A 60,639-nucleotide genomic window follows, 5' to 3' on the forward strand; every position below is an offset into this window, starting at 1 on the left:
TGCAGACTTCTCACTCTGACTTTCCCTTTGCAGTTTTCCCTCGCAGCAAGGGGAGTTGCTGTGTGTATCCCAACGGATGAGGCTTCTCCCACTGCTCCCTCCTCGCTCCTGTCTGAAGGTGGGGAGGAAAAGGGCCACGCCAATCCCTGTGTGTGAGCCAATTCCCCCAAGGATGGCTGCTTTAATGAGATGTCACAGCTAATGAGTCTGCTGGCAGAGTGCTCATGGAGAAACGTGCTGGGAAATGGTAACGCAGCAAATCTGAGCGTTGGGATCACGCTGCTTTCCAGGCTCTGTCCCATCCCAGAGATGGGAATCCACGGGAGCAGCTGGGTGAAGGACCTTGTGCTCCACCCCAGCATCAGCCAGGTGTAGCTTGCTGACAGCCCACTGCCTGCTTGCTGTCAGGATGGGATTGGGCCAAGTGTAAAGAATAAATTCATCCCAAAAAAGGGGGATGGCAAATAAACCAGCCACAGCAAATACTGGGAGCTCCCAATACTCCAGGCACTAGTCCAGGGTTCATTAAGTGGGACTGGTGGTTTATGGGAAGAAATTCATGCTGCTGGTGGACTTGTGCCTCACTGGGAGACCCCCTCTGCCCACAACCCAACAAAAACCATCAGCCTTGCCAGGGCCTCAGGCTGCCAGCAGAACTGAGGCTCTCCTTTACAGCAGCTGGGCCTGAGGGGCACCTCAAAATCCCCCTGATGAGTGAACATCCAAGTTCCCTCTGTCGCAGTACATGGAGACTTGGGGAGCTCAGAAATGTTTTCACTGCTGAGCACAGAGAGTTCTCTTGGAAGCAATTTGTGCCCTGGAATCTGCTGGGAGTTAACATGCAAAAGTAACAATGGGAGGTTGGGGAGGGGGCTCCTGTTCCTCTTTGTTCCTTGAGCTGGTGCACAATGCAGGGGAAACAAGGAGACCTTTTCCCTCCCTGTGCCTGTCCCAGGAGCAGGGATGCAGGATGATCAGGGGGAGTAGGATTATTCAGGGCACCCATCCCATAGGAGAGCACCCCCAGCACTTGGACAGAGCACAGGAGGGAGAGGATAATTTCTGAGGTATATTCCTGGTGAATTTGGGTTTACAAAGCGATGGAGGGGGGCAGAGGGCCTCAGCTGCTCTCTGGTTTCCTGTTTCCGCTGCCTCTTTCTCCAGCTGGTTACCGCAGACTGGGCCAGGTTTTGCCATTTAAGGCTGATTTCCCCAGGCTGGGCTGTGCTCAGGGCTGCTGGGGACGGTCCCTCGGCCACTTGGTGTTAATTAAAATGTGTGCCCAGGGAGATGTGGGGGATCTGGGTGAGGAGGGGGAACCCTCACCATCTCAGCCTCCCTTTGTCCCATGTCTTCTTTCACTAATCTCCACAACACAGGAAAGAGCCAGGGGAAGGGTTCATGTGTGGGGTGATGTGCCTGGGGTTGGACAGGAAGGACAAAACCTTCCCTGTCCCAGAGGCTGCAGGTTCTAAGCAGAAGGCTCCAGTCCTGAAGGGCTGGATGAGCCCCCTGCTCATTGGAGGGACCCGAGCTGAGCAATGCCAGGGTGGAGCTGGGACACCCTTTGCCCTGCCAGGCTGAGTCCAGGCTGTGCTGGGGCTGGAGCTGCCCCATGCTCTGGGCTTCCTCATTCCTGTCACCGCAGCTGCTTGCTTTTTCTTCCTCTTGCATGTCCCCATCTGCCCCAAGCTCTTGCAAAACACGAACAAGGGTTCCCAGAGAGTGAGAGGTGCTGTGCAGCCACCTCACAGCCTGGGGTAATCATCTGGGAACCAAAAGGGCTTCTGCAAAGCCCCATAGGAAAATCACTCCCTGTTTTTTCTGCATGCTGTCTTGCCTCACCCTTGGGCCGAGAAATTTTAAAGACAGTGGGCATTCCTTGCTTCTGTATGAGCCCCACCACGGCCCTGGTGGCTCCTGTATCCATGTGGCTTCCTCTGCTGCTCTGTGATCCAGCAATGGAGGTGCTCTGGAAGCCACCTCTGCAACTCCACACTGCTCTAGCTCTGGCATGGGGAAGGGAAGAGGGCAGGAATGTGGAAGGCTTAACCCCATTTATTGTTAAAGGCTGGAGGAAAGAGGGGTGTGTTCATACCCCACCCATGGCATGCTGCTCATGCCAGCATAGGGTGCCTTGGGGACGCCTGGACCAGGGAGTCCCCAGGGCTGGGCCATTGCTCCAGGAAGTGCCACCTGTGGGTACTTGAGGTTCTAATGGCACTCAAGTGCATTTTTTGAATATTCTCAGAGCTGATAACACCTCTGTCACCCCAGAGGGGCTCAATGTCTATGCAGGCACACATCACCCATATGGGACAGCAGAGGTACCCCAGGGTGGCACAGGGGCCAGAGAGAGCAGAGCTCTGCAGTTCTCCTCAGGAGCAGGAGGGAACCTGACAACTCAGCCACCTGCGTCCCACGGCACTTTCTCCTTCCAGATCTTCACCCCATGGCCCACCTGTGGTGGGATGAAGATGGATGTGTCCTCGCTCATCCCAGGTCAGAGCTGGTGAGGAGGGAGCAGGGTACCTTAATGAGTCAGGGGAGTGACAGCCAGTGCCTGGCACCCAGGCCTTTGGTTTGCCTTTCTCCCGAGATCTTATCACCTGCCAGCAGGAATGTGTGAAATGAGCCAAACAAAGCACGTGTGGAAATGCTGTCTGAGTGAGGGATGGAAACTTTGGGGGCAATGGGCTTGGAGGGCAATGAAATGCAGTGGGCTCAGTGCCTCTGCACTTGGGCTTTGTGGTGGTGGTGGTTTCCTCCCATGCCCAGTCCATGTGTGAATGTCCTGAGGATGATACAAGAGGGATGATATTGTGTCAAACTCACTGCCTCACTCCTGGTTTTGCTGTAGATCTCAGTGTGAGCTGGACCAGAGAGGCTGGTTGGGAGCAGCATCACCCTGCAGCCAGCCTGTGCTCTGTCCTTTCCCCTCTGCCAGTCCAATGTGAGTGGCATCACCCCACTGTTATCCCAGCCCTATGGACCAGTAACAAGCCTGGCACTGGGTGAAAACCGCCTGGCTCTCCTCCCATGCACCTGCTCCCCAAGGTGGGGGAGAGGGATGTCACTGGATTTCAATTCTGGTGGCTCTGTGAAAGGGCTGAGTGCTGTGTAAGCGCTGAATCACCCCTGAAGGTTTATTTAAACTAGGAGGAGTGGATGGAGCATTGACTAGAGCAGGTCCCACTCCTCCATCACCCTCTCCCTGCCTGGGGAGAGCCTCTTGCATCACAGCTCGGCACCGGCTGTGCAAACAGAGCCGGGGGCCAGCCCGGGCAGGGATGGAGCTGGGCCGGGGCCCAGAGCAATTCCTGGGTGCCTCTGCATCCCTCCTTCTAGGAACGGGCAAACCCTGCCTCGCCCATTCGCTCCCTGAGCATCCCTGTGCCTGCAGGGACAGGAGCTGGTGCAGGTCTGGGGTCACAGGAGGGGTGGGGATCCCCACCTTTGGGTGCTCCCACAGCAGCACCAGCACAGTGATCAGACCCCCATGACCTGAGATGCTGCTGGGGATAAAGGGGGCTTATGGCCCAAACCAGGATTACCTGCAGAGTCACAGTGCTCTACATCACCTGGTACGGGTGGGAGAATCACCCTGACCAAGGGCAGTGGCCATCCCTGCTCTCCCTGCTTCTGTTTCTCACACAGAAAACAAAGGCTGCACGATTTCCACTCTCTCCAAGGTAGGAGAGGTCACCTCTGCCAAAGGCTTGAAGCCCCTAAATGGAAAGTGCCATTAGCCCAGCAGAGATCAAAGTGAATTTCCTGGCAGGCTTGGGTAGCCCAGGATCTGTTTGATTTCCTAGGTACGGTACGAGCAGAAAATTCCATCCAGCTGCTCCCCTGCCTTTATTGTCAGAGACCAAGAAAAATCAATTCTCAAAGTAATTAAGAAGCAGTTGAAAATGCACCGTATGGCTCGGCACAGTGCCATGTAACACCTGTGGGAGCCTTCTGCCAGGACAGGTAAATGAACCCCAGGGAGCATCCTTGAGAGAAAGACCCCCTTGGAGATGCATCACAGCTGAGGGGTCATTCAGTAGGATTTGGGTGGCGATGGGGGTGGTGTGAGTGGGGCCAGAGGGCTGAGACATGCAGAAAAAACCCAGGGAGAATCAGCTTTTTCTCTTCCCCTTCTGTTTTTAGCTGGAGGAAATATCCCCTGAAACTGATGTCAAGCCTGCCTGGAGGGGAGGGCTGCTCCACCACTCTCCATCCCTGCAGGGAAGCTCAGGCATAGGATTAAGCTTCCAGCTGTCCCATTGCTGTGGAAGAAGTGGACTCCAGAGATGCCCAGGGTGCAGGGCTGAGGCTGGGAGCACGGCCGGCATCGCCTCAGGGTCTGGCTGTGCCGGTGTAATCGTGCTGTGCTGTGAAATGACCTTGGGCTGAAAACAATTCCACGCTTGGGCCTCACACACTGTTGCTATCAAGGTCAACCAAAACAGCCCTGGCAGCACGTTTAATCAGCGGGGGAAGGGAGGGCTTTGCTCTGCTCCTGCCGGGCCAGCGCAGCCCAGGGAGGGTGGGAGGGTAGCAGGGCTGTGGGGCACCAGGATGGGGCTGGGCAGAGAGACCCAGCTTGGCTGATGGATGCTGACCTGGCTGCCCACAAGGCTGGGAATAAAGCCCTGGCCTCCTCCTGTGCGAGCTGGGCGACCCTGGGGCCAGCAGTGTGATCTAGAAATGCTGGCACAAGGATCAGCTCAGGGATACGCAATGAAAGGGCTGGGGAAAGCACGAGGGCACGGAGAGACAAGGCTGCAGGCAGCAAGGACAGGGCAGGGCTGGAGAAATAGGTGGAGAAAAATCACTGCTCAGGGCTTCGACCCCTCCAGCAAAGTCCACTTATCAGGGACAGCAGGCTGTAAAGCAGGCACGTGTGCCCTGCCACCACCTTGGCCACCTGGGCAGGGCTGGGCTCTTTCCAACAGCCTCAGCAAAACCTGGCACAAGTTGTTTGCCTGTGCACTGAAAATGGAAAACGGTGAATTTATACAGTTTTCAGGCATGATACAATGTAATGATTTTCTTTCCTTGTGAATGGGAGGGATGCTCGATACACCCTCAGCCCGTCCATGTGGATGCAGCAGATCAGGGGAGAACACCCTTGCACACAAAGGTCTGCGAAGGGAAAGGCTGTCCACTCTGCAAAAGGACTGATAGATCAGAGAGAGCTCAAGGATCAATACAAAGGAGCAGAAACCTCGGGGAGGGCTGTATGAGAGTGGAGAATGATGCTGAAAGGGGGAGAATCGAGTCTGCAGCTTGTCAGGGATGAGCTGGCATCAGGGATGCAACGCAACGAGCCAGGAAAATGTCAGGGGCTGTTTTGCTTCAGGTTTTAATGCTGAATATGTTCCCATAAAGGGAGAGGTGGGGGCTGCAATGAGGCCCCAAAACATCTCCAAAGGGAGTGATGGGCCTGGGGTTCCTGCTTAGATTTTACCTATGGCAAATTCCAGTTACAGATGATGCTGCAAGGAGCAAATTGAAAGAGGAAGGTGCTGAGATGGTCCCTGTGCCTGTGAAACAGGGGATGTGGTCAGCACCTTTCCTTCTTCCCCTTGGGGAGCGGGAAGGGAAGGGAAGGGAAAGGCAGTGCTTCAAAAAACCTCCATGATTTTTGTCTGAGGGTGATTCAATGACACTGTGGCAGTTTTAGAAGTTTCTACCTCTCTTCTCATTGTCACAACAGCAGGAGGGAGAGAAGGGAGGCCCGAGCACATGACAGGGTGAGAGATGGAAGAGCTGGCACTGAAGGGGATGTGCAGAAATCCAAGCCAAAACTCCCAACTCCAAAAACTGCCAGGAATATTTCCCCCCTTTGACTTTCCTCTCCCCAAAAATGTGGCAGATGCCATCCACATAAGGGCAAAGGGCTTCTGCTCTAGGGGAAGGGCTGGGAGAAGCGAGGGGAAAGCAGAGTTCACATGTTGTCTCACAAGTGCAGCAATTCAAGCCTGGCCATATCAGCCGGCGAAGGCTAGGAGGATCCTCCCCCAGATAGTTTTGTCCAGAGTCGGTGAGAGCCAAGCACCAAGGACAAGCAGGGAGAGATGAAGCAAAACATGGAAACGTGGGAGCCTGTGTTATCTGCCCAAGGGTAACACAACTGGGAAGCTCTTTGCTTGGTTCCCCTTTCTCTCCTCTCAGCTCTTGCAACACCCCAGAAGAGATGGGAAGAGAGCCCCAGGCATGGCCAGGGAGTCAGCCTGGTCCATCACACAGTGGTGAACATGGTGACCGGCTGGTGGCTTTGCTGTCAAGGTGTCTTCAGCCTGGGAGGAAGTGGTGGCACCCAGCCACGTGCTGGAGGCCACATCCTGCTGTCCCACCAAGGCCAGATCTCGCCGCCCCTAAAGCCAGGACACGCGAGGCCGGTGCTGCTGCCCTCCGGATGCTGGCAGATTGATTGCCTTCTGATTCAGTCCAATAATCAAGAGTAATTGCCTGGTAATTCCCTCCCTGCCTAATGGGCTGTCTCACATCGTGGCTCCCCAGCCCAGCTCCACCCAACCTGCTCACCCGGATGCAGCGGAGCGCAGCATCTCACCCCTCTCATGCACACCCCATCCAGCTGCCCAAGACCCCCATGAGCCCTGGTGGCTTCCCCACCTGGTCCTGCCCTCCTGCTGATGTTCCCCATCCCGAACCCATCGCCCCAGTGCTATTGTTAGACTTTTCCCTGCTTTATCAGCACATTCGTGGACCACGCTTCCCAGCTGCGAGGGCCATCAGCTCTACCCATGCCTTGTGGCTCCCCTTATTTGACGTATAATCTTCTAATTAATAATCAGCCTTTTCAAAGTGGAACGCAAACATTAATTAATTCCCCGTGAGGCAGGTAATTAACAGCGATGACTCCCCTTTACTGCGAGGGAAGCTGCGATAGAGAGATCTTGCATGATCCACATCGAGGTGACAGAGGAATGACCAGGCAAAGGCAGCTGTGCTCCAGCATGGCCCTGCAGGAACCCTAGGCTGGGTCCCCTTCCACTGAGGACATCCCATGGGCACTGTCCTGGGGTATCTCTTCTTCATCACTGTGGCCATCTCCAGTGTGGAGGGGATGGCATAATCCTCAAGGGGCCTGGCAGGACATGTCCATCACTGTGGTCATCTCCTTATGGTGGGGATGGCCTGGTTCCAAAGTGGCCTGGCAGGACCGCGGTCACCTCTGCCCTGCAGGATGAGGTACAGTCCTGGGGTGGCCCAGAAGAGCCCACAGGTCTCCTGTCTCTCTGTACCACCCCCTCCAAAACACCCACCTGGGTGCAGCCACGGTGCTGAATTTTGGGGCACATTCACCAGGACAAGGTGCTCCTGGGGAAGGGGACGCCATCCAAAGGAAAAGGGCTGCTCCTGTATTCCCATCCATGCCCAGTGTCCCATCACCTCCCATCCCCCCAGGTAATTGCAAATCTCCATCTCAACAGGCTTTTGCAGGTTCCTCCTGCTGCTGTCCTTTGTTCATCCCAGAGCAGGGAGTAATCAAGTGGGGGGAATAATGCCTGGGTCCCCTTCAGCCAGACCCACACAGGCAGTTTTGGGAGGGAGCTCCATCCTCATCCTCACCATCATCTTGGCAGCTCCCTGATGACAAAGAGCTTGCTGGTGTAGCCTGCAAGACCTTGACTGCAGGCCTGACTTCCCCCTCTATGATCTGGACAAGGGGTATCCCATGGAGAATAAGCATTTTGAGCTTTTTTTTTTCCTCCGAGATTTTTTTTTCCCCCTGTCACCACTGTTTTCAAACGGCTGAGATTACACATCCAAGGTCCCCACGCTGAAGTCTGTGCTCTTCCAGCCGGCAACAGATTGCGAGTGGCTGCTTCTACTTTACTTACAGGGCTGCTTAATTAACTTGATTAATCAGCCCGTGTTCGCACAACACTCTGGAGACGCAAAGCCCTCTGGTTGCTGCTGCCTGCTGCTCTGCGGCCGCTGCCCTCGCCTTTATTCCCAACCAATATTGGATGGTCACAGGCAAGGAGGGAATCGCAGAAAGGCAGCCACGTCTCCTACTCCAGCAAGGTTTGGATCAGAGCACAGAAACAAATATTGCTCAAATCTGACCAAACCACTGCTCCCGTGATGTCTCCTGCCAGCGCGGGGCAGGATGGGGAGTGGGGACCAGAGCTGGCTGCTTGACTGGACAGCTGAGCCAGAGCCCGCCGAGCGCTCCCTTCTCCCAGGTGCCGCTGCCACTGTAGGCACACGGTCTTTAATGGTGCCCGGTGGCGCCGGCGGCGTTCCCGGTTGCCCGGGCGGGTCCAAGGGCCGAGGGCCTGGCGGCGGCTGGCAGGAGCCGTGTCGCCGCCGCTTGCTGACATCAGCAGTGAACTTGGCCCCGCGTCCCGCTGCGGGCCGGGGTCACCGGTGCCCGCCCGGCCCGGGGGTGCAGGTGACGGGCGCTCCACGTGCCCCGCGCCGGGCAGCGCCGCACACAGGGCAGGCAGCCCCCCTGGGATCCCGCACCGCGCTGCCCCTGGCTATCCCCTTCCCTCCCGGGGGGCTGCCTCCCCTCGGCTCCCACAGACACGGGGGGCGAACGGACCGGGACCCCCACCCGCGGGGCTTTGTGTGAGGGCTGGCGTGGGGGGGCTGCACGGGGGCACCGGAGCACGGCGAACCGCGGAGTGCGGCGAGCACGAGGCGAAAGCCCCCTCCCCGCCGCAGCGCAGCGACACCGGGGCCGCACCCCCCACCCCGATCCCATTCGTTTCCCCCTCACCCCAATATTTTCCCCCCTGTCGGGGCGGCGGGGCGGGGCGAGGCCTGGGGGGCGGGGCCAGGCGGGGCCAATCGGAGCGGCGCACTCCGAAAGTTTCCTTTTATGGCGAGGCGGCGGCTGCGGCGGCCCGATATAAAGCGCGCGCGGGCGGCGGGCGGGAGCCGCCGCGAGCTCTGCCTGCCCTCACCGCGCGCGCGCCCCGCTCCCGCCACCGCCTCGCGCCCGCCCCGGCTCCGACCGCGCCAACTCCCCAAAGGTGAGAGCGGCACCGCGACAACGGGGGATAGGATAATAGTAATATTAATGATAATGATGATGAGCCGGTGTTGTTGTGAATTCCGGTGTGATCGGGGTTGTAGGGACACGGCGCGCCCGCTCCCGGCGATCCCTTTGTGCGCTGGCGGGGTGGCGGCCGCGTAGCGCGCTGCCGCGTTTTAAGGGATAGAGACGCAGGTCGCGGTTTAAGGCTGGTTTGGGGGGTGATGCTTGCGGAGGGGGGTCTCGCCCCTGCCAGCCGTGGGGCTAATCCGACCCGTAAGCGGATTGCTGGTGCGGACGGGGGGAGCGGGCGGCTCGGCTGTTCCGTCCCGGGAGCGGCGGCGTGGACTGAGGGCTCGGGGCTTTGTTTCGCGGAGTCGCCCGTGCTGGGGTCGGGGCCCGGGGGCGTTGTCCCCGGTGAGGAGGGGCGCGGCTCCCCCACCCCGCACATGCGGATAGTCCCGCTGGCTGGTGCTTGCGGGAGGGGGCGGCACCCCCTACGCGGGGCGAGGCTGTGGATCGGAACAATGCGGGGCTGGGGGAGCGCAGGGGGGACCCCCCGTGTGCCCGAAGTGCTGGTGCAGGCGGGCTGCCCGCTCGGGCTGTGACTACACTTCCCAGGCTGCCCGTGCGGGGCGGCACATGTGCGCTAGCTGCCGCCGCCCCCCCGCCACCGGATTACACCGGCGCGGCCGGAGCCGCCGCGGCTGAGTCTGGGCGGGCGGCAATTGCATAAGACGCTGGCTCTAATCCCGCCCGTGGTGCCTCCGGTCGATGGGGCAGAACCCCGGTCACGCTTGACTGGTGGGGCTGGGCGTGGTGGCCGGCGCTTGTCCCGCTGCGGGTCGTTATATGGGCTGGTTGAGGTCTTGGGGTTGTGCAGGGGGGTTGAATCCCTCTGGTTGTGCCTGGCACACGGTGGGCACCGGGCGTGACTCCCCCCAAGCTGGGTGGGCGCGTCGATGCCCGCTGGCTGTCACACGGTAGGGCGCTGGGGCGAGCACGGGGCGTGACCGGCGGGGCTGTGCGGAGGCGTCGAGCCCCGCTGGCCGGCACACGGCGGGGCGCTGGGGTGGGGCAGCCACGCCCGCCTGCTCCGGGGAGTGGCCGCCGCCGTCCCCCCGACAGCCGGTGGCGGGCGAGGCGCGGCGCGCTCCATCCATTGCCTTTTATGGTAATAATGCGAGAGGGCGCAGGGACTTCCTTTGTCCCAAATCCGCGCAGTGCCGAAATCTGGGAGGCGTCGCCCCCTCTAGCGGGCGCCGGGTGAAGCGGAGCGGCGCCGGCAGGAAGGAAATGGGTGGGGAAGGCCTTGGCGGCATCGCCTGCGCTTCCCGCCATCGCCTGCGCTTCCCGCCTGCCGCCGCGGGACGGGGCTCGGTGTGTGAGCGGGGATGCTCATGTCTCCTTTTCTCCTCTTCTCCCGCAGCCAGCCATGGATGATGATATTGCTGCGCTCGTTGTTGACAATGGTTCCGGTATGTGCAAGGCCGGTTTCGCCGGGGATGATGCCCCCCGTGCTGTCTTCCCATCCATCGTGGGTCGTCCCAGACATCAGGTAGGTGGCTGGTGTGCCTGTTACACGATAAAAGAGAGGAGTTTTTGGTGGAAGTGGTTTCCTTAGAAGCAAAAAGCCCTTTTATTTGGCTTTGTACCATGTGAGGCCTCTGTGCTGCAGCACAGCTGGTGGGGAGTGCAGCCTCCTGCAGAGTCTTTGTGCAGTGTGTGTTGAAGCAGCTGCCTGGATGCCTTTCCTGATAGACAGGGGACAGCAGAGGGACAATAATTGGAGACTTAGCTTTGGGAAAAGGGAGTTATCCAGCCTTCAGCTGTACTTACCACATTGTCTTTGTTCTGCAGGGCGTGATGGTTGGTATGGGCCAGAAAGACAGCTATGTTGGTGATGAAGCCCAGAGCAAAAGAGGTATCCTGACCCTGAAGTACCCCATTGAACACGGTATTGTCACCAACTGGGATGACATGGAGAAGATCTGGCATCACACTTTCTACAACGAGCTGAGAGTAGCCCCTGAGGAGCACCCTGTGCTGCTCACAGAGGCTCCCCTGAATCCCAAAGCCAACAGAGAGAAGATGACACAGGTGTGTAGAACTCAGGAGCTTGGAGCTACAGCAGATGTTGCTGCAGGCCAGCTCTCCTCTTCCATGTTGTCCTCTCTCCTCCTTCACCACTATTCTCCCTTTTTGCCATCTTTACAGGGTTTTCCTTTCCTGACCTGAGTCTTCTCTTTGCTGGACTTTGACAGGTTTTGTTTGCTCTTCTAAGCTGGCTTTCTCTGAGACTGAACTAGCAGCTTGTCTAACTGCTGTTTCTGACTAGGCACACTAATCCATTTACAGCCTTGAGTGACTGTACTGTAGTTTACTTGGCATTTATTTTGTTCCTTGCTGTGGTATGTGGATGGGTCTGTGGCAGTGGTGTCCCTGCTCAGGCTCTGACCTGGCAGGTGTGGGTGGAGACCAGGTGAGATCAGCATGGACTTTGAGGGGGAGTGTAAAGATGCCTCATACCTAGGGGCAAAAAGTAAATCAACTTGCATGGATTTGGTATAGATCTGTAGCAAGAAACTTGTACTTTGCTGTTGACTCGACTTCTTTTCTCTCCCTAGATCATGTTTGAGACCTTCAACACCCCAGCCATGTATGTAGCCATCCAGGCTGTGCTGTCCCTGTATGCCTCTGGTCGTACCACTGGTATTGTGATGGACTCTGGTGATGGTGTTACCCACACTGTGCCCATCTACGAAGGCTATGCCCTCCCCCATGCCATCCTCCGTCTGGATCTGGCTGGCCGTGACCTGACGGACTACCTCATGAAGATCCTGACAGAGAGAGGCTACAGCTTCACCACCACAGCTGAGAGAGAAATTGTGCGTGACATCAAGGAGAAGCTGTGCTATGTCGCCCTGGATTTCGAGCAGGAGATGGCCACAGCTGCCTCTAGCTCTTCCCTGGAGAAGAGCTATGAACTCCCTGATGGCCAGGTCATCACCATTGGCAATGAGAGGTTCAGGTGCCCTGAGGCCCTATTCCAGCCATCTTTCCTGGGTAAGTCCAACTTTTTTCTAGTATACTCTGTGTTGGCCCTTAATGTTTGTTCTGTGAAGGGTAACCTGGAGACCATGGCAGTGAGATACCATATTGTACTGCTGGTCTGTGGCAAGTTTGGTGCTGTTCCACCAGTCAGCCTGTTTGCACACATCCTAAAGCTGTTTGAGGGACTTGGGTCAGTAGAGCCTTTGGTTGAGTCTGTGCCAGCCATGGCTCTTTACTGTTGAAAGAGCTTCTGGTCTTGTGGTTGCCTGTAGTATCTTCTTAGGCTTCCTTGACTGTGTCTGAGCCCTTGCTGACTTGAGACTTTTGCTTCTTCACAGGTATGGAGTCCTGTGGTATCCATGAAACTACCTTCAACTCCATCATGAAGTGTGATGTGGATATCCGTAAGGATCTGTATGCCAACACAGTGCTGTCTGGTGGTACCACAATGTACCCTGGAATTGCTGACAGGATGCAGAAGGAGATCACAGCCTTGGCACCCAGCACAATGAAAATCAAGGTAGGATGGAGTTGGGAACATCTCAGCACCCGTGTTAGGCTGAAATACAGCATGGGTGGAGGGTGGTAAGCTGGAGTCGTGCTAGAAAAGATAGAAACCGTGTCTGTCTGGTGCAGCCTTAATGGCCTTGGTCTGGAGAGGATGGCACCAACCCAACTGTATAAATAATGGGATTAAAGACTGGCTGCGGAGGAGGGAGGTGGGTGTGAGGTTGTGTCTTGATCCTGTTTGGACTTCATGGTATCTTAGCCAAGGTTAGATAAGGGAATTAGGCAGCTCCATCTTGCAGGGCCGTGCGTGGGCTGTGAGCATAGTGTGATGCTGTGTCTGACTGGTTCCTCCTCTTCCCTGCAGATCATTGCCCCACCTGAGCGCAAATACTCTGTCTGGATCGGAGGCTCCATCCTGGCCTCCCTGTCCACCTTCCAGCAGATGTGGATCAGCAAGCAGGAGTACGATGAATCCGGACCCTCCATTGTCCACCGCAAATGCTTCTAAACCGGACTGTTACCAACACCCACACCCTTGTGATGAAACGAAACCCATAAATGCGCATAAAACAAGACGAGATTGGCATGGCTTTATTTGTTTTTTTTTTGGCGCTTGACTCAGGATTAAAAAACTGGAACGGTGAAGGTGTCAGCAGCAGTCTTAAAATGAAACATGTCGGAGCGAACGCCCCCAAAGTTCTACAATGCATCTGAGGACTTTGATTGTACATTTGTTTGTTTTTTTAATAGTCATTCCAAATATTATAATGCATTGTTACAGGAAGTTACTCGCCTCTGTGAAGGCAAAGCCCAGCTCGGAGGGAGTCCACCAGTTACAGCTGGTGTTAGGTTATAATTGCTTGTCTGTAAATTATGTAACCCGACAAGTGTCTTTTTGTATCTTTCCGCCTTAAAAACAAAACACACTTGATCCTTTTTCTCTTCGATTTGTCAAGCAAGCAGCCTGTGTTCCCCAGTGATAGATGTGAATGAAGGCTTTACAGTCCCCCGCAGGGTCTAGGAGAAGTGGTGCCAGTATGTGGGGGAGGGAGGGGCTACCTGTACACTGACTTAAGACCAGTTGAAATAAAAGTGCACACCATAGAGGCTTGACTGGTGTTGGTTGTTCATTTTCTTTCTTTTCATGCCATTTCTTGACAGTTGCTCCCTGCTCTGATCTCGCCCTGCCAGGCTGTGCAGCTCTGCTATCAGGATGGGGGCGATGCTGGTGCTGTGGGGCACAAAGCAGATGGCTCTGGGTGATATGGGGAGGGGTAGAACTGAGCCTGCCAAACCTGTGGATCTTCAAGTTTGCCTTGGGGCTGGAGTTCTCCAGATACTGGGCTTAAAGGCAATTCACCTGCACCTTCTGCAGTTTGCTCTGTATGTGTGTGTGTGTCATTTCTCAGCGTTCTGTCTCATGCTGCACTGCTGGAAGCAAGAGGGGTGTGGTGGTGCCATAACCAAGGTGAAGCAGATGTGCTCTCCCTCAGCCGAGGCTCCTTGACTAGTCTGCAGTGCTGCAAGGGGCAGTGTCCCCTCTTCTCCCTGTGCCAGGTGTTTGAGCTTGCCTGTCCTCACAGTTTGCTTTGCGAGGGAGGCCTGGGTTCAGGTAGGGAGACTCATGCCCTGGCAGTGTGCTGGCTGGGTGGAGCAGCTTTCAGGTGAAAGCAAGAGAAAGTACTGTGAAGTGGAAAAAATTGACTTTAGAGAGCAAGGCCGCTGGAGTGCTACATGGGTGGGGCTGGGAAAAAGGTGCAGGGAGGAGGGAGGAAGTTTTGGCAGGGTGAATGACACATCCAGTGCAGGTACCTGCCTCCAGCCCAGCCTTTGCAAGGAAGGTTTTGGGTTTCTTGACTGTACCCATCCTTTAGGCTTCCAAACCTGTGAAGCTTCAGCGGCCCTCTGATCAACTTTTCTGGTTTTGTGGAAAAGAACAGGGGGGACCCTCACAAAGCCATGCTGGAAGCTGACCCTGTTGGCCACAGCAGTGTCCACAAGCCCCCAGAGCTGGGGCCACATCTGTGGAAAGGAGAGGATTGAGGCTACTGGGTCAGGAACTAGGAAGAGCTAAGCCAGGTGACACTACACTGCCAGTCTGGGAGACTAGACCTGGGAGCATTTTCAAAAGTGAAGCTTCCCAAGGCTCTGCCAGCCTTGCTTGCCTTTGAAGAGCTAATGGCTGTGATTGTGTCATGCTCACAGCAGATGAAAGGCAGGGAACAGGCTCCAGTTCCTCTTTAATCCTCTGCCTGGCCTGCTCCTACTCTGGCACCGTACTATACTCAGGGTGGACCTGCTGGTTTCTGCCCTTCATCTCCCCAGGCTTCCTCCTGGGTGCAGTGGGAGCCTGGCAGGGCTGGAGGTGCAGACACTGGGCTGTACTGGAAGCACCAGTTTGCAACAGAGGAGGTGAAACAGGTTGGAGCAAGGTTCAAACTGGGCTTATAACCTGAGGTCTTGGGGAAATGGGGTGAGGAGGAGGCAATGGCAGCTCCTGGGGAGGGAGCTGGTGGGAGCAGGGTAGGAAAAAAGCCAGAAGCCAAGAAGAGATGACAGCAATAGGGAAATGGGGTGCCTTTCTTCAGCCTTTTCTGAAATGGTCACTGATTGCTGTGGGAAAATGTACTGAGACACAAAGAACAGAAGAAACTAGTGGTGGTGAGAAAGAAACCAGTGAGCAGCAAAATGCCAGGGGCCGAGAGCAGCTCAGGTGGGTAGAGGTGTGAACACAGGGAGAGGCTGATGCAGACCCACTGGATGCAGGGCAGCCAGGATGATTTTCATGCTCCAGAGCCAAGCGAGGTATGCTGTGTTAACACTTTGCAGGGCTTTCTCTCCTTTCTTCCCAGTTGTCTTGCTGCTTTGGGTAACCAGCCCTCAATAAAATAAGGCTGAGCCTTCCACAGCCTTTTCTGATGCCTCTCCAGCGTGAGGCCATGGTGTGCAGAGCCACTTTGCAGGCTGCTCCAGCAACGCTCCATTTATCCCTCCTCTGGGCCATTACATGCTGGAGAAAAGAATGTGGTGCCGGGCAGGGACAACTTCGAGCATTACTCACTGCTCCCAACTCCAGCAAGCACGGGGGAGCCCAGAGTGGTTTCCTCTCAGGAACGTCAAGTGCTGGAAGAAGGGGGATTTTTTAACTGCAGTTTCTCTGCCATGGAGTTTCAAAGGGCTCAATTTGCCCCTCAGTGTTTCACAGAGGTTGGGAAATGCCAAGAGGCCTTTCAGGGAAGGCAGTAGAGGAGCCATGTCCTGATTTTAGCCATGTTAGACTCAAAGGAGAAGTTGTGTAGGGAATAATCAGTGCCTTGGTTATCTCCTTCTCCTCTCCAGCACACAAATAGCCAGGGGCTGTGGGGAGACCAGAAGGTTTAATATGTCCACCCACAGGCCAGACTGAGTGTGTCTCCCTGTCTGCCTCAGCCATGGTGATGTTCCAGGATTCCTCAGGCTGCAGAGACGGCAGGACTTGGCTCTAGATCCTCCCAAAACACCCAGCCCTTTCCTACCTCCCCTGAAACTGCCCCAGGAGAGATGGCTAAGCTCAAGGCTAAGCTCAAGCAAACACATTTTACATCCTTTCTTCCCTCAGAATTCCCAACTTTCGCTCCTGCTGGAGACAGTCACTGGCACTTCACCTGCCATTAGCTGATGACCTGGAAAGTCACCTCACTGAGCTGCTTATGGAATCAAGCTACCGCCGGGAATTAGTGATGTCCTTGGCAAAGGAGACGGTTGCAGCTCTTGGGATTTAGCCCTGAAGGGCCTCATTGTCTCTCAGCTGTGTCAGGGACAGTTGACCAGAAATGGTCCCTGGATGGGGAGGGTCCTGTTCGCTCGTTAGTGAGCATGTGCTCCTCCAGGAGAGGTGCCAGCTGGCTGTGTGCAAAAATCCCAGGGAATCTCAGAGCATTCAAATTAAACTGGCCTCCTTGCAGAAGTCTCCTTGGAGGGTGCAAAGCATCAGCTTCAGAAAATGGCCATTCTGAGGCACCATTCAGGGATGGGTCTGTGATATTGGCTGTGCTTGGGGCAGAAGCAGTCCTAGTCTCTGAAGCTGTTCTTTGCAGGATTGCTGACCTGGAGCCTGCCCTGACTTGCATTATACCCATCTGTAATCCACTTTAGCAGGCCTTACAGTATTAAACCATATCAGGGATTGAGAATCACTTCCAGCAGTGGAGCTAGCATACCAAGTGCCCTGGCTGCCGCAGTCCAGCTGGGCTTCAGTCAAGCTGGAAAAAAGATGTTCAGGTTGTATCAGTCTTAAGAAGAATCAGAGGAGAAAACTGAAGCAAGACTTCCCAGAGGGAAAAATATAAATTCCCCAGGACAGTCTGGCCTTGAACATTAAGATATTTTGTTTTATACAAAGCAAAATATCTTGATACTGGTATGAATTTTTTTGCCTGGGCTGGGACAGCATGATATGTGCCTGCCTTGTTTGGGCTAAGAAAACTTGTATTGGTTTTAAGATGAACCAGAGTCTACCCACAAGGAGAAGAACATTCCTGAAGAGAGGCACAGCAGGGAGGGTTTCCCCTATCACTGTTTGTCCATCTCCTAGGACCATGAAGAGAAATGCCAGAGCTCGGTGTAGATGTCCAATTCCTTCCTTTTTTACTGCCCACTTCGGCCTCGTGTTCAACCTCCACGTCTGATCTGCAACAACACGCTGCTTGTTTACTTGGTGGATCACCAGCCCCAAATGCAGCTCCTCTTATAAAGCCTGGTTTCTCCTCAGGAGGCCCTTACACTGGCCTCTGTTCCCAATATTTATTTGGGGTTGTCAGATGCTGTCTGGTCCCTGTATGCCCCAGGGCTGGAGGGAACCCACGGCTAATCCAAATGCTGGCTGCTCCAGTCGCCTTGGCTCTCTGGGCAGAGCCTTCCCTCTGCCTTTAGGACTCACTGATGGTTTTATTTACCATTTGCATTGGAAATGTAGGTCTCCTCCACCCTGGTCTCTGCTTTTCCTGGTGACTGCAAATATGATAGGTTGGTATTTTTCCCAGATGTCAAACGAGTCGGTCTTGACTGAAAGGCCTCCGGATTTAATTTGTGATTACCTTTTATTTAAGTTAAACGCATGACAAACAAAGCAGGTACAGATCCTCTACAGAGGCTCTCCCTCATCTAAGAGCTAAAAATGGTTTTCCTTTGACTCCAGAGCTCCTCGCAGGCCTAGAAGCAAAATACATAATCAAGACTTGAGGCACTTGCTATTTCTAAGTGAAACCCCCAATTTACCCTTAATGTAATTCACGGCCTTAAATGGCAACAATCAAGCAGGAAGAAAATAGCAACTTATTCATCTTCCTTTATGGGTCATCTTTAAAACACATTTTCTATGAACAAAATTCCTGAAGCATACACGTAACTGGAAATTCCAGCGCTCCAGTCCTGTCTGTACTTGAGATTTGGGATCAGAGCTATGTGGAGCTACACTGTGCTGAGCCAGCTGCTCCCCTTGGATATGGCTGTGTGCGATGGCTGTGTCACAGCAGTCCTGGGTGATTCTGCATGGCCCTCTGCAAACCAGTGAGGAGTGGGATGGTGATATTGGGAAGAAATCCTTCCCTGTGAGGGTGGGGAGGTCCTGGCACAGCTTGTCCAGAGAAACTGTGGCCACCCCATCCCTGGAAGTGTCCAGTGCCGGGTTGGATGGGGTTTGGAGCAGCCTGGTCTAGTGGAAGGTGCCCCTACCCATGGAAGTGGGATGGAATGGGATGATCTTTCAAATTCCAACCCAAACCATTCTGGGATTCTATAGTGTGATGAGCAGGACCAGGGCAGTGATTCTGCCGCTGTAGTCGCCACTGGTAAGGCCACACCTTGAATGCTGTGTCCAGTTCCAGGCCCCTCAATCCAAGAAGGACATTGAGGCACTGGAGCATGTCCAGAGAAGGGAATAGGGCTGAGGAAGGGTCTGGAGCACCAGGAGCGGCTGAGGGGGATGACTCAGCCTGGAGAAGAGGAGGATCAGGGGGGACCTTCTTGCTTTCCATGAAGGTCCCACTGAGATGGAATGGGGGACAGGCTCTGCTCCCAGGGAACAACGGACAGAATGAGAGGAAATGGTCTTAAGCTGTGCCGGGGGAGGGTCAGGCTGGACATCAGGAATAATTTTTCCACAGAAAGGGTTACCAGGCACTGGAATGTGCTGCCTGGGAGGGTGGCAGAGTCACCATCCCTGGAGATGTTAAGGAAAGCCTGGACAAGGCACTCAGTGCTCTTCCCGGGTGACACGGTGGTGCTCGGTCAAAGATTAGACTCGATGCCCTCAGAGCTCTTTTCCAACGGGAACGATGCCGCTGTTCCCTGACTCCCCTGCCCCGCCACTCCCACCATGGCGGCGCCGCTCTCAAGATGGCTGCGCGCCGCGGCCGTGCCGCGCTCAAGATGGCGGCGCTGGGCGGGCGCTGCCGCGGAACCGGGTCATGGCCGCGCCGGAAGAGCCGTGAGGCGGCCGGGCCGGCGGGAGCGAGCCCGGGACGCGGCCGCTGCGAGCGGGGCCCGGCGAGGCGGTGGCGGCTGCGGCGGGACCGCGCGGCTGCCGCCATGTTCCGCTGCGGAGAGGTGAGTCGGGGCTTGTGAGGCTCGGCTCGGCCCAGGCTTCTCCTCCGCAGCGGCGCTTCGGGGCGCCGGTAACCGGGGCTGCTGCGGGGCTGGGGGAGCCGGGGGCCCTCAGGGGCTCGGGGGCAGGGAGGGCGCTCGGCCGGTGTGCCGGAATCGCCCTCGCCGGGTGTCTCTGGAGGCTCACGGGGGCGGTGAGGTGCAGCAGCCCCCTTGCCCTCAGCAGCTGCCCTGGCCTTAGGGCCACTGTGGGCTGTGGTTTTGTCGTTAAGGTGTGAATGTGTTGCACAAGAGCTGCGGGTGATGCTGGACTGCAGTGCTGGTGTGTGTCTGGATGTGTAAACAGATATATATAGCTGTATCTATATGTATATATGCATGGTTATATAACTCTTAAGGTTACTGAAACGGGTGGCGCTTGGAGGAAAGATGTAGAAAGAGACTGCTGTGATATATTTAGGGAATTATCATGGACCGTTACTTTTCCGGTTGCAAAGTAGAATGAATGGGAATGTTAGCCAACAGTGAAAGGCCAAGCGAAAGGCTTCATGTGAAGTTTTGCACTCTCTCCATATTCTGTTCTGAGGGAAAGCTTTTGTTTTCTTCATACAGATGGAACATTTAAAGATCCAGGCGTTTGGGCTTTGTCTCACTTTAAAAATCCATATGGGAGTTGGGCTGTCTGTTTTCTCAAAAGCTTTCCTGAAATTTCTGAGCTAGTAGAAGCTTTTCTCCTTTTCTTTTTCATTTTTTTCCCCCCAGGAGGTCGTAAGTGAGGAGAGTGAGGAGGAAAGCAATGGAGTCAACTTGATGGAGTTCTCAGATGAGATCCTTCTGCACATCCTCAGCTACGTCCCTTGCACAGACCTGGTCCTGAATGTCAGAAGAACCTGCAGGAAACTTGCAACACTTTGCCTTGACAAGAGTCTAACACACACAGTTCAGCTTCAGAAGGACTATAAGGTGGGGAAAGTAGCTTGCTTCCTCTGTTAGCTGTGAAGACAAATCTGACTTCTGAAAAACAATGCCAAGGAGTAGAACTTTCCAATGTGTCTCCATAAATAGACTGCTCCTGAACTCTGAAATCAAATACACAGTACACTGTTTTATAAAAGTATTTGCTTTCCAGAATGCTTTATTAGAGCAGCTTTGTCCTCCCTTAGTCATATAAAATACTGTCAGTGAAAACTTTTCTTCTCCATGTTTCTGGAAGCTAAAATGAAAGTAAACATGACCTTCCATTTGTAGCTGTGATTATGTAAAGTTACCATTTTCTCAAAATGTGTTTTCCACGTTGTTGTGCAAAAAAATCCTATGTGTGTTGCTGTCAGGCATGCAGTCAGCAAAACCAGAAATTGTGTGCTTGTTATAACAAAGATAAAGCCTGGGAGGGAAGGGTGATACATTTAATGGGAACTGTAGCAGCCAGTGCAGGCAAGGGGAAGCCCCTCTTGCTCATTTCCAAAAGAGGAAACTGAATGAAGAAGAATGGAAACATTGTTCTTTCAAATTGAGTTTCTGCACATAGCCATTTCTGCTGAAATAGCATTTCTGGTAGAAAATGGAGGTGGTTTTTCCCTTCCACTCTCAGGTTCTGAGCAGCTTTGGCCCCCCAGTCTGTAATGCAGGACTGCAGAAGCAAAGGAAGTATGATCTGAAGAGTCCAAAGCATGGCAGACTGAGCTGCCAGCAGTGTGATAATTCTTAGGCTGTGCTGCCATCCCCAAACCTTTGGATGAGCCACATAATCCAAGTGCCAACCACTCTTACCCCCATCCCCAGCTGGGAAACTGAGTCAGTGCCCACCATTGCCATCTATCTCACTGGATGTGGTTTTGTTTCGGTGCAGGTGAACAAAGACAAAGTGAAGCAGCTGATGAGAGACATTGGAAAGGAGATCTACCAGCTGAACATGGCTGGGTGCTACTGGCTGCCCAGCTCCACTATTGACCACGTCACACGGTGCAAGAACCTGGTCAAGCTGAACCTGTCTGGGTGCCATGTCACCTCTCTCCGGCTTTCCAAGATGCTCTCCACCCTGCAGCACCTGCGCTCCCTGGCCATCGATGTGAACCCGGGGTTTGATGCCAGCCAGCTGAGCAGTGAGTGCAAAGCCACCCTCAGCCGTGTCTCGGAGCTGAAGCAAACCCTTTACACACCCTCCTACGGTGTTGTTCCGTGCTGCACCAGCCTTGAGAAACTGCTGCTTTACTTTGAGATCCTCGATCGCTCACGGGAGGGGTTTATGCTCTCTGGGCAGCTCATGGTAGGCGAGAGCAACGTGCCCCATTACCAGAACCTCCGCATCTTCTACGCCAGGCTGGCTCCTGGCTACGTCAATCAGGAGGTGGTGAGGCTGTACTTGGCAGTGCTGAGTGATCGGACACCTGAGAACCTCCACGCCTTCCTCATCTCTGCCCCTGGCAGCTTTGCAGAGACAGGAGCCACCAAAAACCTCCTGGACTCCATGGCTCGAAATGTTCGTCTGGATGCTTTACAACTGCCCAAAGCCTGGATTAACGGCTCTGGGCTCCTGCAACACTTGAAGTTCAACAACCCTTTCTACTTCAGCTTTAGCCGATGCACCTTATCTGGTGGGCACCTGATCCAGAGGGTCATTAATGGTGGGAAGGATCTTAAAAGCCTGACCAGTTTGAATCTCAGTGGCTGCGTTCACTGTCTGGCCCCAGAGTCCTTGTTTCGGAAAGCAGAAGATGACATTGACAGCAGCATTTTGGAAAGCCTGGTAGTGTCTTGCTGCAACCTCAGGCACCTGAACCTGTCTGCAGCTCACCACCACAGCTCTGAAAGCATAGGGAACCACCTGTGCCAGCTCCTGTCCAGGCTAAAACACCTGCTCTCATTAGCACTACCAGTTTGCTCCATCACAGATGTCGCTGCAAGCGTGGAGAAACCTCCCACAACACCTAATTTGGTGCCCCAAACATTTGGAAGGAAAGTTCGGATTGGGATACAGACATATCCAAGGAACTCAGGGGACCAGGCAAATCAGAAGATCGAGTCTTCAGTGTTTTGGGCTCTGATGGGAAGCCTCCGATTTTTGGAAACCTTGGAAATAATTGGGTCCAGTTTCTCCTCTGCCATGCCCCGCAACGAGCCAGCGATTCGGAACTCGTTGCCTCCCTGTGTCCGGGCACAGAGTGTGGGGGATTCAGAGGTAGCTGCCATTAGCCAATTGACTTATCTGCAGAGCCTCACCTTAGCACAGCTGCCAAATATTCTCACTGGCTCTGGGCTCGTCAACATTGGGCTGCAGTGCCAGCACCTGCGGACTCTTTCCTTGGCCAACCTGGGCATGATGGGCAAGGTGGTCTATATGTCTGCTCTCATGGACATGCTGAAACATTGCAAGTGTTTGAGAGATCTCAGGTGAGGGGCTGCCCTTGAACATCTCCCATTTTTGTCTGTGGATCTCCAGAAATGTGATGTGTGATTTGTTGTGGCTACTGTTAAAAGTGTTCTGGTCCAGAGTAGCTGCAGTGGCTTGAAAACTGGGTATTTTCCTTCCTGACTTGTGGAGAATGGGAAGGCATTGCATGTTTTTCTTGAGGGCTCAGGATATGCCCTTTAACCAGCATTTTAGGGACAAAAAGTGCTGTGACTGCCTTCCTTTTAGATAAGAAAGAGGGCATGCTGCATATTTGGGATCAAGCAGCCTGTCAGGACTGGTTAAATACTATGTGCCTTTGCTGACTTATTGGCTTTGTGTACACGCACATCTCTTACATTTCCAGGAAGGAAGAGAATCCTACACTGTCTAGATAATGTGGAGTTTTCTTTAGGTTTCCCAATGAGATATTTGTCTGCCTTTGGTTCGTATGAAAATCTCACCTCTGTTTTTTTATTTATTTTCTTGATAATGTACTGGAAACATTCCACATTTAGAGTTTGTCCTGTTGGTGTTTCTCTCCTGGCAGGATTTAAAGGATCCTACTGAAGATCTGATCCTAAAGGGTGCACAAAGGAGCTTCATGGTAGCCAAAATGTGCTTGTGAAAGCAAAGGGCATGAACTGTGATTTTTTTTGCCACCAGTCTATATCAACATCAATGAACATATCACTTTAGAGAGATGGGTTTTTTTTCTTTTTTTCCCCCCTAAATCAGCCTCTTTTAGTGAAACTGCAGAATCTGCCAGTCCCATTGTTCCCCTTTGTTCAGAAACAGGTCCAAAATGCTGTGCAGTTGTAACAGTGAGGTCACTGTTCAGATAGTGTGGCTGAAATTAGTGTGGTGTTTATGTGCCTCTTCCTGATCCACTGCAATAGTGAGGGGAACCAGGGGTGCTAAAACACCTCAGGAAGGTTTTAATATTCCACCACTTCCCATTTATTATGGGAGAGAACCATGCTGGTCTCTCATCCAAGGGATGGCAGCTCTTGGGAATTCAGTTGCACAAGGTCTTGGGTTACGTGAATGTGTCTTTAACCTTGAGGAGAGAAAATAGCCATGGAGGAACTGAGGGCTGGGGAAGGAGGTTTAGGTGTGCAGCGTTGTTTTGCTCATCCCAGGCCCTGTAGTTTCCTGAGGCTTTGAAATGGAGGCCAAGAGCAATACAGATGGGAGGCAGTGCAGAACCTGGAATAAAGGCTGGAACAAGGGTGTCTCCTTGTACTGCATTTGGATGGAAGCTGTCACTCTTGTTTCCTGCATAAAGTCTAAGATTAGCTTAAGGTGGTTCTGGAAATTAACACTTCCTCTTGATAATGTAGTTTCCTTTTGATTTGAATAATTCCCTGCTGTTTCCACCCTTTTTTCCTTCCCAGTTTTCCAGGCTGAGGAGCAAGTTTAAGGGACTATTCCTAAGCAACATTGCCACCTAGCGAATGAGGGGCGGCATTGCAGGTGTGGCTGCTGTGTCCCAGGGATTCACCTGGAAACCTGGAGATTCTGTGCTTTTTGTCCTAAATTTACGGTGACCCAAAAACGCTGTTGAAAAATGGAAGAGGCTGCCCATTCCCTTAATATTAATTTTAACTTGTTACCCAAAGTGCTGATATGCTCTCAGCATCTCTTCAAGCATTGCCACCTGACAGCAGCCGCAGGCTGAGACTGAAACAGAATTTATCAATTAACAGGATTAAGTTGCTGAGATACCCCTGCATACTACAAAGCCTATGCAGAGATTATCCAGATCAGGTTGGGCCCGACAGCTTGTTATCACCTAATGGATTAACCTTCTTGGAGCTCTTGGCTTTCCTGACCCAATGACTGAGATTCCCAAGTGCTCTGAAGCCCGGTAGTAAATCTGCACTAAGCAGATGATCTCTCCTGGTGGCACAGGCCCCGAGCAGGTTCAGCTTCCTGCAGGCTGGTTTCTGTGAGGGAGTCACCCAGTTATGCTGCTGGTTAAAACACAGACCCCTTGATGGCCAGGTGTGGCTTCATTGTGTCATTTTGTTGTCCTGCTGGATCACCGTGATAGAGGATCCTGTCTCTCTTCCCTGGGCCAGGTGGTTAAGGTAAAGGTTGGGTTGATGATGGTTGTTCTTCCTGTGGGAGTGCAGTAGCTCTGATCCTTTGCCAGGGGTGGTTGTGGCCACTGTGTTGGCCCCAGTTCTGCATCACCCTGTGTGCGCTGTGGGTTTTTCATGCCTTCTTCTCCCCAGGCAGTAAACTGAATATATGACCAGTTTGGTCAGTGTTTGTGCACTGGAACAGAAGGCTCCTAAATCCACATCACCTGCTTGGTGGATGTCACGTAGCAGAAGCCAGGCTGTGCTTGTGAGACCAGAATGGATCTGCTGCTCAGACCCAAGGCTTGTCTCACCCACCATACTTTGTGGATAACTTGCAAAACTGGGGTTACTCCAGGGTTGTAACTAACAGTTGCACTAGCTGGGCGCCGGAATTCTGCAGTTTAGGGCCTTCCTGCCTCTTTGTGCCCTTGTCCTTCAGGGTTGGAGGCACTGCTTGATCCATTTGCCAGCCCCCCATGAATGTGCTGTCTTTCCCTCTTGTCTGAGAGCATCCCAGGCATGAATTGCCCATTGACTTGTTTTTGTTTATTCCTGCAGGCTGGAACAGCCGTACTTCTGTGCAGGCGCCCAGTTCTTCCAGGCACTGAGTCACTGCTCCTCTCTCCAGCGGCTTTGCATCGTCTCCCGGAGTGGGACTCTGCAGTCTGACGCAGTGATGTCATTCATGGCCAACTGCCTTGAGGTCATCATGTGCCACATGTTTATGGGAGAATCTCTTACCGTTTGCAAAAATCTCCAGCAGTCCATTGTCCGGAGGTGAGTGCGGAAAGGGGTGGATGTGGGATTTCTGGAGCTGTTGAAGATTTATCTCCATTCCCTTGCTTGCCAAGGTTTATATGGCTTGGAGCGCTTGTTCCAAGGAGCTAATAGGTAATGTGTAACTGTTTGGCATGTAAAGCAGCCTCTTACTTTAATAAGAGTGAATCAGTGAAATATTTGAAGGTATTGGATGAATTTTTGATTCCATTCCCACCCATGTTCTCTGCAGTTCCGTTGGCCGAGTTGGAGTTCTGCAAAGCTCCATCATAAATCAAATGACACTTTTTGTGTAAACAAAACATCTGCCGACATTTTAAGTACTGAGAGATTTGACCTTGAAGCTTTCCTCCTTTCCCACAAGTGACTAAGATAATTCTCTGTCCTCTAATCACTTGTAAATGTCACTTACTGATAATCCCCTGGCAGTGCAATTCAAAGCCTTTAAAGGGTTGTTGTGAAGGGTTTTTTTCTTCGGAGGGTGCGTGAGGGGGGAGAATTGGTACAAACTGCCTTTGCACGTTTGGCAGTTCTTAAATGCATTTTGCTTGGCCCCTTGCAGCGTTCTGAGGCTCACGTGGTGGGAAACGTTTGTGTGTGAGCCGTGAACTGCATTTGAAAAGAGAGCTTTTAATTACGCTTGGCATTTGGAAATCTTCTAATAATGGCAGTCATCTTACAAAATATTTCCCATGCAGCAGACTTTCCATTATTATCCTTTTTTCTATGAGGCTATTTCCCCGCCTTCGGTCTGTTTTCTTTGTCACCTACTGTTGCTGTGCCCTGTTAAGCTCTAATAAAAATTTCAAATCACACGGCGTTATTAGTGCATCCTAAAGGGTGCTCCTCCCCCCCAGCCTTCCTCCAGCTTCAAACTGACTTATTACACTTGGCTTGTTTCCGTGGATCAAATCCAGGGGAGGCTGTGACTATATTAGCTCCCTACCAAACTGCTCCTGAGATTGTTGCTGCCTCTGAAAGCCTCTGTGTCCTTCTGGGATAGGGATTGGTGGAAACATCTGAGTAAATTCCTTGTGATGCGACAAGGATTCATTGAGTTGGTTTTACACAGGGCTTCATATCTATACAAACATTGCTGGGTTGATTTCAGTTGTGCTTTGGGGATCCTTAGAAAGAACCAAAAATCTGCAGTTCGCTTTTTTTATTTTCCTCCCTGCTGAGGTGCTGTTGCAGCACTGCCCGAAATTTTAATGTCCTCTTACTGAGCAGTAATACACCATCCTGCAGTCTTTTCTCCCTCTATTTCTCTGTCATGTTCTGATTCTCACTACATTCTGAACCTCCTTATAATCTAAACCTTGGGAACTTTCCAAAGAGCAGCTGATGCCTCGTGGAAATGTTAAAAACTATTTTTATATTTAGCGACAGTTCTGGCTGTCAAACTTATTTTCTTCTTTTGTATTTTATTAATAGGGACACTTGTATGAAAACAGGGTTTTTTGAAGGTTGGGTTTTGGGTTTTTTTTTTTTGCTGAAGAGAGCATCTGCTCCCACTGCAAATTCTACACCTGAAGTCATAATCCTCTGTGACATTGTAATTGGTGGCTCTGGAAACGATTTTGATGTCACGTAAGATTATGACTTCAGGAGGAGGATAAGCAGTGGGAGCAGATGCTCTCCTAAGCAACAAAGATCCTGTTCTCATGCAACTGTCTCTAGTAATAAAATGGAAGAAACAAAATACAGGAAATGATGTGTAAGCAAAGCCTGGAGTCTTCCACGAGCCATCAGTGAGTCTTTAACCACGTGACTTCTCCAGTGATCCCATTCCCTTCCTTGCACAAATGTGCCTCGGGATGGGGTCAGAAAGTGACTTTCTGACTGCATTTTGCCTGCTACTCCAAAGCAGAGAGATGTGCAGTAAAATCTGTGTGTGAGCTTAAACCTGTGGGTAAGGCTCCAATTCACACAGCATGGTTTCCTCTAAAAGCATGCTGCTGGTGTCCCTTTAATTCAAGTTTTACATTGGGCAGCAAACTAGAAATTATCTGTCCTTGTGCCAGAATGAAATAAGGTGATTTTTCCTTAATTTTTTCCATTTGTTTGGTATGGGTGTAGATGCTGTGTGTGAAACATGGAGAGGGAGTGGGAAGGAGAAGGTGAGAGAAGGGACCTCAATGAGCCTTTGTTTGCTCCCTTTCTTGAGCTGGGGCAATTGATCCATGTTCCTCAGGTGCCATTGAGGGTCAGAGTTCCTGCTTTAGGGCTGTGGAGATGGTGGTGTTTAGGCTGAGAGGTGGTTTTGAACAAGGGGATGGGGCCAAAGGGAATCCCATTCTCCCAGTGCCTCTAAAGAGAGGAGAAATGTGAGTAAGAATGGGAAAGACCCAGGGCTGGGCACATAGCAGGAGTTTGCTGCAGAAGGTAGAGCTGAGAGGGCTTGAAAATGCAATGTGGTGCAGGGAAGTCCTTTTTCAGGTGTGGATGCAGAGGAGGGTTTAGGTAACAGAAGAGGCCAGAATCTATTTGGAGAGAACAGACTGGCTTCAGCAGTGGAATTGTACTGGAAGATGGTGAATATACAGGGTGTGGTGATGGGATCTTGGGAATTAAATCTGCTGCATCACACCAATGGCTTAAAGCCTGAACTGCTTCTCAAACTCTCCCTTTTTTTAACTGTAAAAGGAGGTTAGTGTTATGTATTTCTGTTCCACTGGCCTGAAAAGAGAGTTGTTCTCATGTCTCTTAGTCTTGTGACAGCTCTGAACCAGGCCCTGTGGTGTCCAGCTTTCTGGTGAGCAGTTTCTGGTTGAAATCTGCTGCTATTTGGGACAAACTGATTCGTGTATTTGAGTCATTAAAAGCCTCTGATTCAGTTCTGGCTCTTTTGCAATGAAACACAATAAGCAGAACAGGGCTCATCTGGAGCCTCATCAGCAAACAGGAGACTTGCAAGGGCAAGGTCTCCTCTGAGCTGTAGAGAAGACTGTAAAGATTGTTTCCCTCTGGGCAGATAAATCATTGCAGTGTTTTTCTTTATTCTTTTTCCTTCAGTGTGAATGGGAGGGGTGAGCTCCTTTATGGTTCAGGGAGATGCTCTGCACATAAGAAGGGCGTGGTGGTTAGAGTGGGAGATGTGGCTTGAGTGATCCATATCCACTTCCCTGATCTTCCTCCGATTTCACATGTGACGGTGGTCTAGTCTCAGTTTCTGTGTAAATTGACATTTTTTTTCTCCCCCATCACATGGTGCTCAGCTGCTGCCACACTTCAGATAGCAGCAGATCCAATGAACACAATGTTTTCCATTTTATGCTTGGACCCAAACGCTGCTGGAGTGCTCAGCTCCAAGCACGTGTTGTCCCTGTTAAAATAACTCTTCTGTTCAAACCACTGCAGCGTTCATTCCACAAACACTAAAATACCACAATTTGAGGCCCTGTGGTTGTAGATTCAGGCGTGACCCCAGACCTGCTGCTGTGCCAAGAGGCTTCTTTGCAGTAAAGATAAATTTGCTTCGCCCTTTTGGGCTGAGCTGCTGTGCTCGGATTGTTTCTGAATTCTTTCACAGACCCAGGGCTAAGGAGATGAGCCTTCCAGGAGCTTTCCCAAGCTTTTCCACAGTGTTGTTTTGTGGAAGAGTCAGTAGATGGAGCTGTGACCCATGGAAGGTTCCTACCGTTTACCGATGGGCTGCGTGATAAATAATCGTATTTATGTATCTGTATGTTTCTGCCCCAAAAATCCTGTGGGCAAGGAATTTGGGTGACTTCAGCCTTGCACAGCTACATGGTGTGGTTACTGGGCACTTCACAAATGTGCAGGAGAAGTTGCTTTCCTGGTGAGGCTTGCCATCAGAAAACAGGCTGGAAGAGGGGATGGGAAATGCTTCAGCAAATATCCCCTTGGCTTCAAGGACAGATTTTTATTTTCCACTGTGTGCCTTTAGAATTTTGTTGGTTTTAGCTGAAGTGTTTAGATAGCTCCTATCATTGTAGTGATTTCAAGGACTCTACAACACCAGACAATACAAGCCAGTGAAAAGTCCTTGGAAAAACACCTTGGAAAAAGATCAAGAAAGCTACAATAAAATAAAAACAAACAAACAAAAAACCCCTAAAGCAAAACAAAAAACCTCTGAGAAGACTGCATCATTTGGGATTCTTCATAAAGAAGGGGGAAAGTGTCAAGGCGTAGAGGCGAGCTGTGATTTATAGAAATGGAATCCAAGAGAGAAACTGTGGTGCAGCTGGAGTGTGTTTTGGGGTGCTGGGTGGGCAGCTGGGCTCAGCTGGTCACATCTCCCAGAGGTGCTGTTGTGAATTCCTGGAGCCTGAGAGCTGTTGGGAGATGGTGTAGAGGGCTGGGGCTGTCCGGGGTGCTGGAGCAGCATTCCCCCAGAGCTGTGGGGTCGTGATTCTATCCTAAGCTCCCTGCTTGTGTTCCCCAGCTGCACTAGTACCTCTCTCCAGCAGATGGTTTTGCAAAGCACCTGAGCAACTCAGCACGGGTGAGGCCACACCTCAAATCCTGGGTTCAGCTCTGGGCCCTTCACTTCAGGAGGGACACTGAGGGGCTGGAGTGTATCCAGGGAAGGGAACAGAGCTGGGGAAGGGTTTGGAGCACAAGGCCATGAGGAGCAGTTGAAGGAGCTTGGGGTGTTTAGCCTGGAGAAAAGGAGTCTCAGGGGGAACCTTCTGGCTCTGCACAACTCCCTGATAGGATGGTGCAGCCAGGTGGGGCTCAGGCTTTGCTCCCAGGGAAGAAGGGACAGGGCAAGAGGAAATGGCCTCAAGTTGTGCCAGAGAAGATTTAGGTTGGGTATTAGGAACAATTTATTCACCAAAAGAGCTGTCAAGCACTGGCAAAGGCTGCCCAGGGCAGTGGTGGAATCCCCGTGCCTGGAGGGATTTAAAAGCTGTGAGGATGTGGCACTTGGGGACATGGTTCAGTGATGACTATGGCAGTGCTGGGGGAATGGTTAGACTTGGTGTTAGGGGACTTTTCCACTGTAAAAAATTCTGTGTTTCTGTGACCCAGGTCACTCTGGGGTTAACCAGTGCTGGAAAGTGCAGAGAATTTTACTCATTTAGGACAATCTGCTGGTTCTGGGGATCCACAGCCAGAGGAAGAGAAACACAAACTTACCCTGCCTTGTGCGTGTGTCAGGTATGAGCACTGCTTAGTTTGAAATGACTTTCACAATAAGATTCCTGCCACTTTCTAGGAATAGCTTTCTGTCTGAATTAGATCTTCCTCTTCAGTCTTCTGTAGCATTACCTAAATTTCCCCATGCTTGTTATTGTCCTTTTTTAATGTGAAGCTCTTGGCTGGATCTTCCCTTTTTCTTAAACTGCTGATGCCAGTGGCCCTGTGTGGCTGTGAGAGCCATGAGCTCTCTGAAGGGATGAAGCAGCCTCCTGGGATTCAGCTGCAGAAACAGGGCTTCCAGGTGGGAGCACAGGGCTGAAACTGAGTATCTGGAAAGTGCTGAGCGAGCCAGTCCCTCTCCTGGCATTCAGCACAGGACTGAGCTATCACAAATGAATTTTTGCTCACCTCAGGGCTAAGCATTCCCCCTTGCCCTGGATATTCCTGCAACATTCTGCTTGCCTGGATTCTCATTGTGGTCTCAGCCTCAGAAAATCCCTTCTGGGGCTCTCATTTACTGTTAGAGGGGGTGGAGGAGGCTGTAGGGGCAGTAGGTGGTTGCAAGATCATCTTTGAATTCAGCCGAGTCCTGCAGCGTCGCTCCTGCGCTGCCCACCCGACTGCTGCAGTCCTATTGACCCTGCAAAAAGCTGCTATGAGCACCTAGGGCTTATCCAAGATTTTCAAGCTGGTTTTGCATCCCTTCAGCACCTTCTATTCCCTCTGACCTTGAAGAAGGTACACTGCTGCCTTTCCTGGTCCCAGAGCTGCCGGCAGTGGCTGCTGATCCCACCCTGCCAGCCCCAGCGCTCCGGGCCCTGCACAAGTGGGATTGCAGAGGACTTAATGTATCACCAGGCTGGTGTAGTGAATCATTAGCATCCTGCTCAAGCTTTCATTGTCTGTTTCATTTCCTGCTCTTGGAAACCCCTGAATCATTCTGTCACAGACTGAATAACAAACTGCATCCTTGTCGGTTTGCGTTGCCCAAGGATTCCTTAGCGGGCTTGGCGAAGGTTGAATGCGTGAGGTGTGGCTCAGACACCTTTGCTTTTACCAGGGATCTTGTTTATGGGTGGGTTCAAATACTTTACGAGCCAGCAGGGCTTGTGGGACCATCCCCAGTTTGCCATATTAATTTATCTTCTTTTGGGGGTACTGACAAACCCCCTTCTTTAAATGCATTCCTGTGGCTGACCCAAATGGCTCGTTCTAACTGCCAGCTCATGTGTTTTGAAAGGAATTCAGTTCTGAAACCTTCCTCAGTGGGCAGATTGGTTTGTACACGAAATAACTTTCAAGGATTGTCTTCTCTCTCTTGGCTGAGAAATAATATTGGAATAGCACTGTCGTGCTTTCTCTTCATGAGGGTGTAAAAGGCTGAACGGAAGCATTAACTGCAGCTTTAAAGCATTTCCATAGTAAAATAAATCTAATTGAGCAGTTATTGCAGTAGCTTTTTAATTTGTGGAAGAGATTAGGAAATAACTTCCAGCTTGCTCTGGCAGAGCACTCCCCTAGGACGTGTCCTGGGCGCTCTGGCATCGCTCTTTGGGTTCTTATTCCCTCCCCCTCTAATTGTCCAGTCACATTTGAGTGATGCAGAGTTCAGCTGGCAAAATAATGTAGGAACCTCAATCTGCAGGCGTGTTTGATACAAACCTCAGTTCACAGGAGAAGTAGCAGAGTGCCATTCATGCCTTACAGGGAAACCACAGCAGAGAGATGTAATTTGCCTCGGCTCGGGATGAGTCTGATGTGTTATTGCTCCTTCCCTGTGGCTCAGTGCAGTGGCAAAGGAAGAAGCTGCGTTGAAGATAATGGGAGAGTTGGCAGTGATGTGTGTGAGTGATTTCCAGAGTCCCTTCTACAGCCCTTGGTCTCAGGTTGGAGACTGTAGGGATGGGACTTAGAATGGGGAAATCAGAAGCTCGGGGAGAATATTGGTTTGTCCACGTAGACGTGAAGGAATGGACGACATCCCTAAAGGAAAACACTTTATGGCAAAAATATATCATTGTGTGGAGTTAGGAGCAGCCAGAGGAATCTGAACAGATTTCATTGGGAACTTTTTAAGCCCATTTCTGAGGTTTGGAAGTCTGCTCAGAGCTGGCACTCTGGCAGGGCTGGAAGAGAGAATGGCACTAAAGAATTGATCTGCTTTAGAGTCAGTGTGGGGAGGCTTTGGACCCCCCTGAGAGGCTTCTGGGGGATGAGTGGGAGGGAAAGGTTCTCCATGCTTCCAGGAGAAAGGGCCTGGGAGAATCCCACCTGCAGTTTCTTTAGCATGGCTGAGTCTTCTTTGGAAGATGCTCTGGAGAAGCTTCTTTGGCAGTCACTGTAAGCAAGGAGAGATTTGCTGCTCCCTGGTACTAAGGTCAGGGCACGGCCAGTGGAACAAATCTTAAGTGTTTGGCCTTCCCTGAGACGATGAGAAAAGTGTGTGTGTGTATATTGGGTCATGCTGCTGCCAGCTGCTCCAGCTTGTCCTGGCACTTCCTCCATTCCACCATGCCATGCTTCAGGAAGGGAGTTTCCAGGCTGGCTCAGGTATGCTGGCTGGAGCTTTCAAGACAGATGCCACACTTGAGCTTCAAGGTGTGAGCAAGTCTTCCAGTAAAAACAGGCTGTGCCTGGCAGAGGATTAACAGGGCTTTGTGCATGTAGGTGAGAGAGCTGCATACAGGGCAAAAAGTGAGTTGGTCTGAATGCTCTTCACTTGGGAAACTTGTGCCTCTCCAGAAACAGCTCATCAGGCTGTGGAGGAGGTCAAAACAGAGAGGGGAGAAGCTGTGTGACTGCAGCAGAGACTGGTTTGTGTTTGTGAGAGTTGTGCAAACCAAAGCCCACATCTGCTCTGTCCCCGCTGTGCTCTGTTCCCCCAAATCAAACTTCTCCTCATTTCCTTCCTTCCTCTCCTCTAGAGCTCCTTTTCCCATAAGCTCAGCTGGGTTTGTGGAGGTCAGAGATGTGGCCTTGATCCACTCCTGATACACTGTATTTCCTCACTTTATCTGCTGTGTTCTGCTTTTGTTGGCAGTGCTTAATTATCCCACCTTGCATGCCCTCGGTCCTGCTTGCCAGCTTCTGTAAAGTGGGATGTGCTGAAATGTCTGATTTGGCTTAGGACTTTCCTTGGGTTTCTCTGGAAATCTCAAGGGGAAGTACATTCTTCAGACTCAAATCCTGCCCTATCCTTTCCTTACAAGTACAGAAGGTGAGTTTGAGCAGTACCTAACACGGGAGCTGTCACCTTCCAGGGTCTGTGGTGCAGGGGGGTATAACCCATCCTTCCAGTCTGGCTGCTGAGATTCCCCATGGCTTTGGGCTACCCTTTGGATCTATCAGCAGGTGGAATCTCCTGGGGACTCACTGTCCTCTCTGGAGAGGCATGTCGATGTTTGCCAGGAGATAACTGCATTCCAGGGAGGGACTCTTTTGTCTTGCTAAAATCGAGGAAATCTGATCAAAGTGCAGCCTTGCTTTAGACTTTTTCTCTTTCTTTTTGACTTTGTCCCTGACCTACATATTGGATCCTGCCACAGTGGTTGAAGTAATTGAGAGCCTAGTGTTAGGCTATTTACCAAGCTGTTCAGTTGAAAATAACCTTACTGTGTCCAGTCCACACCTGTTCTGGGATAATTCTGGAGACAAATAGCAAAGCATCGTTAACCCTTTCATCCACATACAACCAGTTCAAGATCCAAGAGCGGAGAGATGTGTACCTCTGCTGATGCCAGGAGGAATTTGTCACACAGCGTGTGCTTCACTGTTTGTTTCCCAGCTCCATGGATGATTCCAACCAGCTGCTGAGGCCAGGTCTGCTCTGGGTCCACATCCACATGAGGACGCTTCAGAAACCTCCTTGTGGAAATTCCTGCTGGGTGGTTGTTGGTTTGGTGTTGATTCTGCTGGACCAGAGGTTATGCTGGAAAATATAAGCGGTGGGGGGAGGTGTTTTCTTTGTTATCCCAGTGGTTGTTTCTGATTAAAGGACCTGTTTTGAAGGGGCTGCTAGGCAGTTGCCTAGAAAACTTGCTTTCATTTAATTAATCATGATGAGTTTAGTCTGGAGGTTTTGTAGGAGAGAGCAGGCAAGCATATCCTTGGCGTTTTTCCCTTGGAAAAAAAAAAAAAAAACCAACAAAAAAGCAGGGCTTCATGTCTGAAACTGCAGCTCTTTTGTCTCCCTAGGTCAACATCCCTCTCTGTCCTTCGGGTTTTAATTTTACAAGCCATGCGTTTGCAGAGGTGGATGGAGTTTGAAGTCCATCCAGGTGTGGAATGAGGAAAGAACCCTCAAGAAGATTACAGGAGCTGTTCTGCAACTCATTAACTCACTCTCTTCCCTTTCTTGTTATCTCCTCCCCATGCCTGGGGCCTTTCGAACTAGTGCTCTAAGTGCCTCTCAGTTAATCTAGCCCACCTGGACAGGTGTATGAAGAAAGGAATTGCCTTCCGGGGAAGGACTAAAGGAGCATAGATTGCAGAGGGAGGCTGCTTTTGGGAACTGCTAATCCCAGTTTAACATTATGACAGCTGCTCGTTAAAATCAGGGTGTTTTTTAACAGGCAGTTAAAGGAGAGGCTTTGCACGCACATTTAGCTGAGAATAATAGTGAACCATGTGCATTTGATTTTTTTTTTTTCTTAAATCACGCAAATTGTACATGGAAAGAATTCTCCGGCGTCAACTTGCTGGGGTATGGAATTTACAAGTTTTGCAGTAACATACAGTTTCCTGTTGAGGTGGGGGAGAAAATTACAAAGCTTTCTTTTTTTTTTTCCTCTTATTTTAAGATCAAGTTCAAACCCCTGGTATAAACCCAGCCTCTTTAGGAGGGACACTTACTGTGCTGGGGTTTTTCACGTGCCTCGGTGTCAGTTCATCATGTAAACTTGTCTGGGTTCTTGTTTTTATAGCTACACGTAAAGGCTGCTTATAAACTACAATTTTGTACATGTTGAGAAGGCAGCTCTCAGATCCAGTTTGGGAGAGTCTATATACAAAGAAGGAAGCAGAGATTTCTTTCCCTTGGGGAGATGGCATTTTCTTCCTTGCTGAACTTCAGTAAACTTGGTCTATTAAGATTTTCTCTACAGGACTGTGGTGTTGGATAAGAAACATGAAGAGCTGAGGCAGAGGAGGGACTATCAAAGAGACATTTGGCTGTATTTTATGTGATTTCACTGCAGACTTTACCAGCTGCCTCCCAGATCAGCAGTTATTTGCTGGTTGATTTCTTGAGGGCAGTGCTGTGGAAGTAAGAAGCTGCACAGCTCTGACACAAGCCCCCAGATGCACTGAGGAGCTGTGTCCTTTTCTGCCAGCCCTAAGGCATGAGGCATGAAGGGCAGGTCTGTGATGCAGAGAGATATAAAATTGCCCCAGGTAGTTCTGTTGCTGGAAATTCTTATTCCTGCAGCTACTTAGGTTCAGGCAAATTAATTCAACCCAGCAAGACTGAGCAGCTAGCCTAGGAATGGAAGTTTGTCTGCTATATATTTGGCAGCTCTGCTCCAAATCATTTGTGGATGGGAATATCCTTTCTGTCTCCCAAGAAATGCCAGTCTCTTGTGTTCCTTTCTTCAGGTGGCTGTGTTGCTACCTGGGATTTTCATGTGTTTTTCCAGCAGCTGGATCTCCAATCATTCCCTCGCTGTTTAACAGAAATCTGGCCATTTCAGAGCTAGAGATGAGCTGGGAATCTTCCAGGCACTCACCTGTCTAAGTTTGTTGAGCAGTGAGCTTCTCTTTCGACCCAACACAGCCTCGTTCAGCCTCCAGGGACTGGTGCTGCCAGTGTGACTCTGCCTCCTTGAGAGTGATAATGAACTGGTCCTTGTCACACCCTTCAGAGGGAGCATCTTGGTGGCACAGGACTAGGAGTCACAAATCTTTGTCTTGAGGTATAACTCTTAATGGTAGTTATGCTACAGTTTTACCCCCCAGCTTTAAAAGACTGAACTCTTGTTACACTGCACTGAGTAATACTATTTCTCTTCCTCACAGGTTGCTGTCATGTAGAGTACTTGCTGATGGGCACTTGGGCTTTTTTTGTACGGTTCTTTTTAAATTGTTTAATGGCTTTAACTTTTGCAAATCTCTTCCTTTGCTCTGCAGCCTGGATTAAAAAGAAGGCTGCAGTGTGTGAGTGTGAGCACACTTAAATGCTTATCTGCACATCTGAGCTTTCTAAACTTGCCTGTGCTCTAATTGCAGAGTGTAGGCTCTGCATGCAGAACTACCCAGCCTGAAGTGATAATCCCAGGCTCAGCCTCGAGGGAATGCCTGACACTGCTCTGGCCTGATTTTCCTAATGGCTCTGCAACTTGCCTCTGGTTTGCAGGTGGTTTAAATTGTTATCGCTGAGCACCTTGCCCAGCTTGGGCAGAGCTCTTGGGATCTCTGATCCTCTAAGAATACCTACATGTCTTGATTTATTTTTTAATATTTTTTTTAAAACGTCTTCCTCCCTCCCGATTTTAGGTGCAATTTGGGCTTGTGCCAGTTTAGCAGACTGCAAAGGGGTGCAAACCCCGCCTGAACTCCCTGCTGACACAGAGAGGGAAGAGTGGGAGACCTGGAGTTCTAGCTGCCCCTCCTGCCTCCTCTGAACAGCCCTTCCTTGCCCCCATCCTGCATGATCGATTCCCAGGCCATCCCCTTCCCTTGCACTGGAGAATTGGTATTTTTCCTTGGCTAATAACCTGTGTCTGATTTAGTTTCCAGGCAGAACGCCCTGCGTTAAATGTCGTCATTTTCCCTCTGCTTCACGAGGACTTGACAGAGGTCATCAGAGATGTCCCCATGCGGCACTTGGATGAAATTACCTTGTTTAAAAGCAGAGTGGCTGAGGAACCTCCCAATTTGTGGTGGTGACTGTCACAGCATGGAAAGGACAAGTCAGCGTGAACCCATGGAATAGCTTCTTGTTGGCCTGGATTGCCCATCCTTGGCTCCTGGCCGCCTCACTGGATGCTGTACAATCACTTTAACCAGGTGCAATTGCAAAATAAAAAAAGCTGGTTCTTTGCAGTGGGGAAACATCTATTGGATATTGCTTGCATCTGAAAATCCTGTCTCAAAGGCTTGTGGAATCTGATGAGTATTTCCTTGCGGTTAATATGAATCGTTTTGTTATTTTACTGAAGTTAAAGGTAAGAGAAACTGACTTAACGATGCTCTTTCCCCTGTGTCCCCTGGTGTCTGTCCCAAGGGCCCCTGTGTACGTTGGCAGTGTGCTTTGTGATATTGGTGGAAATCATTCTTTGCTTCGGTCTGTTTTTGGCAAAGTAGAAAGCCTAGGCCAGCTCAGAGGCACAAAAATGTGTTGCTCAGTTGAAGTGCATCACATCTTTTCTATGTTACAAATAGGCATTTGTAGTCACACACGTGCAGTCACAGATATTTAAAGGAGGTTTTTTCTTTTTTTTTGATTGAGAAGTACCACAAGGACTCTTTTATATTTGAATAACAAATTAAGGTCATTAACACCTTGACCATGATATGTTCCTGCTGATGCTATTTCCATTGGTCTGGTGGAAGAAGTTCTCAGCTCTTTTGGAAATTCTTGTCCTAGGGTAGATGGTGCCTACAGTGAATAAATTGAGGCTCAGATCTGATTTATATGCAGTCTGTCTTGCAGTGTAGATGGGAATGTAGTGTTCCAGTTCTGTCCTTATATCCCATGCCTTGAGCTCATGCTAATTTTAGAGATGTTATGAAGTATTTTCACAGTGTGATTTCAGTCAGCTTCTCTGCTCCACAGAACTTCCTCAGGCATCAGTAGTGGTCTGGATCACTTTCATATTGCCTTATTTACTGAGCACTTTTAAAAGCATCAGACAGCTGTACCAAAAGCCAAGTAACGAATTCCTGGAGCTACACTTTTGAGTGGCAGAATTCCCCTTGGTAGCACACCAGGTCTGTCTTCTGCAAAGCAGCTGCTGACCAGAGCTGTCTAACTTCACCCAAATCCCGAATGTGTTGAGCTCTGCTTTCCTGGGGAGGCCCAGAGTCATCCAAAGATGATGTGCCCATCTCCTCGTCAGTATTTTCTACACAAGATGCCATCTCCCTAATGCTCTTCTGCCCTTAGTGTTCATAGGAAGCCAGTTGAGAACAAAATGCATCTCCCAGCTTTGGAGGACTTTCTGTCCTTACTTTCCAGTCAGTCCCGTGTGAGGCTGCCTGGAATTCTGTCCCACAGGTGTAAATCTTGAGCCAGGCAGTGATAACCCTTGTGCTCAGAGAGGTTACAGTAAGGAGCAGGTAAAAGTGTCAGGCTCTGCTAGCACAGGTTTGTGCCTTGCTGAGACCAACCCCGGGTGGTTTGCTGTCTTCCTGAGGCTCTGTCCCTTCCCCTGTCAGGACATGGATCCAGCACAGTGTCTGGAGTGCAGCTGGCAGCAGGATGGTGAGGCCAGCTCATGCTCCCTGGGAATGCTGCAGCTGAGCTGTGAGCACTCCCCAAGTGTTTGAGGCTCTGCCTCAGGTTCTGCTCTGTTCAGGTGAGTGCTCCTGCCTCTGTTTTCTCTCCCACTCTCCCCAATGAGGTCATTCTTTCTACCTCTTGTCATATTACCCACCTGTTTGAACCTCTCTCTCCCTCTCCAGCAGCTTTCTTCTCTCCTCCCTCACTTCAGCAGATTAGATGTACATTCTGGCAGGAACACGAGGTGCTGCTCTGTCCACTTCAGGCTACTTCAGCTCTGCCTGTTTCCTTTCCTAGGATAACCAGCGAGGATTAGGCAAAGGGTGTTTGCTTTCTCCGCCTTGTTTGAAGCGTTGGCAAAGTTGCTTTGTCCTGCTTGTGCCTCTGGCCTCAGGGCAGGGCAGAGGGAAGGCTGAGGGTGTGGAGGCAGCTCTCTGATGCCTCAGGGGACCTGTTTAGTCCTGTGTAGGAATCCTGGTGTTTGGTATGAGTGAGGCCATTCCCTCCCTCAGCAGGGATTTCCACCTCCATGAGCTCACTGAGGCATCAGGAAGAGCTTGGCAGTGCTGCCACCTCACCTCTTCCTGTTCCACTGGAAAACCTGGACTGGGGGACAGTGGTGTGCAGAAACTTAGCTGTTGCTTGATTCTGGTGTTAAACCTTTGCTCTTGGGGTTGGAGTCACCTGATGGAACATGCTGTACACTTGGCTTGGCACGTCCATATCCACCTGCCTCCTGTCTTGCTGGAGGGGAGCAGCAGCCAGGAATGTTTCACAGTGCTGTTACTCTGTTGCCAGGAATATGATGTTTAGGCATCTGTGTTCATGCAAGTGGGTCACAAGTCCTGAGGATGCTACCAGTTATATCCAGGGCTAGGAAAGGTCACCCACAGGTGATAAAGGTAGCATCCCAAATAGTGATAAAGAGTTAAAATTTCCTTCCACCCCGAGCTCCCCAACTCCGGGCCAGTGCTTGATATCTCTACTACAAATCCTCTTATGGTGAGTGAGAATTTCCGCTGCTTTTGCACTCCAGGCAGGATTCACCAGATGTTAATAATGTGCTTATTTTCTCTAAGTGCTATTTTGGCATCGGTGTTAATTACAATTTATATTCTGCAACATTTACACTGGGAAAAGAACCCACCCTAATAGTCCCCAATTGGCAGAGCTGGGCTATTAAACACAGCTCCATATGTTCTGAGCAGAGCAATGGATGGGACTCGGAGCCCACTCAGCGCTCAGGCTCCGGCGGGCAGCTGTAGAGGAGGAGAGGGGAGCAGGGAGAGGGGTGTTGTGCTCCTGGATTTTATTTAATATGAAATCCCCCCTCCTTTTCTCTGTCCCCACCTCTCCAGAAATCCCCCTCCCGCTATCTGTGAGCATCTAATGAGGTGATCTCTGAGCCTGCTGATGCCGCTGTCCGTAGTCTAAAACAAATGAATTCAATTCCAGAAGGTGCCCTTCTTGCAGGGAGTGCCTCTGCAGAATCCCAGTCCCTGCTGGCCTGCTCCTTGCTGCCTTCCAAAGCAGACATCCAATCTTTGGGAACTGCAGCAGAAATCTTTGACCACCACCACTATGTCTGTGCTTCTATAGGAGAAGGATATGCTGGGGCAGGTGCTGTTCTTGTGTAAAACTCAACTTCATTCGCTGCTCTGCTCGTGTCCAAAGTCTTATTTGGCAAAGTGACATTTGGTTCCTGCAGGCTGGGAGGGTCTGGAGTAACACTGGTGTGGAGAATTTAGAGGGGCTAAGTCATCTGTGTTCCTGTGGGGTTCTTAGGAGGAGTATAGGTTAAAGGATTGCTTCATCAGCTGTTGGCAAAGCTGATTTCGTGATCTCTTTAGAAAATGGCAGTGTATCCACTGCAGTTTGGAGAAGGGGCTGTGTAGTGATGATCTCTCCCTTCAGGAGAGCTCAGACTGCAGTCAGTTGTCAGGGAGGTGGTTCAGCAGGAGGAGATGGGAGTGCGAGGAGGCAGGACAGGATGGAGTCATGGATCTCACTCTGGAAGCCAGACACACATTGTGGGGCTTGGCCTCAGTTTCCTCATTTGTGGAAGGGGAGGAGGCTTCTGGGGTGCTGAATGCTCCCCTCTGGGTGAGGTGTTGCTCCTGGGGAGCAGAGGGCAGACCTGGTGCTGGTGTGGGCTGAGAGCAGCAGAGCCACAACCCCTCTTGCTTTAATTCCCATCCCTGCCTCCTCCTCTGCCAGGCATGTTGGGATCCCAGGGAGCAGAGCAGGACCTGTTCTCTCACACTGATGTCCAGAGCTGTGACAGTTTTGGGACGATGGACAGGTGTGTGGGACTGTCCATGAGAGGTGCTGGGTGCTTTCTCCCAGGACTACTTTTTTAGGATAGGGCCGTAGAAATTTGGGACTTTTCCACTGCAAAAGACTTGTTTCACCTGACTGAGGGGGATGCAATTCCCTCTTGGCTGGTCCCAGCAGAGCTGGTAGAGCAGGGAGGGCAGTGCAGGAGCTGTGCCTGGTCTTGCAGAGCCCAGTCTCCTTCCACTGCAGCTCTCCTGCCTCTTTGAGATGCACAGGCAGCCGGGGTACTCCGGCAGGAGAATCATTTCCATAGAAACCAATTGGGATGTTGTACAGGGAATAATGATTAATAGTGAAGGGATGTTGCCTCAGGCCCTTTTCATTTTTTAGGGGGCAGTGAGGGACAAACTGGGGCACAGGTAGGGGGACAGGCAGACTTGAAAACTAATGGAAACCATCTCTTCCATTAATTTCCAGGGCAGCTTCCCCTCTTCTCCTCCTACCCAGCCCCCCACTGCTGCTCCCAGCTTTCGTCAAATTTTCAAAATGGCTAACCTGGTTAGAAATAATCATAATAATAAAAAAGGATGGATGAGGTCTGACTACTAACATTGTTGCTGTTAGCAGCAGGATTTCAGCCATAAAACATGAAGCAAGGGAGGCATTGACCTTTCCGCTGTTTGAAATGAATGGAGACATCAATATCTATTGTTTTGTGGCATTGACCTCTGACGCTCTAGGTTCGCCCTCCCCTTTCTTTTTTTTTAATTTCCCCCTGACACTCGAGGAAAGGGGTCAGTCTGTACCATCTATTGATCCCGATCTTACTTGGTGATAGGGAAATAATTAGAATTTTAAAGATCTCTGCTGCACGCCGGTGAAATACATGCACAGAGGCACAGGCTAAGCCCCCGCTTGCCATGTTGTGTTCTCCCCCCTTCCTTGCAGAGATCCAAAGCAATGAGATCTGAAGGAAGGCAGATCAATATAGGTTTAATCATGATGGGGGTTTTATTTCAGTTTTTTAAATGGTAAAGTGTAACGTTTTATGTTAATGTTGTCGGAGCCTGGCTGCCTGGTGCCTTGTTTTATTTATTCTTTTAAGTAGCCCCTTCTTTTGTGAACTTCATCTATGTACAGAGAATGTGAAATCAGGCATTGCTAATTAGCTGTATGACAATTAAGTAATGTAGCACAAAACCATTAGGACACTGGATTTGTTTTTGAAGTTTGTCCTTTGAAGTGGAAGCTGCAACTCCCTGCCCAAGGCTGCTGGGGAAAATGTTTTTCTATCAAAACTTTCTTTGAAAATAAAATGTCAGTGTAAGAGTCCCTATTTCTGTCGTCTCTCCCTCTAAACAGCGGGTGGAAATTGTTTCTCCTTGTAAAAACTGCTGGCATTGATAGAAAGGGGAATTCAGGAAAGCATTAAATGGGCAGTTGGTCTCCAAACACCCTCAGTTCTGGTAGAGATGTTACCAAAAATGCTTGCTTAGCTCGTTGAAAGGGAACGGTGCCACGTTAGGAGAGAAGATCCAGCTCACAACCCTGGAGAAGGCAAAGGGAGGTGGCCCTAGAACTGGGGGTTCACCTCTGACACCCCAGGTGCCATCAGGGTGACAGCCTGGTGACAAATCCCTACAAGCTCCTGGGTTTGGGCTCCTCCATCCGTGCGCTGGTTTGACACTTGTGTTTGCATCTGGCCCTTTGTCCTCGTAGTGAGTCGAATTCTGAATGTGCAACTTTCATGTACGCTGGTGGCATGTAAAACTTCAAATAAAGAGTGAAACATTGGGAACCAGCTCCGTCTCCTTGCCTCCTGCTTCCTATTTCCCTCTCGGTGTGGAGCCCAATGGAATGAGATGATCTTTGAGATCCCTTCCAGCCTGGACTATTCTGGGATTCTATAACCATCATCCTTGGGTAAGTGACTCACAGGGACTCAAGGAAGGTCCATTTCTCTGAGCAGCCACCACCCACACCTCAGTCCACCGTCTCCAGCCCCTGGACAGCAAACAGGACCTGCACCACTGCTTTGTGTGAAGCCAAGGGCTAAAATCAAGTGTGTGGTGAGATATGAACTGGGATGGCCAAAATCCCACCAATGCCACCATGACTGCATGGATTTAGCTGAGCTGGGCTGGCTGAGGCTGCAGGGAGGGGAAGCTGGGATGGTGGGAATGGGCAGTATGGGCTGCTCGTGGTGAAGGAAACTCCTCAGGCATTAACCTGCCCTGGCAGCAGCACTTCTGCCCTGGTGGCCACATCTGGTCCCTGGCTCCTGGGGCTCTGCAGTGGTGGCTGAAAGGACACTGCCACCCCACATTGAGGGGTTGGAGGGGAGTGGGATGGAGGTTCTGGGGCCACACAGCCCCTGGGGTCATCTGTGTGATCAATGCTTACGAAAATGTGTGTCCTGTTGAGCTGTCTCTTGTGCTGCTGTTCCCAGGGATAGTGGTACACAGGGACACCAGGCTTCTGCACCTTCTTTGAGTTAAGAAAATCCACAAAATAAACACAACAGGAGGAGCAGCTTGGTGGAAAACGGTGCAGCTTAAGTCAACTCGCCCCAGGTAAGTGGAGAAGAGCCTCAGAATTGGGGTGTGATCAGTTTTTAAAAGGTGAGTGAGTCCATGCAGGACTTGTGGTGGGATTGTAGGAGAGTCTCTGTGCTGGGATCTCTGCCTGCAGTGATCCAAGGTTTCATTCCAGAGGGGATCATGGGCTCTCCTCTGTTTTCCTGTTCTGGCAGGCCTGCTCACCCAGGCACGGAGTGGAGATCCTCCTTCCATCCCTCCTGTGCTTGTGTTTAAGTTATGGATTTTATTGTTCCAATAACATTTTTCTAAATGTGTTTTGGGGGCAGGGAGGAAGGAGATAAGGAGGGAGGAGGCTGAGGAAAGAATGTGCTTTTGGACTCTGCTAAGCCTCCATCTTACTGCTGAGACTTGCTGTGGGATTTTGGAATTCACGATCCCAGGGGAGGACTCAGGGAAATGGCTGGAGGGGCTGTGGTCAGTATGAAACACCAGTGGGAGGAAACCTGGGGATAGCCTGTGCAGAGCATCCCTCTTCCCATTTGGTACTGATCTCATGTCCTCTGCCAGCTTATCTCTTGGCAAGGAGGGACCTGACTCAATTTCCAGGAAGGAGAAGAGGAGTGGAGGTGTGGGAATGCTGAGGGTGCAGAGCTCAGCTTGGCACAGGGAGAGATTTTCTGCTTGGATGTCTCTGTGTGTTGCTGGGTTTGCCCTCACCTGCACAGCCATTATTTGGGCACATGGAGTAGAGATGTCAGTGAGAGGGGACAAAAGGCCCTGGTTCTTCCACCTGCTGGGACATTCTCTGGGAGTTCTCCAGGAATGGGATGGCAGGAGGAGAGGTCCTCTGGGTTGGTGCTCCAAGTGCAGCTTCACCCTGTGGGTCAATTTGGGAGCAATTTTTGCATCTCTAGCTCTGAGGTGGAGGCAATAGAGAAGGGAGTATGGAAGAGAGAGACCAAATAACTTCAACTCCCAGAGGCTGAAGGATGTCTGTGGCCGCAGGATGCAGCTGACAATTTCCAAGGTGCTAATTTTGGGCTTGATACTTCCCAGCCCCAGAGCTGGCTTCTCCCTGGGGCTGGCAGGTGAGGCTGAGGTGGAGGATACCTGCACTGCACGAGGGAGAATCAGTGTGTGGGTGAGGTTTTGACCATGGGGAGAGGTGGAAAGTCTTGGGAAGGACCAGAAGGAGAGGAGAAATTATAGTGTCAGGATGGATGAGCTGTAGCTCTGGTTCAGTCCCCATCATCCAGCCCTTTCTGTGCTTTTTGGTTGCCATCAAAGTGGACTTTCCCATTCCCATTTCACTGTGCTTGAATTTGGTTTTGGGTTGGTGGTGAAGGCTTGCGTGGTGAGAGAGAGCCATGGCAAGTGGAGAAGAGAAGGAAAAGAATGAGCTTTCTCTGTCCTAGGAAATACAAATGGATGGAGCAGTATTTCTGAACAAACAAGGCTCTCCTCCCTGTCTCCTGGAAGCTGCATTATCAGAGCACCATCACTGTCCTCTCTTCTCCTTCCCCCCCCGATGAACAGGAATTAAAAATACAACTAATAAAACCCTTTTACTTTCTCCAGCAGGAGGGGAAAAAAAAAAAAGCAAAGCAGCCTTGAAAATGCTAAAGGACATAAAGGGCATTCATGAAAGGGTTGGATGGTGGTTATTGCAGCAGGGGGAAAAACATTATTTCACTGTGCAGATAAAAGGAAGTGGAAAAGCAGCATATTTATAGCTGGGGAGCCTGGATTCCTTGTTAAGCCTCTATTATCAAATTAATGTCAAAATGCATCAAACAGGCACGAGTGTTCTGGGCCCCTTATGCAAAGTGCTTGCAAATTGGTTACAAATACATTTGTTTACAGGGGACGAGGCAGGAGCGAGCTAATTAGTCATTGTAGCAGGGCTGTTTTGTGTCTTTTTTTTTTTTTTTAAACATTTTTTTGGCAATTACACAAACAAGCTGTTTTGAAGTATAAATACACGCTGCATTACAGCCCCTTTAAAGGGGAATCAAATGGGAATGGTGGGATGCAGAGGCCTTGGTGTGGAGCATCGTGGTGGAGCATCGTTCTGCCCTCTGTGCATGCAGCAGCCCAGTGTGGGCTCTGGGATGTGGAAATCACCCATCCCTGGGCATCAGGAGGATGAGATGTGGGTGGAGAGGGAACAACTTCTTTTTGGGTCCCCTGAGGGGGCTGAACCCCCTATATGAAACCCCCTGAACCATAGAGGGCATGGTGCTGTTTTCATACAGGACCTGTTAAGGTTTCAGCTGCCACCACTAGTATGGGAATTCCCCTTGGACCTGGGATATTTTGGGGTGCTTTGGGTATCAGCAGCAGCTGCCAGCTCAGGATGTGAAGCACCTGGTGCCCAGCTGGTGGGTACTGACATGGTTTTGGGGGATGTTTGGATGGAGAGAGCATCCCATGGATGTGTGAAGAAAGGGATCTGATGTGAGCTCTCCCAGGTGAATGTGTCCTCAAGGCTTCTTTAACAAACCACAGGCTGCACCTCCCAAACCCATTAATGAGGAAGGGAAGCAGGAAAGCTTATCTGATCCTCAGTGTGGGAATGGCTGGGGAATTTGGTTGGGGGGCAGATGGAAACTTCCTGCTGCCCTGCATCTTAATACATCCCATTCTGGGAGTAAATCACACCTCTGCCACTCAGGGAAGCTGCTAATTGAATCTGCTCTGGTGGGAGAGGATAAAGCCAAGAGGCATTTGCTACCATTATTTTTAATTTACTAAGAAAGAGAAAGGAGAGAGGAAGGAACAAGTTGTGCCCCTCTCATGCTTCTTGGCAGAAGGTGCAAAAACCCCCATGGCTGCTTCTCCATTTTTTGTTTGTGGTAAATCTGCCCTTCAGGCTGAAATAACTATTCTGAGCAGGTCCTGCACCCCTGGAGGTGCTGGGAACATTGGATTTAATGCCATCATAAAACCCTGCTGTGGTTTCCATTCCCTCAAGAGGGGCAGTGACAGTGCAGGACAGCCTTGGGGTGCATCAGGTCACAGTGGGGATGGAGCTGGGTGGCTCCCTGAGGTCCCTCTGGGATTGGAGCTTTCTTCTCAGGAGCCCATGATTTGGTGCAGTGAAGGGACCTGAGCCTGGCTGAGCTCCCCAAGCCCTGCTCATGACAGTAGTTGAGATTCCCAGGAGTGATGAGTTGTTTTGTGTCTCCTGGCATCTCCATGGTTCACTGATCAACATCTGTTGGGTGCAGCTCATCTGAGTGGGAATAGCACAGAAGAAAATCTCAGAGGACTGAGAGCAGTGAGAGAGGGCAAGGCTTTCCCCAGGCCTCCTGCAGGAGCTCTGATGTTTGCATCAGGTTTTATTTTTCAAAACTCAGGGTAAACTTTCTCTGCACTTTGGACCTGCTTTTCAGTGCTACCTGCAAACTCCAAACCTCTCATGACCATTTTTTGCCTTGCTGGCTTTGGTGGGCTCATTTGCCATGGGGAGGGTGATCTGTTGGGATCAGGGGGTGTAATTTTGAGGAATGTTCCTATTTTCAGCATAATCCTAGCCCTGCCCTACAAGCTGTGCAGGAGCACAGCTCAGCTGCTCAGCAAATGTGCAAGCAGCCCGTTGCAATCAGGCTCTGACTCGTGCCCAGTTGTTCCAATCAGGATGTTCCTCTCTTCAGTTGTAGCAAAGCTCTGGTGTGACTGTCACCTCCCGTGATTGTTGGTGACCATAGTGGCACAGGATCCTGCTCTGGTTTGAGCAGTCAGTGTTTCACACCTGCTTTTCTTTTGCAGGGCTGTGCCAGCATCTCCTTGCTCTGATGGTTGGGATCAGACCTCCAATTTCCACCCTCTGTAAGTCACACTGCTTTGTAACTTTTCCCTTGGAGAAAGGGGTGGTTTTGCCCTGGTGGCACAGACCTGTGCTTGATTTTCATCTTCTAATTAATATACTGAGAGTGCAGCCTTTCTTGGAGTGATGGAGCTGGATCTGTGTGTGGCAGTGACTTCCAGGCTGCCTGGTGAACCCCAAAGTGCCCAAGGACCTTCCTTGGTGTGTCCTTGGACATGTTCCTCCACAACCTCCTCTCCCATGTCCAGAGGGGATGGAAGCACTGCCTTCAGTTCTGTCTCCTGCATCCCTCAGTGAACAGGACATTCCTATAGGATTGAGGTGTCCAAGGTCTCTCAAACTCTTGCAACAAACAGGAAAACATTACAGAAACATCACAGTTGTTCAGCCCTTGTGCTTGTTGAGCTAACAGGAAAGGATGAAGAGGTTTCCTCGAGGCTGAGGGACAGGAATTGAGCCTTGGCCATTGCCTGCACTCCACAGCATGGGCACACGAAGGGCTGGGGGATGTGCTGAGGGTTTTCTTGGCTCTTTCACAGCCTGGAGCTGGTGGTTCCTGTGGAGCCATGGAGGTGATGATTCCCTGAGTGTAGAGTGAGTGCTGGGGGTGCAGAGCTCAGGAGGGAACGTGGTGCCTGATAAGGCTGCGGGTGCTGCCGGTGGGTCAGGGTAACCCAGCATCCTCTCCCTGGGAGCCCCACGAGGGCTGAGCCAGGCTGGGGAGGGATGTGGGCTCTCCTGATAAGCAGCTCTGGTTCCTGCTGTTGCAGATTTACAGCCTGGCAGTGAGCAGTGGGTGCTGTGCTCTCCCTGGGGTGATTTATTGCACCTTGGGGTGGCAGCTGCTTCCCTCTCTGGCCAGGTCCTGCTGCCTGCACGGGGAGTTATGGCTGTGGGACTGAGTCAGAGGTGAGGTAAAGGCTTGGCCAAGGTCACCACAAGGTGGGACATAGGTGGGAGGAGGTCACATTCATCTGTAGCTTGGAGAGTGTCTCCATCCCAGCATGGGGAGGGCTGGGACCCTCAGGCTCCCTGGGGAAGGTCTGTCTCATGGCAGCAGGGATGCTTCCAGCCCTTCAATCCCAATCCCACATGCTGGAGCCCACCCAGCTCACAAGTCACCCACGTGGGAGGGAGACCCACAGCTGCCACCAGCCCCACTAAGGGATGTCTGCACTGCACAGTTGTTTTTTCATGTGTCCCTTTGACTCAGACTGAGCAAGGCCATGAGGGGTGAGCTGCACTGGGCAAGGAGTGGGAGGATGACGAGGAAGGAAAGGTCAGATGCCATCACTGTGCTCCCTTCCACATCCCAGCTCCTGCCTGGGTGAGCTTCCCAGCTCCTCTGGTTTGTTTTAGAGGCAGCATGGGGGCCCCAGAGCCCTGCAAACCCTCCACGCTCAGGGTTTTATTGGCATGTGGAAATAGTTTTGTCTGGTTTCAGATCTGGCTGATCACTGACTTTCCCGCTGCCCTCCCCCCAAAAAAGGCTGACAACCACGGGCGACCCAACCGCACTCATCTTCCTCCCTCTTTCTTCTTTCTCCCCACATTGTTCTCTGAAATCCCAGCTGCTGCTTTTCCCTCCTCCCTTCCCTATCCTCTCACATCAGCTGGGATGGATCTATCTGTGTTTTGTGTAAAAGCTCTTTTTTTGTTTTCTGTGCTTCTCCTGCCATGCTGGAGGTGCTGGGGTGCCTTGCTGTGTCCCACCCTCTCCTTGGGGCAGGGACAGGAGCTCTGGGCACCCTCCTTGTCACCCTTGGGCTGGCAGTGGCAGAAGCCTTGGCAGGGCTGAGGGCATCTCCAAACTCCTCATTTTATTGCTCTGATGGGGAAACCTGGCAGATCCCAGGGCCAGAGCCACCACATTCCTCCCTTATTTATCACTGGTGAAGCGCTGACGTGGGGGATTCCTGGTGAGCCAGCTCCTGTAGGGTGGGACGGGATGGGATAGGGCAGGGCAGGTCTTCTCGTGTCTGTGGGCTGCTCCCTGATCCTCCTCAGGCTCGGGATGGTGTATTTGTGTGCCAGAGCCTGGCTGCAGCTCCCAGCAGCCCAGCCCAGCTGCATTCAGGCAGCCAAGCAGATCTTGGGGGATCCTCCAGCCCAGAGAGGTTTTCATGGGGATCCCAACCCTGGGAAGGGCTGAGCCAGGCTGCCCCAGGCTCAGTGCTGGGCTCCTGCTGAGGTCCCTTTGGGTCTTGTCCCCCCATCCTGGGAAAGGAGATACAGCCAAGGCAGTGGAGAGAGAATCCAAGCAAGGACTGGAGAGCCATCGATAGCTGAAGAAGGCTTGGAGCTAGTCAGGGAGTCCCCAAAGTCCTTATCACCATTCCTGGCCACTGGCTCCCCTTTTCTGTGCTCAATGGCTTTTTCCACCTCCAGTCTTCCCACCCAGCCTGATGGAGGCCCCTGGGCAGCCTTAGCAGGGAGCAGGAAACTTCCCTGGACTTCTGAGCCCTGGGGTTGTTCTCTATTCCCAAACCTCTGCCATGTCTCCCCTCCTGCCAGGGACACTGCCTGCCCCCCCCTGCCAGTCTGCAGGGTGTAATAAATCACTCTCTTGTCCAGTTTGGGTGAAATATCATGGATTAACTCACCAAGACTCCCCAGGCTGTCCCAGCTGAGATGGAAATGGCTGCAGGCTGAGGATCACTCAAATATCCTGGGAGCTGGCAGGGACCAGGTGAGGGTGAGGAGCATCTGGAGGAAGGCAGAAAATGATACCCACGAGCAAATCCCTTCCAGGCAGTGGGGAAAACCTGGGGGCTTCATCCTCCTTTGGGTGGGCTCTGGCAGCCCAGAAAGCAGCTGGTGTGAGTCTGAAACCTCCTTTTCCCCCATGGTACTGTGCCTCCGAGTCAGCATCTCCCGAGGTGATCACTTTTTTCCTTTCTCTATTTCAAAATAATTTTAAATGCATGACTGGCAATTCAAGAGAAAACAGAAGAATGGTTGTTATTGCTGAGGATCTCAGCCCAGCCAGAGGAGATGTGTTCCTTTTGTGGAATCAAACATCCGTCAGGGAACAGTCATGCAAATTTATTTCGCTTTTCTTCTTTTTTACCTGTTCCATTGATCTGGAGCCTGTAGCAGTTGGCTCATGGAGAGACAGGTTTGTTAATTCAGGAGCCTTGCAGAGCCTCAGTCGGTGAGGAGGGGAACTTGCCAAAGCTCCTGGCTCTGGGGGATGCTTTGTGCTGTGTGTGGGGACAGTGGCACTGGGACACATCCCTCCAAGGGAGAGGGGAGAGGTGTTTGCTGTGTCCCTGGGCACTGAGCAGACCTGCAGTGGCCCTGGGAAGGCAGGAGAGCAGCTTCAGTTCTGCCAAAGCTGCTTCCCACCACGGGAAGGGACAAGGACACTTGGTCATGCTGCTGGGATCACCAGCCCTGAGCAGTAAATGTGAGTTAAACCCCTAAAATCACAAGGTGGGCTTAAAAATATCCAGCTGTGAGATTGCATTTGATTTTATTGTTATTATTATTAGACTCTCCAGTCCATCTGGGTGTTTTCAGGAGTCACCTGCCAAGCCTCTCTCTTCAGATGAGTCCTGTCACTTCCAGTGGTGTCTTCATGTTGAGAGGTGATTGCAGCCTGACTGCTGGAATCCATGGCTGTGCAGCTGGGAAGGTGCCAGGCTGCCTTGTGTGGTCTGAGTCTTGAGAGGATCCCAGATGATTTGTGTTGGAAGGAACCTTAGAGATCATCTCATTCTACCCCTGCCATGGGCAGGGACACTTCCCACCAGGCCACATTGCTCCAAGCCCTGTCCAGCCTGGCCTTGAGTCTTCTCCTTCAGCAGTCTCATCTCCTGGGAATGAAGAGCAGATGGAGCTGCCTGGGCAAGGGCCAGAGGCTGGTGCTCACTGCTGTAGAGAATCTTCTGCTCCAGGCAGGGCAAGAGCCAAACCTCCCTCCAGTGTCTGGAGCCTGAGCAGCCTCTCTGTGAAATTCCCTGCGTCCCTGCAATGCTGCTCCTCTTATTTCCTGCTGGAAGCATTGCTCTGTCCTTCCAGAATATTTGCTTTTTTTGCTTGAATTGAGTATTTTGGCATTTTTCCCCCACAAAGCCCATCTCTGTGTGTCTTTGCAGGCAAGCTCTGGTTCACTACAGGTAGTGGGAGCCAAACCCTTGGCTGATGAGTTAAGACACATGTGGGTGTCCCCACTACTGTCCCCACCACGTGGGCTCATGTGGCAGTGGAGGAGCCACCGAGCATCCCTGCAGCTGGGAGAACAGGGAGAAGCCTCATTTAAACCATTCAGGAGATGCTCAACCGCGCAGAAATCTGAATTTATTCTGCTCGCGCCGTCTCTCCTTCACCTCCTCTTCCTCGAGCAGAGCAATTCACTGGAAACAGAAATGTCCAGGGGAACAGGGAACAGGGATGTCCAGGGGCTCTTGGCTGGGAGCAGAGCAGGTGGGAACCCAACGATCCGGTGCCTCCTCCGCATCCATCCCCTGCTCCTGCATCCCCCGGGGCTGGGTGTTCCCAGCACTACAGATGCTCAATAATCACAACAACACCGCTTCTTCCGCGGCCACGGACTCCTCCTGACGATGATTCCTGCTGTCGTTTCAGGTATCGCCTCCTTTCCCCGGGCTTTTCCTCAGCCCGGCAACGGCTTGTCTGAATAATTCAACTAAAAATTCAGGATCGCAAATAAATACGGGATAATTGCTAACAGCTCGCAGGCAATCCACTGCCAGAGCACGGCTAAACTCCTGGTGAATTATTTATCCGCTAGGAATTATTTGCCCGGCCCTGCTACGGAAGGAAAGCTCCTTCCCAACCTTTGCCTGACGGATGGCCTGGCTGGGGGTGACTCTGCTGGTGCTGACTCAGCCCTTTCCCAGCTCCTGCTGCCTGCAGCTCCTGCTGGGTAATTCCTAAAGCTTTGGTAACACTGATGTCTTTCCAGGATGGGTTTGTGGGTCTTACTCCCAAACCATCCCGTGGCTGCAGAATTCCATCTTTCCAGTGTAATCCCAGCCTGCCTCACTCTGTGAGATGGAGTTCCAGAGATGGAAAGAGCTCCCTGCTGGTCTTCCAACCTAGGAGTCCTGGGAAGAGCTGCTGAGGCAGGGATGGAGTCATGGATGGAGTCAGAGCAGGGATGCAGGCTGGAGACTTCCCGTGGGATGCTTGCTGCCTTTAATGTCACATCACTGTGAAATGATCCGTGATGATGTCCTTCATCCTGCTCCATCCATGATGATGTTCCTCATCCCGCTCCATCCATGATGATGTCCCTCATCCCGCTCCATCCGTGATGATGTCCCTCATCCCGCTCCATCCGTGATGATGTCCCTCATCCCGCTCCATCCGTGATGATGTCCCTCATCCTGCTCCATCCATGATGATGTCCCTCATCCTGCTCCATCCATGATGATGTCCCTCATCCTGCTCCATCCATGATGATGTCCCTCATCCTGCTCCATCCATGATGATGTCCCTCATCCTGCTCCATCCATGATGATGTCCCTCATCCCGCTCCATCCATGATGATGTTCCTCATCCCGCTCCATCCATGATGATGTTCCTCATCCCGCTCTGCAGCAAATGCCTCCGGGCTGAGCCAGGAGCTGGGAACTCTCTCCTGCCCATGGAGGATGGGGTGATGGCCTCTGTGGGCTTGTGGAATCCCACTGCCCACTCCTCCCCCCGGGAGCACAGAGAAATGGCCCTCAGAGGTGAGGAGCCGCCAGCCTGGGCTCATCAATCTCCATTTGCATCCAAAGAAGAAGGAAAAAAAAAAAAGAGATTTAGGAGCAAGATCAATATTGAAGGAGCCTGTCTTTTTTCTTTCCCCTGTGCTCCTCTGGGGGTGGGAAGCTCAAGGCAGGTACTGGGAGTAAATCCTGCTGGCTACCTAGATGTAAATCAGGAGGGAGATGATGGATTTATGGGAGTCCAGCCTGATTTACACTCCCAGCTCTGGTCCCTGCAGGTTGGCACATGGCCCTGGGGAGGTGAAGTGCTGGAGGGGGATGGAGCCACCACCACCTCCTGCTGCAGCTGAGGTGGGAATGGTTCTGGTGTGGAGGTGACTTTTCTGTGCTTTTCAAACCCAGTTCAGGGAATTCAGGGCTTTTGGCTTTGCCTCTTTGGAGTTCAGCAAAGCACATCCACTCTGACCTGAGTGGCAGAGTGAAGTGATGCTCTGCTCAGGGCTGACTTTGTGGCTTGGTGGGGAAAAAGGCTTTGGAGCTTCTCCCAGTGATGCTCTTCCCCTCCATCCCTCCTTCTCTCCATCCCAAGAGCCAGTGAGACTTGCTGGTGGCAGGGTTGGTGCATCCATGGAAGAGGAGGAGACTCTTCCTTCGGAAAGTCCTCCTGTGAGAACTTTGGAAGGTCCAGAGGTGGCAATGAAGGGTTGTCCCAGCTCTGGGGCTCCTCTCTCCACCCCTCCCGTGTCCCTGGCCATGGCAGGGCTGGAGAGGCACGGGGAGCTCTTGTTATTCCTCTCATGCAGCAGGAAGGATTTCTGCGAGTGCCATAAACCATCACGTGGGCAGAGCCTGGGTGAGCTCTAATTGCTTCTATTTGCATATCGAGGCGAGGCTCAGCATCCTGCTGATATTTGAAAGAGGAAAATCAAAATCAGCTCTAGATAAACAACTCCCCCCCCACCACACTCCCCAATCCCTGCCCCCACTCCTAATTTGTGCATTTTTGTGCATTTTCCTCCCTTCATGCAGGTTTTCCAGGTCTTTGGTCTCTTCAGGAGCAGAGAGACCACCCCCGGACCCCTCCCCAGGGAGCTCTGGGGCTGAGAGTGCTGACCCTCACCCCTGGCTGAGGTTGAGGAGGCTTTCCTCGGAGCTGGCGGTGAGGGATGTGCTGTGGAGGTGTCTGAACGGGAGCTGGAGAGAGGATCGGGGTGGGATTTGGGCTGGAAAAGCAGAGCCCAGGCTGGAGACTCCGGGCTCAGCACGGAGCGGCTCCTGCTGGGGCTGTGCAGGGCCGGAGGGGCTGGATGGCCCCGAGTGGGAGCCCAGCAGATGTCACTGCAGCCCAGTGTCACCGCAGCCTGGCCCTGCCAGCTCCTGGGGACCTGCGGGGGACAGGGTGGGACAGGACCCTTCCTCACCTGCGATCCCCCAGGGTGGCAGGAAGGGCTTTGTTTGCACCGCAGGTACTGCTGGCTCGGGGATGCTCCTGCTCTGGAGTTCACAGACACGGGCAGAAGGTGGAGAAGGAGCTGGAAAAGGGGTGACATCCCCTGGCTGTGCTGTGACACCAGCCATGTCCCCAGGTGTGCTGTGAGCCACTTTTCCTACTCACCCACAGCCTAGGGCACCCAAAGCATCCCCGCTCCCCCTGTCCCCTCAGGTCCCCAAGGTCCTTCAGCCAAGCCTGGCTGTCCCCTTGGCCCTGGGAGGACCTTGGGCATTGCCAACGCTTGCTTGGCACCCATGGCTTTGGGAGCTGCAGGGCTGTTCTTCTGGTTGTTTGCACTCTTCTCCCAGGCAGGGGGATGGTGCTTTGCTCCCTCGGGGCCACACAACAGACACCAAATATGTTGTGTCCCTTCCTTGGGGGATGAGGCAAATGGGCTCCTTCCTCCTCCTCTTCCTCCCCAGCATGAGGGCTGCTGTCCTCTGAACCCTTCATTGCCCTTTGGGGGAGAAGTGCTGACTCCAGATGTTTCCCTAAATGAGAACCTTCTGCAAACAGTGCCGGATTAGATTAGATTTTAGGAAGAAATTCTTCCCTGTGAGGGTGGGGAGGCTCTGGCATAGATTGCCCAGAGAAGCTGTGCTTGCTCCATCCCTGGGAGTGTTCAAGGCCAGGCTGGATGGGGCTTGGAGCCACCTGGGCTAGTGGAATGTGTCCCTGCCCATGGCAGGAGGTGGAATAAGATGGTCTTTAGGATCCTTTCCAACCCAAACCGTTCTGGGATTCAATGATTTTTGCTTTCTTCACCTACTGGTGTTCAGTGACCTTCAGCCTGCAGTGGGGCTGGAAGGATGGGGCAGCCCTGGCTGCCAGCACCACTGCTCCCTCTGCTCTCCTGCCTGTGCCAAACCTGTGGCTGGGGCTGCTGCCTGCATCCCTGCCCTGGATCATGGATGTTCCCCCTTCCCTTGGCCCTCATTTGTTGTGCCAGTGTGCCAAACACGAGTGGGGCAGCAATGCTTCCCCCAGCTGCTCCTCATCCTCCAGATCCCACAGAAACCACGTGGGGCAGGGTGGAGAAAAGGTGGAAAGGTGGAAAACAATCCCTGCTGCAGCTCTTAAAGGTGGGGGAAGAGAAGGAAGGAGATGAGCAGGAGCTACCTGGTGCTTGCAGGTATTGTGTGTGCACATTGGATTTCCATCAGGCTGATGAAAGCACCAGGAGGTCTTGAAGCTGAAGCCAAGGTAAGTAACCTGTGGCTGTCCTGGGGGTGCTGGGTGGGGGAAGAGCTGTTTGCTCAAGAGCAGCAGGGATGCTCTGCCAGGAGCTGGGATGTTCAGCTCTGAGCTGAGCTTGCCAGGAGGGGTTGGGTTTTGACATCCCAACCCAGCTATGAGGAAGGATGCTGGCCAGGCTCCTCCACCCTCACCCCACATTGGTGGTCCAGGGTGATGCAGGATGGAGGGGTTTCCCCTCCTGGCTGGGTCTCTGGGGGTGCTGGGGCTCTCCCAGCCCAGGTGGAGCTCCCTGGGGCTTCAGTGGAGCAAACAGCCCAGATTCCAGCTGGGAAGGTTGTGCTGGCCTGGTCGTGGTTCCCTGTCCCAGCCAAAGGTTCTCTGGTGCCTGCTGCCCCAGCAGGGAGAGGATTTTTCCCCCTCCCTTGTGGGAAAGCATCCCTCACTGCCATCACACAGCTTTCTGCCCTACCTAGGGTCTCACTTGCACCTCCAAATTTCCAAGGGCTTCCCAGGCTCTCTTCCCAGCCCCCCACCCCCCTCCCCATGTTGCATTTGGGATTTGTGTTTCATTCTTATTTATCTCTCCGTAGGTTTGCCCCTGTCATTGCTGCTGTTCCCAGCTTTCCAGCAGGTTTGCTCTGCACAGAGCTGCAGGTTGGCTATGAAATATGACAAAGCGTTCATTTAAATGCACACCATGATGTCGGCGAGTCCATTAGGGGAATTAATTTGAATGGTTGGCGTTTAATAAACAGCCTCGTCCCTCCTCTCCACACACAACCCCCTCCCTCACCACTGCTGGCAGCTTGGAAGGGTTAAAAAAAAACCCCCACATGTGGATGTTGGAGGGAGGGGGGAGCAGGTATCAGGGTCTGGAGCTGGGTAGGGGGGGAATAATAAAAGAGATCTGGTGTTGCTAGAGGAATTGCAGTTTGTTTTGTTCACGGTAAAAAAAAAAAAAAAAGCACATGTGGAAGGGGTTTGGGCTCACAGGGTGTTTGGTGCATGGAGAAAACGGGGAGGGGGGAGAGGGAGGACACACTCCGGCCAGAGGGTCCCAGCCTGGCTCCGAGCATGCCGGGCAGGGGGGAGGAGAGGGGGCTGGAAGGACGTTGCTCCCCATATGGTGTGTATTACAAGCTCCTTTCTAGTTGTAAAGATTAATTTAAAGCCTTTCTCACCTCCCCCCCATCCCTCTTCCATTGACAAATGAACATCTGGGCTGAATGCTGCCCAGATCCTAATCAAAGCATTTTTCCAGGGCCGTTGTCTGCCTTTATGGCTATCTGCTCCTCGGATGCTCTGCAGTTCCAATGCACTTGGCAATTCAGCCTGTAAATACCCCTCTCCAGGATTTATGATTCGGGATAATGTGATTTTTCTCTTTGCCTCTGGATTCGTTTGTTTGGTTTAGTTTAACGACATTTCCTTGTCTCTGCATAAGTGAGGGCACAAAGGGAATTTTTTTTTTTTCCCCTCCTCTCTTTGCAGTTATTAGCAATGAGCAAAAATGGCTTTTTTGGGGGGTTGGTGGGCACACTGGGGGTGGACAAATCCAGCTCTGAATCCCTGAGGAAAATCTCTGATCATCCCAAACCATCTATTTTTCCTACAGAAAGCTTGTTTTCAAGGTTTTGCCGAGAAAGCAGCTTTTCACCAAAGCAAATCTGAGCCCTTTCCATGATATTCAAGGGTTTCTTCATTGGGGAGAGGCAGCACGAGGCACAGCCCAGTATGGAAAAGCTGTTTGCTCCCAAAAATGAGCCTCAAGAAGCCAAATGACATGCTTGAAAAACTGGGAATATTGTGGATGGCATCCCATTCCCATCAGACTTTATTGTTCCCCTGCAAGCTCCAGTTTGGGAGTTAAAGGATTAATACATAAAACCTAGCTGGGGTGTTGAATAATGATTGTAATGTGGTCATGTCCCAGGTGCTGTAGGTAAAGGTGGTGCTTGAGCCAGGGAAAAAAGGTCAGGAAAATCCCTTTGGGGCAAAAATAGGGACTTGCAGGGGATGTGACATGGGGTCCTTGTGTTTGTCCCTGTCCCCAAATGAGGACAGACCTGGGAAACACAGATCTGGTGAGTTTGGGGTATATCCTGAGTAGATTTATTCCTGCAGAAATCCTGGATCTGGGCTTCCCCTTCCCTCTGACTGGACAGTGAGGCTTTTTCCCTTAAGGATGCCTTAAGGAAAGTGTGTGAGTTCAGTCCATGGAAACCACCACGGAGAGGCTGTGTTTACACAGCAAGAGCACGGGGTAATGGCTTCAGTAATTAAAAATATTCTCCTAAGCGAGATAAAAAATCACTGGGGTGGAAAGAGCTTGACTGCTCCTCCTGGGCTCTGCAGGATGAAGTGCAACCTGGATTTTGTGATGCAGGTTTGGGGATCATCCACCACCAGGACCCTCCCCACCCCGGGGTGTCACTGGGGAAGCTGAGTAATGTCACAGGCACTAGGCTTGTTTTGCCTGAGAAACTCTGAATTTCTCACAAATATAAAGAGCCAGGATGCAGCAGGGAAATCCCTGAAAATGGATCTGGAAATGTGAAGAGCCAGACCAGAGTCCTGATGGGTGTGAGGCTGAAGTGACTCCAGCACCGACCCTGGAGGAGAACAGCCACCCATGCAGAGCTCCAGAGGTAGGGAAACACCTTCCTGAGCATCCGGAGGAAGCTCTGGGGTGAATTTTAATTTCCCTGCCTTTTCCCTGTTGATTTTCAGAGCGCTCAGCATTTCTTCCCTCTTTTTCCTCCCTTTCCTCCTTGATTCCCCCCAAATGAGCAGCAAGATAGTGAAGCCTGGTGCCAGTCCATGGCTGAGCCAGCGCATCCATGGGGACAGCAGCCACGGAGACACAGGAGAGGGGGATTTACGGAGTTTCACAGCGGCACTATCCATCGCTGGGGTCATCTCAGCGTCTCCGAGCTCATCCGCGGTGCTGCGCGGCCGGAGCTGCCGAGCGGGGATTTGCGGCTGAACTCCTCTCAGAAAGTCGCTCCCAGCCTTTTCTCATTTCTTTCTGGATTTAAGGCGGCTTCCAAATTCCTGCGCAGCCAAATCCTGCCTGGGACTGCCAGGAAACGCGGCCAGCAGCAAGTACGTGCCGTTTCTGTACCCACAGCACAGGCAGGGTTGCTGTTGTCCCGCGGGTGATGCTGACGGGATGGAGCTCCAGCCCTGCCGAGGATGTGATGCTGTCCGGCACCCTGCCCTGGGTGCTGCCCGGGGCGTCACCTCCCCTTCATCGCCGCCTTTTTATACACCAAAACACCCCACCCCGGATTCCCTAAACTTTACCCGCCGCCCTCCCGGTAACCTCCCACCCAGCGCGTGGAAACACACTGGCTTCATGAACTCCCCATGGGATTTACGATCCCAGAGACTTCCTGCGCCGCCTGTCATCGCTCTCGCCCCTTCCCGCCACCGAGAAAACAAACCCGTTTGTTTCGGGGCGCTCCTTCCCCATTTCTTTGTTTATTTTTATTTCTGCCGCTGCCTCCCTCAGTCCCGGAAGGTCTTAGGGGACAGAGGAGGTGTAGGGGACAGCAGGGGACAGTGCAGGGGACTCTGAGCAATGAAGCAGCCCGGAGGTCACAGTGAAGGACACAAGTTTGGCCTCCATGGGAAATGTCAGTGGCTGGGGAAAGGAGGGTCGGGAAAACCCTGAGCCATTGGTACAAACATCTAAACCCCACAGGATGCATCCCTGCATCCCAATGCCCTCAGCAATTGGGATTTCCATGGAATCCATCCCAGTGTGACCCCAAACAGCCTCGGGAAGCAGAGAGCAGTGCAGGGGCTGCACAGGCAGCATCCTCCCAGCCGTGGCGGGGATGCAGAGCTGGCTCAGGCCAAGCCCACCCATGGGACGTCTGATCTGGTCTTTCCACTGGTGACTCATGGAAAAAAGACTTGTTTTGCAGCAGCGCTCGGCATGTCGGGTGATTTTGCCTCTGTGCCTCTCTCGCCTGTCTTTTTTTAAAGGATCATTGGTATGAAAACATCTGGGACCCCAACCTTCCTGTGGAGCTCTCTCACCTGAAGGCATTTTCCCCCCCTGGATGTGTGCAGGACTGGCTGTGCAAGCCACGCTCTGTTGACTGTCTGGGAGGCAGCCTGGTCACGCTCCCAGGGCTGAATTTTTTGGGGATTAATGCTTCTGAGCAGCTCTTATACAACGGCGTTGGAAGCTTGGAGGGTTTCCACTGGCTCCTTGCTTGCTGGGTTTCACACTCCTGCCAGCACCGCCGGCTGCACGGGACCTACCCAAGTGTCTCTGCAAGGTTTGTGCCACAGCCTGGGGTGATGGGGTTGGGGACTCATCCACGCGTGTCCTGAGTGTCCCTGCTGTCCCCAAGGCCAGGCAGAAATGGGACCTCGCTGTGTGGCTTGGCTTCTTGCTGCCTCAGAGGGAGCAAGCAGGATCCACTGGTAGGTTTGGGTTAAAACATTCAGAATGGGAATAGTGCTGGTTCCCATTCAGTTCCCAGCACCACACTGCTTCCCAAATACTCACCTTTCACTTCTTTTTCTTCAAATCCTTCTGAGGGATGTAGTGCAGCCCTTTCCCAGTGGGACCAGCCCATCCCAGATACGGCTGCAGCAGGAGTCTGGGCCAGCTCTGTATTTAACTGGATTGGCTCTTTTAAAAGTTTTTTTT

The 60,639-nt window shown here is 51.8% G+C and overlaps 2 protein-coding genes across 5 annotated transcripts; both read left to right on the forward strand.

Moving 5' to 3' along the window:
* Nucleotides 1–8,858: 8,858 nt before the first annotated feature.
* Nucleotides 8,859–13,681, forward strand: ACTB (actin beta). Its single transcript, XM_085074500.1, has 6 exons — nt 8,859–9,002; nt 10,434–10,562; nt 10,865–11,104; nt 11,632–12,070; nt 12,397–12,578; nt 12,933–13,681. The coding sequence occupies exons 2-6, from the start codon at nt 10,440–10,442 to the stop codon at nt 13,074–13,076; spliced, it is 1,128 nt and encodes a 375-aa protein (XP_084930626.1). The 5' UTR covers nt 8,859–9,002; nt 10,434–10,439; the 3' UTR covers nt 13,077–13,681.
* Nucleotides 13,682–18,992: 5,311 nt separating this feature from the next.
* FBXL18 (F-box and leucine rich repeat protein 18) lies at nt 18,993–43,032 on the forward strand. 4 transcript variants are annotated; one of them, XM_085074501.1, is made up of 5 exons: nt 18,993–19,153; nt 19,913–20,113; nt 21,000–22,540; nt 25,187–25,405; nt 37,243–43,032. In XM_085074501.1, the coding sequence occupies exons 1-5, from the start codon at nt 19,136–19,138 to the stop codon at nt 37,397–37,399; spliced, it is 2,136 nt and encodes a 711-aa protein (XP_084930627.1). In that variant the 5' UTR covers nt 18,993–19,135; the 3' UTR covers nt 37,400–43,032. The 4 variants fall into 4 exon arrangements, with proteins under 4 accessions (XP_084930627.1, XP_084930628.1, XP_084930629.1 ...); XM_085074502.1 differs by lacking the exon at nt 37,243–43,032 and adding an exon at nt 36,530–37,211; XM_085074503.1 differs by lacking the exon at nt 37,243–43,032 and adding an exon at nt 25,638–26,857.
* Nucleotides 43,033–60,639: the final 17,607 nt, after the last annotated feature.

Source organism: Lichenostomus cassidix, chromosome 14 (genome assembly GCF_008360975.1).
Source record: "Lichenostomus cassidix isolate B80296 chromosome 14, HeHo_3.0, whole genome shotgun sequence".
Lineage (NCBI taxonomy): Eukaryota > Metazoa > Chordata > Aves > Passeriformes > Meliphagidae > Lichenostomus > Lichenostomus cassidix.

What these genes read in the sequence shown, in the direction of transcription:
- ACTB (XM_085074500.1), top strand. Translation starts at nt 10,440, where the DNA reads ATGGATGATGATATTGCTGCGCTCGTTGTTGACAATGGTTCCGGTATG. An exon ending in ACAGAGAGAAGATGACACAG is followed by an intron (nt 11,105 to 11,631) that starts GTGTGTAGAACT and finishes TTCTCTCCCTAG; the next exon opens with ATCATGTTTGAGACCTTCAA. An exon ending in ATTCCAGCCATCTTTCCTGG is followed by an intron (nt 12,071 to 12,396) that starts GTAAGTCCAACT and finishes GCTTCTTCACAG; the next exon opens with GTATGGAGTCCTGTGGTATC.
- FBXL18 (XM_085074501.1), top strand. An exon ending in AGCTTCAGAAGGACTATAAG is followed by an intron (nt 20,114 to 20,999) that starts GTGGGGAAAGTA and finishes GTTTCGGTGCAG; the next exon opens with GTGAACAAAGACAAAGTGAA. An exon ending in CAGCAGTCCATTGTCCGGAG is followed by an intron (nt 25,406 to 37,242) that starts GTGAGTGCGGAA and finishes TGTCTGATTTAG; the next exon opens with TTTCCAGGCAGAACGCCCTG.